This window comes from Ammospiza caudacuta, chromosome 31 (genome assembly GCF_027887145.1).
Source record: "Ammospiza caudacuta isolate bAmmCau1 chromosome 31, bAmmCau1.pri, whole genome shotgun sequence".
Lineage (NCBI taxonomy): Eukaryota > Metazoa > Chordata > Aves > Passeriformes > Passerellidae > Ammospiza > Ammospiza caudacuta.
In genome coordinates, this window is record NC_080623.1 from 3780143 (window position 1) to 3841090 (window position 60948).

Consider the following 60948-nt stretch of genomic DNA (forward strand, 5'->3'; position numbering starts at 1 on the left):
TCCGGAACACGTTCAGCTTCTCGGGGTCCAGCGCTGAGATGTTGCGCCAGGGGTCCCTGTGGGGCCAGAGGAGGGGTCAGCAGGGCTGGGCCAGGGGGGCTGCACCCCTTAAAACCCCCCTGAACGCCCCCAAAATCCCAAATTCCATCCCTCACCCCTCCAGGCCCGTGATGAGGAAGTCGAGGTTGCCCAGGATCTTGGTGCAGTTGATGAAGGTGTCGATGTTGCTCGAATCCACGGTTTGGTATTTGCTGCCAGCGCCGGTGCCCTCGCAGGCTGTGAGGGGTGGGGAGGGGTCAGGGGGGGTCTCAGAGACCCCAGACCCCCCCCCCAACCCAGAACCCCCCCATTTCCTACCCTTGGGGCACAGCCCCGCGCAGGGCTCGCAGATCTTCAGCCCGTTCTTCTCCACCTCCATCTTGTCGTTGGGGCAGGCGCGCACGCACGAGCTCTGATCCACCACGAAGTTATCTGGGGAAAAGGGGGGCGCAGGGACACCCCGGGGGTCACCCGGAGCCCCCCCAAAGCCGGGTGACCCCCCCGGAGCCCCCCGGGCGCACTCACGGGGGCACTGGCGCACGCAGACCCCCCCGTACTGGTACTTGGTGTCGGGGTTGGGCTCCAGCTGGAAGGTGAGCTTGTTGTAGATCAGGGGCTGCGGGCACAGCGGGACGCACGAGCCGCTGTCGTTGAAGTGGCGGCAGGCCTGCGGACGGACAGACGGACAGATGGACACGTGCACATGGGATGGACAAACGGACAGGGGATGGATACGGGGATGGACGCGGGGATGGGCACAGAGGGACGCGCGAGCCGCTGTCACTGAAGCGGCGGCAGGCCTGCGGACGGACAGACGGACACGAGATGGACGGATGGACACGGGATGGACAGATGGATGGATGGACATGGGATGGGCACAGAGGGATGCACGAGCCACTGTCGTTGAAGTGGCGGCAGGCCTGCGGACGGACGGACGGACAGATGGACACGGGGTGGACAGATGGACATGGGTAGACACAGCCACGGACATGGGAATGGACAGATGGACAGATGGACACAGGGTGGATGGATGGGCAGATGGACAGGGGATGGACACAGCCAAGGACACGGGGATGGATGGATAGACGGACGGATGGACGGATGGATGGATGGATGGATGGATGGATGGATGGATGGATGGATGGATGGATGGATTGACGGACACAGAGGTGGGTGGATGGAGGGCTGGACAGACAGACACACAGACGGACGTACAAAGCAGTCTGTCCGCAGGGGCCCGGTGCACACACAGACACACAGACAGACACACAGACAGACAAACACACACACAGACACACACACACACAGACACACAGACACAAAGACAGACACACAGACAGACGGACAGACGGACGTACGAAGCAGTCTGTCCGCAGGGGCCCGGTGCAGCCGCCCGCGCACTCCTCGTGGCAGCACTCGTTGGGCGCGCGGCCGAAGCAGCGCCCGTTGCACTGCGGGGCGCAGATGGTCTTGGTCACTGCGGGGACACCGGGGGTGGGGGGTCACCGGGGGGGTCCGGCCCACCCCCAAAATCCCCCGGTACCCCCGGTACCCCCCGGTACCCCCGGTACCCCCCGGGTCTCACGTTTCTGGCAGTCGTCGGGGCCCGGCCCCCAGCAGTGACCGCCACAGCTCTCGTGGCACGGGGGACCTGAGGGACAGAGCCAGCGGTGGGGTCATGACAGGGGACCCCAAATACAGGGAGACCCCACAGGGACCCCAAATACAGGGGGACCCCACAGGGACCCCAAATACAGGGGGACACCAAAGGGACCCCAAAGAGACACCAAAGTGACACCACAGGGACCCAGACACAGGGTGATCGCAAACCAAAGGGTGACCCCAAAGGGACTCCAAAGGGACTCCAAAGCCAGGGGTCACCCCAAACCCAGGTGTCACCCCCAAAGTGACCCTAAACTCAGGGGTGACCCCAAAGGGACCTCAAACCCAGGGAGACCCAAAACCCAGGAGTGACCCCAAAGCCACCCCAAAGTCACTCCAAACCCAGGGGTCACCCTGCAGTCCCCTCAACCCCAGGGGTGACCCCAAAGCCACCCCAAAGTGACCCCAAAGCCAGGGACGACCCTGAAGCCACCCCGACCCCAGGGGTGACCCCACAGTGACCACAAACTCAGAGGCGACCCCAAAATGACCACAACCCCAGGGATGACTCCAAAGCCCCCCAGGTGTCCCCTTTGTCCCCCGTCCCCTCACGCACAGGCGCGGCCGTTGTCCCTCACGAGCGGCTCCAGCCGAGTGTCCCTCATGATGTCCCTCCACTCCACGGTGTCCACGTGGCACAGCTGCGCGTTCTTCTCGATGTACACCCCCCCCGCCAGGATCTCTGGGGACGCGGGGTGACAAAGGGGTGACAGGGGGGTGACAAGGGGGACAGACACCCCCAGACCCGCTTGGCAGCACAGAGAGGGGACGGGGACCTTGGGGACTGTCCCCGCTCCAAGGGACAGCACAAGGGACATGGGGTGGCACCGCCCTGGGATGGGGACCTTGGGGACTGTCCCTGCTCCAAGGGACACAGGGGTAGCAGCGGGATGGGGACCTCAGAGGGCACAGAGGGGTGGCAGTGTCCCCAGCCCCACAATGTCCCCTCTCTGTGCCAGTCCTGTGGGTGTCCTCAGCCTTCCGCAGTGTCTCCAACCCACCGTGGTGTCCCCAAACCTCCACAATGTCCCTAACCCACCACAATGTCCCCAACACACCGTGATGTCCCCAACCCCACAGCGTCCTCAACCTCGCGATGTCCCCAGTCCTCTGTGATGTCCCCAACCCCCTGCGATGTCCCCATCCCCATGGTGTCCTCAACCCCATAATATCCCCAGCCCACCACGGTGTCCCCAACCCTCCATAATGTCCCCAACTCCATGGTGTCCCCATCTCCTCACAATGCCCCCAGCCCACCATGATGTCCCGAACCCCACAGTATCCTCAACCTCACGATGTCCCCAACCCTCCATGGTGTCCCCAACCCTCTGTGATGTCCCCAGTCCCCTGCAATGTCCCTAACCACCCACGATGTCCTCAACCTCACGATGTCCCCCTCTTCCCGCCATGTCCCCAGTTCCTCCACAATGTCCCCATTCCCGCGTTGTCCCCAACCCCACAGTGTCGTCAACCTCATGATGTCCCCAACCCTCCATGATGTCCCCAGTCCCCTGCAATATCCCCAACCCCCTGCAATGTCCCCATTCCTGCCGTGTCCCCAACCTCACAATGTCCCCATCCCACCACGATGTCCCCAACCCCCACAATGTCCCCAACCCTCACAATGTCCCCAACCCACCATGGTTTCTCCAACCCTCCATGATGTCCCCAACCCCACGGTGTCCCCAACACCACAATGTCCCCATCCCACCACGATGTCCCCAACCCCACGATGTCCCCATCCCACCACGATGCCCCCAACCCCCACAATGTCCCCAACCCTCACAATGTCCTCAACCCACCGTGGTTTCTCCAACCCTCCATGATGTCCCCAACCCCATGGTGTCCCCAACCCCACAATGTCCCCATCCCACCACGATGTCCCCTCTCGGTGTCGCACCCGTGAGCTGGTTGAGGCCGAGCTGGCGCAGGGCGTGCGTGGTGTTGGGGTTGTAGTTGAGCAGCACGAAGAGGGCGAACTTGTCCTCGTAGAACTGCGTGCCGCGGATCACGCGCAGGTTCTGCAGCGGCAGCGCCGCAAACACGTTCATGGCGATCAGGATGTAGCCGGTCACCTCCCGGATGGTCTGCGGGGGACAGGGGTCACTGGTGGCCTTGGTGACACGCCGTGGGGGCTGTGAACCGCCAAAGTGGCCGTGTCCTCCCCTTGGTGGCCACTGTCCTCCTTGATGGCCGCATGGTGGACGTGTGACCTCTAAACTGGCCATGTCCTCCTTTTGATGGCCATGGTCCCCATGGCGGACATGTCAACCCTTCAATGGTCATGTCCTCCTTTTAATGGCCACGATCCCCCTTGATGGTCCCTTCAGGATCACTATGGTGGCTCTGAACCTCCAAAGTGGCCATGTCCTCCTCTTGATGGCCATGGTCCCTGTGGTGGAAATGTGACCTCCAAACTGGGCATGTCCTGCATATGGTGGCCTTGGTCGTGGTCCCCATGGTGGCTGTGAACCAGTTTGGAACCTCTAAACTGGCCATGTCTTCCCCTTGATGGCCACTGTCCCCATGGAGATTGTGAACCGCCAAGCTGGCCATGTCCTGCACATGGTGTCCACTGTCCCCATGGTGGACATGTCACCCCCTCAATGGTCACGTCGTCCTTTTGATGGTCACGGTCCCCATGGTAGACACGTGACATCCAAACTGGCCATGTCCTGCACATGGTGGCCATGGTTCCCCTTGATGGCCATGGTCACCATGGTGGCTGTGAACCTCCAAAGTGGCCAAATCCTCCTTTTGATGGCCACGTCCTCCACTTGGTGGCCACTGTCACCATGGTGGACATGTCACCTCCTCAATGGTCATGTCCTCCTTTTGATGGCCACTGTCACCACGGTGGACATGTCACCTCCTCAATGGCCATGTCCTCCCCTTGATGTCCACAGTGCCCATGGTGGCCGTGTCACCTCCAAACTGGCCATGTCCTCCCCTTGGTGGCCATGGTCCCTGTGGTGGACATGTGACCTCCAAACTGGCCATGTCCTGCACACGGTGGCCATGGCTGTGATCCCCATGGCTGCTGTGAACCTTCAAATTGGCCATGTCCTCCTTTTGATGGCCACTGTCCCCATGGTGGACATGTCACCCCCTCAATGGTCATGTCCTCCCCTTGATGGCCATGATCACCATGGTGGCTGTGAACCTCCAAAGTGGCCACGTCCTACACCTGGTGGCCATGGCCATGGTCCCCATAGTGGCTGGCAACCAGCCTGTAACCAGTTTGGAACCTCCAAACTGGCCATGTCCTCCCCCGGGTGACAGCAGCAATGTCCCCCATGACGTCCCTGTCCCCCTGGAGCTGTCGACGTCCCCCTCAGTGTCCCCTCAGTGTCCCCGGGGTCACCTGGAGGAAGGAGAGGTCCTGCGTGTGGTCGATGAGGACGATCTCCAGGTTGCCCATGACGATCTCGCAGTTGTTGTACATCTTGTGCAGGGTCTGGTACTGGTGCTGCGCGTCGCCGGTCACGCTCAGCCCGTTCAGCGTCCCCGCGCACACTGCGGGCCACCACAGTGTCACCGGGGCCACCACGGCGTCACCGGGGCCACCACAGGGCCACCACGGTGTCACTGGGGCCACCACAGGGCCACCATGGTGTCACCAGGGCACCCACCGTGTCACTGGGGCCACCACAGGGCCACCAGAGCCACCATGGTGTCACCAGGGCACCCACAGGGTCACCGGGGCCACCACAGGGCCACCAGGGCCACCATGGTGTCACCAGGGCACCCACCGTGCCACCGGGGCCACCAGCATGTCACCAGGGCCACCACTGTGTCACCAGGGCACCCACCGTGTCACCAGGGCCACCACTGTGTCACCGGGGCACCCTCTGTGTCACCGGGGCCACCACAGGGCCACCATGGGGCCACCATATCACCAGGGTACCCGCCGTGTCACCAGGGCCACCACTGTGTCACTGGGGCCACCACGGGGCCACCATATCACCAGGGCACCCACCATGTCACCGGGGCCACCACAGGGCCACCATGGCCACCACAGCCACCCTGCATGGCCACAACGCCCCCTGCATGGTCACAGCAATGTCCCCTCCCAGCTGGCCGTGTCCTGCACGTGGTGGTCATGGTCATGGTGGCCATGTCACCTCCTCAGTGGCCACATCATCCCCTTGGTGTCCCTTGGTGTCCCTGTCCCCTCCGAGCTGGACACGTCCTGCTCTTGGTGGCCATGGTCCCCATGGTGGCCGTGTCACCTCCTCCTCAGTGGTCACGTCCTCCCCTTGACAGCCACCCCTCAGTGGCCATGTCCCTGTCCCCTCCATGGTGGTCCTGTCCCCCCCATGGCCTCCTGGCTATGGCAGTGTCCCCATGGGGTCCCTGTCCTTTCCATGGTGTCCCCTGCAAACGTCCTCGTCCCCTCCATGGTGTCCCCCTCACGGTGTCCCCTCCACCATGTGCTTGTCCCCTCCACGCTGTCCCTCTCATGGTGCCCCTGTCCCCTCCATGGTGTCCCCCTCAGGGTGTCCCCTCCACGATGTCCTTGTCCTCTCCATGGCGTCGCCCTCATGCTGTCCCTGTCCCTTCCACCACTCCTTGTCCCCTCCATGGCGTCCCCCTCATGGTGCCCCTGTCCCCTCCATGGTGTCCCTGTCCCCTCCACGGTGTCCCTGTCCCTCATGGTGCCCCTGTCCCCTCCATGGCGTCCCCTCCATGGTGCCCCTGTCCCTCATGGTGTCCCTGTCCCCTCCATGGTGTCCCTGTCCCCTCCATGGTGTCTCCATGGTGTCTCCCTCAGGGTGTCCCCTCCACGATGTCCTTGTCCCCTCCATGGCGTCCCCTTTATGGTGTCCCTGTCCCCTCCTCCGCCGTCCTTGCCCCCCACCCCTGTCCCCACCCCTGTCCCCCCGCGCCGTCCCCGCCCCGGTTCCTCCCCCGCCGCTCCCTCGCCGTTCCGGGCTGCCCGAACCGGCCGGGCGAGCCTTGCGCAAGGCGGGCGCCCCGGGCTGGGCCCCCCCCGCCCCGCCACGCCCGCCCGGACTTCGGCCCCGCCACCGTCACCGCCCGGGCCCGCGGCCACCCCGGCTCCCCCCGGGCCCCTCGGTGTCCCCTCGGTGTCCCCCCAGTTCCCGGGAGCGCGGGGTGGGCTCGGTGTCCCCCCAGTTCCCGAGGTCCTCTCGGTGTCCCCCCAGTTCTCGGGGGCGCGGGGTCCGCTCGGTGTCCCCCCCATTCCAGGCGTCGCCTCGGTGTCTCCCCCGTTCCCGGGATCCCCTCGGTGTCCCCTCAGTGTCCCCCCAATTCCCGGGGTCCCTTCAGTGTCCCCTCGTTGTCCCCCCCGTTCCCGGGGGCGCACAGATCCCCCTTTGTGGCACCGCACAAAGCCGCGATTGTGGCGGGCGGCACCGGGGGGGGCACCCGAGCCCCCCAAACCGGGACCCCCGGGGGCACCGAGGGCTGCGGGTCCCGCCAGACGTGACTCAGGCCCCGGCGCTCAAAGGCGGCTTTGTCCGGCCCGGGACCCTCCGGGGGCGGCCGCGGAGCTCGGGGCACGCTCGGGAAGGGCCCCCCCGCCCCGGCCGCGCTATTTGAGCACGGAAAGGGCTAAAAAAAGGTCCCAGCTGCGATGGCAGCGGCCCCCGGCCCCCGGGGATGGGCACGGGGGGCCCGGAACGGGGGCGCTGCGACCCCCGGGAGACACCGGGGGGGTCCCCAGAGGGTTGGGTGGGCATCACCCAGCCTATCCCGGGACCCCCGAACGCGCCGGTGAATCATTAACGGGGGTCCCACGGCGGGGTTGGGATTGGGGGGTTCGCGACCCCCGGGTGCACCTGCCCGCGGGGGTGGGGGGCGATGCTGGAGCCCCTTCCCCATCCCGGGCGCCGCGGCGGCGGCGGGACCGGGCGTTATCAGCGCCGGCAGCTCCGGCACGTCCCCACTATCAGCCGCGTGCCACCGCGGCCCGGAATAGCACCGGGGGGCACCGGGGGGGCACCGGGAGGGGCTCGCTGCGACCTCCTGCCCTCGGCGGTGCCGGCACAAAGCGGGCTGTGTGTGCGGCCCGAACAAAGGGGGCTCTCAGAGACCGGGATTTGGGGGGAGCGGGGCTGGGGCCGCTCCCCTCGCTGTCCCCGAGCCCCCCGAAGTGTCCCCAAGCCCCTGAGATGTCCCCAAGCCCCCGGAGGTGTCCCCGCACCCTGCGCTGTTCCCTCTCTCCCGGTGGACCCGGAGCCCGTGGGTGGCACCGGAGGCGTCGCCGGTGGCACATGGAGCGGGGGACAGAGCGAGGGGTGCCCCCGGTGTGCCCCCCACCCCGGGCACCCCCGGGCACCCCCGGGCACCCCCGGGGTTTCGGGGCGGCGCCGGCCCCACCTGCGCGTCCCGCGCTCGGTGTTTTTCCTTTGGGAATTGAAAAACAACTCCCGGCCGGCCGCGGCCCTTCCGGGGTTCCGGGGGTTCCGGGGTACCGGCGCGGGCAGGGCCGGGGGTCCCTCCGGGGGTCCCCCCGTGAAGGATCCCCCCCGTTCCCCTCGGGGGTCCCCCAAAGGCATCGCCGGGCCCGGGCCCGCAGCCTAAAATAGCCCCGGGGCAGCTGCGGGGCCGCAGGTGCCGGGACCGGGAGGGGCAGCGAGAGCGGGACCGAACCCCGAGAACGGGAACCGAGAACGGAACCGAGCACGGGAGGGGGCACCGAGAGCAGAACCGAACCCCGAGAACGGGAACCGAGAGCGGGACCGAGACCGGGACAGAGCACCGAGAGCGGGACCGAGACCGAGAACGGGAACCGAGAGTGGGAGCGATCCCGGGAGCGGCCACCGATCCCCAGCCCCGCCGGAGCCGCGGTCCCGGAGCGGTTTCAGTGCCGGTCCCGGTGCCCCGGAGCCGTGCGGTCTCCCCGGGACAGCACCGGGAGCTCCCGGGACGCCCCCGCAGAGGAAGCGCCCGCGGGAATTGCCGGGATTGGATCGGATCGGGTCCGGTACCGGCGGAACCGGCACAGCAGCACCGCCGCGACCCCCGAGCGCTCCGGTGTTTCCCCGTTCCCCTTCGCCGAACGCCGCGGCGCAGCCCCGGTTCCCCCGCTCCCGCCGGTACCGGTGCTCACCTGCCTGCGCGGAGCCGGGCGCGGGGAGCAGCAGCGGCAGCAGCAGCAGCAGCGCCCGGGGCCGCTCCCGGTGCGGCTCCATCGCGGCGCCCCGGTAGCGGCGGAGCGTTCCCGGGAATGCACCTGGCGCGGGGCCGGGCCGGGCGGGGCAGCCCCGGGAACGGGAGGGGGAACGGGGACACCGCGCTTCCCTCCCCGCCCCGCCCCGGGACCCGCCCGCCCCGCCCGAGGCACCGGCACCGTCCGCCCCCGCCGGGATGGGCACGGCCGGGACCGGCCCCGAGCGCGCCCCCAGCCCGGGCCGGGTCCCCTCGGTCCCGGTGCAAAGTTCGCTCCCCCGAGATCCCGGTCCGGTGGCCCCCTAGACCCGTTCACAACCCTCGGTCCCGGTCCTGGAGCAAATTCGCCCCTTCGAGCACCCGGTCCGGTTCCCCCGGTGTCCCCTCAGCCCCGTTAACCCCGGTCCCGGTGCAAAGTTCGGCCCCCCGAGCCACCTCCAAGGCCCGGTCCGGTCTCCCGGTGTCCCGCCAGACCCGTTCACATGCCCCGGTTCTGCCGCCCCCCGGTCCCGGTCCCGGAGCAAAGTTCACCCCCCCAAGCCCCCGGTCCGGTCTCCTGGTGCCTCCCCAGTCCCGTTCACAACCCTCGGTCTCGGTCGCCATCCCGGCCCTGGAGCAAAATTCGCCTCTCCGAGCCCCCGGTCCGGTTCCCCGGTGCCCCCCAGCCCCGTTAATCCCGGTCCCGGAGCAAAGTTCACCCCTCCGAGGCCGCGGTCCGCTCCGGTTCCCCGGGATCCCCCAGCCCCGTTCACATCCCCCGTTCTGCCGCCCCCGGTCCCGGTCCCGGAGCAAAGTTCGCTCCCCCGAACCCCCGGTCCGGTTCCCCGGTGCCTCCCCAGCCCCGTTCACACCCCCGGCCCCACGGAGACCCCTCCCCAAAAACCGGATGGGGGGGTTGGGAACTATTGAAGCCCCTCCAAAACACGGGGAGGGGTCGGGACCAACGGAGACCCCCCCGAAACACCCCCAAAATGGGGGGGGGTCTGACCCCAAACAGCCCAAAATGGGGGGGCCTGACCCCATCACGACCCCTCCCCCAGGTCGGGGCAGCTCCTGGATTTGGGGTGACCCCAGCTCCCCCTGTAATGAGGGGGCTGAGACCCCCTGAGGACCCCCCAAATCCCCCTGAGGACCCCCCAAATCGCCCTCAGGAGCCCCCAAATTTAATCCCCCAAAAACCACGGAGCCACATTTGGAGCTGCCCCCCCTCAAGATTTGGAGTGACCCCAGTTCCCCCCCATAATGGGGGGGCTGAGACCCCCCCAGGACCCCCCAAATTCCCCCCCCCCCCAGGACCCCCCAAAGGATGGCGCCGGCTCGGGGCAGATCCTTTATTGACTCTGGGGGTCTCTGCCCTGCCCTGGGGGTCCCGCGCGGGGCCGGGGTCTCCTCACATGGGCTTGGGGGGGGGGCGGGGGGCTGCTCCCTGCAGAGAGAACCCAAAGTTAGGGGGGCTGGGGGGGGGCACAGAGACCTGGGACCCCCCAAAACCCTTCCAGGAACCCCCAAACCCTTTCAGGACCCCCTGGGATCCCCCAAAACCGTCTGGGACCCCTCTGATCCCCCCAGGACCCACCCAGATACTCCCTGGGACCCCCCCAAACCTCCCCAGGACCCTTTAGGACCCCCCAGACCCCCCCTAGGCCCCTGAGAGCCCCCCCAGAACCCCCTGAGACCCCTCTAGGACACCCCCAGACCCCTCGAGGACCCTCCCAAACACCCTTGGGACCCCCCCCAAATACCCCTGGGACTGCCCAAATCCCTCGAGGATCCCCCCAAGACACCCCTGGGACCCCCCAGACCCTCCCAAACACCCCTGGAACCCCCCGAAACCCCTCAAGGATCCCCCCAAACAGCCCCAGCACCCCCCCAGACCCCTCCCAAACACCCTGGGACCCCCCCCCAAACCCTTCAGGGACCCCCTCAACCCCTCGAGGATCCCCCCAAACCCCCCCAGACTCAAGGAGGGGTAGAATCAAGGCAGGGGGTGAAGTCTGGAACTGCCCCCAGACCCCTCCTAAACACCCCTGGGAACCCCCAAACCCCTCGGGGACCCCCTAAAACCCCTCGGGGACCCCCCCAGACTCACGGCGGGGCGGAAGCGGGGCGGGGGCGTGCGGTCCTTGCGGGCCTCACGCGAGCGGTTCCGAACCACCTTGCTGTGGATGGCGCAGCTGACGCAGTAATGCAGCTTCACATAGAGCTTGGGCAGCACGTAGGCTGGGATGGGGAAAAACAGGGTTAAGGACCCCAAAAACCAAACCCAGGGATCCCCCAAAACCCCAAAAATGAGATCCAGGGACCCCAAAAACCCCAAAAAACACACCCCAAAAAACACACCCAGGGATCCCAAAAACACACCCAGAACCAGCCCCAGGGCGGTAATGCAGCTTCACATAGAGCTTGGGCAGCACATAGGCTGGGGAGGGAAAAAGGGGGTCAGGGACCCCAAAAAAACAAACCCAGGGACCCCCAAAACCCCAAAAACCAAACCCAGGGACCCCAAAACCCCCAAAACCCAGAACCAGCCCCAGGGCAGTAATGCAGCTTCACATAGAGCTTGGGCAGCACATAGGCTGGGATGGGGTAAAAGGGGGTTAAGGACCCCAAAAACCAAACCCAGGGATCCCCAAAACCCCAAAAACCAAAATCAGGGATCCCAAAAACCCCAAAAAACACACCCAGGGACCCCAAAACCCCGAACCAGCCCCAGGGCGGTAATGCAGCTTCACATAGAGCTTGGGCAGCACGTAGGCTGGGGAGGGAAAAAGGGGGTCAGGGACCCCAAAAACCAAACTCAGGGACCCCCAAAACCCCAAAAACCAAACCCGGGGATCCCAAAAACCCCCAAAAACCCCACCCTAAACCAGCCCCAGGGCAGTAATGCAGCTTCACATAGAGCTTGGGCAGCACGTAGGCTGGGATGGGGAAAAGGGGGTCAGGGACCCCAAAATCCGAACCCAGGGACCCCCAAAACCCCAAAAACCAAACTCAGGGATCCCAAAAACCCCCAAAACCCAGAACCAGCCCCAGGGCGGTAATGCAGCTTCACATAGAGCTTGGGCAGCACGTAGGCTGGGGAGGGAAAAAGGGGGTCAGGGACCGCAAAAACCAAACCCAGGGACCCCAAAAACCCCAAAAATGAGATCCAGGGACCCCAAAAACCCCAAAAAACAAACCCAGGGATCCCCAAAACCCCAAAAACCAAACTCAGGGATCCCAAAAACCCCCAAAAATCCCACCCTAAACCAGCCCCAGGGCAGTAATGCAGCTTCACATAGAGCTTGGGCAGCACGTAGGCTGGGGAAGGGAAAAGGGGGTCAGGGACCCCAAAAACCCCAAGGAACAAATCCAGGGATCCCAAAAACCCCAAAAATGAGATCCAGGGACCCCAAAAACCCCACCCAGGGATCCCCAAGACCCCCAGGGACCCCAAAACCACACCCAGGGACCCCCAAATCAGCCCCGGGGCAGTGATGCAGGGGTGGGCAAGGGGGACAGTTTTGGGGTACAGTGGGGCTGTTTTGGGGTGACAGAGTGAGCAGGGTTGGACCTTTTGGGGGATCAAAGGGTCCCCATTTTAGGGGTGACAAAGGCGATATTTTGGGGTGATGGAGGCACTATTTGGGGGTCAAAACAGGAGCTATTCTACAAGGCACAAGAACAATTTTTTGGGGTGAGCAGGGTGGGATATTTGGGGGTGACAAAGGGACGATTTTCGGGGTGACAGAGTGAGCAGGGTTGGACCTTTTGGAAGGTCAAAGGGTCCCCATTTTAGGGGTGACAAAGGGGATATTTTGGGGGCAAAACGAGCTATTTTGGGGGTGACAATGGGGCTATTTTGAGGGCACAAGAACAATTTTTTGGGGTGAGCAGACTGCAATATTTGGGGTGACAAAGGGACAATTTCCAAGTGACAAAAGAACTCTTTTCAGGGCCAACCAGGGTTTGATTTTGGGGGTGACAGAGGAGCAATTTTGGGGTGACAGAGGTACTATTTTGGGGGGAAACCAGGAGCTATTTTAGGGTAACAACGGGGCTATTTTAGAAGGGACAGGGACGATTTTTTGGGGTGAGCAGGGTGGGATTTCTGGGGTGACAAAGGGACGAAATCTGAAGTGACAAAGGCACTATTTTGGGGTGACAAAGGCACTATTTTGGGGTGACAGAGGGGCTATTTCACAAGGCCCAAGAACAATTTTTTGGGGTGAGCAGACTACACTAACTGAGATGACAAAAGGACGATCTCCACAGTGACATAAGGATTCTTCCCAGGGCTGAGCAGGGTTTGATTTCGGGGTTCCCAGCGCTGCACCCCACACTCACAATCGAACACGCTGGCCTCGGAGATGTCCCTGACAGCTGCAGCCTCCACGATGTTCCTGATGACGAATTTCTTGATGGCCTTGTCCTTGGGCACGCAGCGGGCGCAGTTGGTGCAGCGGATGGGCTGCACGTGCCCGCGGCCCTTCTTGGCACGGCCGTTGTTCCTCCTCTTCTTGGTCTGCGTGGGGAGATGGGGCAGGCACGGGGAGAGCAGGATTGACCACAGGATTAACCACGGGGAGAGCAGGATTGACCACGGGGAGAGCAGGATTGACCACGGGGAGAGCAGGATTGACCATGGGGAGAGCAGGATTGACCACAGGATTGACCATGGGGAGAGCAGGATTGACCATGGGGAGAGCAGGATTGACCACGGGGAGAGCAGGATTGACATGGGGAGAGCAGGATTGACCATGGGGAGAGCAGGATTGACCATGGGGAGAGCAGGATTGACCATGGGGAGAGCAGGATTGACCACGGGGAGAGCAGGATTGACCACGGGGAGAGCAGGATTGACCACAGGATTGACCATGGGGAGAGCAGGATCGAGCCCAGATCAATGCCAGAGAGCCCAGGATTGGGGCCAGGATTGAGGCCAGGATCGGCCCCAGGGAGAGCAGGATTGACCACAGGGAGATCAGGATCAGCCCCAGGATTGAACCCAGGATCAGTCCTAGGACTGAGCCAAGGATAAACCCAGAGGGGCCTGGATCAGCCCAGGATCAACCCCTGAGAGCCCAGGATTGTGGCCAGGATTGAGGCCAGGATCGGCCCCAGGGGGAGCAGGATTGACCACAGGGAGATCAGGATCAGCCCCAGGATCAGCCCCAGGATTGAGCCCCAGGACTGAGCCCAGGATCAACCCCTGAGAGCCCAGGATCAGCTCCAGGATCAGCCCCAGGATTGAACTCAGGATTGACCACAGGGAGATCAGGATCAGCCCCAGGATCAGCCCCAGGACTGAGCTCAGGATCAGCCCCAGGGAGAGCAGGACTGACCACATGGACAGCAGGATCAGCTCCAGGATTGACCACAAGATCAAACACAGGGCAATCAGGATTGAGCCCAGGATCAGCCCCAGGACTGAGCCCAGGACGAGCCCTCGAGAGCCCCAGGATCAGCCCCAGAGAGCCCAGGATGGAGCCCAAGAAGTCCAGGATCAACACCACAAAGCCCAGGACCAATGCCACAGAGAGCAGGATGAACCCCAGGATCAGCCCCAGGATTAACCCCAGAGAGCCCAGGATGAACCCCAGGATTGAACCCAGAGAGATCAGGATTGAGACAGGGACTGAGCCAGGACCAACCCCATGGGGACCAGGATCGAGCCCAGGATTGAGCCCAGGATAAACCCAGAGGGGCCTGGATCAGCCCAGGACTGAGCCCAGGATCAACCCCTGAGAGCCCAGGATTGAGACCAGGACTGAGCCCAGGATCAACCCCAGAGAGTCTCAGGATCAGCCCCAGGATCAACCCAAGGATCAACCCCAGAGAGCCCAGGATCAGCCCCAGGATTAACCCCTGAAAGCCCAGGATTAACCCCGGGATTGAGCCCAGGATCAGCCCTAGGATGGAGTCCAGGGAACTCAGGATCAACCCCAGAAAACCCCAGGATGAACCCCATGATCAGCCCCAGGATGAACCCCAGAGAGCCCAGGATAAACCCCAAGGAACTCAGGATGAACCCCAGGATGAACCCCGGGACTGAACCCAGAGAGATCAGGATCGAGACAGGGACTGAGCCCAGGATCAGCCCCAGAGAATCAAGGATTGAGCCCAAGGAGGCCACAATCAATCCCTGAGAGCCCCAGGATGAACCCAGGGAGCCCCACATCAGCCCCTTTAAAGTCGCCCCCAGCCCCATAAAAGCGCCCCAGCCCAGCCCTGTCAGAGCCGCTCCTGGTCCCATAAAAACGCCACAGACTCCCCCAGATCAGCCCAGTAAAAAATGCCCCGAGCCCCATAAAAATCCTAAAGAACCTAAGGATTTCAGCCCCATAAAACCCCCATAGATCGCCCCGAATCAGCCCCGTCAGAGCCTCCCCTGGCCCTATAAAAGCCCCTGGATCATCCCCTTCAGAGGCGCCCCCAGCCCCATAAAAATCCCAGAGAACCCAAAGGTTCCATCCACAACCCCACATCCTTCTTGGATCGCCCCCAAATCCGTCTGGAGACCCCAAATCTGCCCCCAAAATAACCCTCATCCCCCCCTGCCCCACACGGAGCCCCCATCCCTCTTCGATCGCCCCCCCCCAAACCCCTCCGTGCCCCTCCCACGCCCCCCCCGCCGCTCCCGCACCCCCCCCGACCCCCCCCGTGCCCCACACGGGCCCCGCGTCCCTCTCCGAGCCCCCTCGGGCCCCTCCGCGCCCCCCGGCGCCCCCCGGGCCCTCCCGGCCACGCCGCGCTCACCATGGCGGCTCTGAGGGAGAACCGGAAGAGGCGCGGCCGCAGCACCGCCGCGCTTTTATCCCTCCGCTCCCTCCGCCCGGAAGCGCCGCCGCCGCTGCTCCGGTTCCCGAGGAGGCCTCGCAGCGGCTCCGTCCGAGGTACCGCGGCGGGTGGGGTGGGCGAAGAGCGGCGGGAGTTGGGGGGGAATTAACGGGAGTGGGGATGCTGTAGGGACTATTTTTCCTGCGGTGGGCGGAGGGATCCACGCAGCGCACGCGGTGAAGTAAAGTTCCCGCGCACTGTGTGTGACGTCACCCCGCAAGGGGGGGGCGCGCGCCGCGGGGGCTGCTGGGAAATGTAGTCCGGAAAAGGGGCGGGGTCCTCTCCCATCCATGGGGGACCCCAGTGACGGGGGGGTGTCCCCAACCCCGGGGGTCCCCAGTGTCCTGTGTCCCCTCTGGGGTGTCACCAGTGTCCCCTCCTCCATCTCTGGGTGTCCCCAGTGGGTCCCCAAAAAATCCGAAAGGAGACTCCAATGTCCTCTGCCCCCATTTCTGGGTGTCCCCAATGTCCCCCGTGTGTCCCCAATGTCCCCTGTCCCTCTTGGGTGTCCCAGTGTCCCCTGTCCCTATTTCTGGATGTCCCCAATGTCATTTATCCCCTCCTGGATGTCCCCAGTGTCCCCTGTCCCCATTTTTATGTCCCCTGCCCCAATTTCTGGGTGTCCCCAATGTCCCCCGTCCCCATTTCGGGGTGTCCCCAGTGTCCCCCGGATGTCCTCAGTCTCCCTTGTCCCCATTTCTGGGTGTCCCCAATGTCCCCTGGATGTCCTCAATGTCCCTTTTCCCCATTTCTGTGTCCCCTGTCCCCATTTCTGGGTGTCCCCAATGTCCCCAGTCCCCATTTCTGTGTCCCCTGTCCCCATTTCTGGGTGTCCCCAATGTCCCCAGTCCCCATTTCTGTGTCCTTTCCCCCCCTCTGGGTGTCCCCTGTCCCCATTTCTGAGTGTCCCCAATGTCCCCTGCCCCTCCCTGATGTCCTCAATGTCCCCTGTCCCCATTTTTGGATGTCCCCAATGCCATTTATCCCCTCCTGGATGTCCCCAATGTCCCCTGTCCCCCCTGGGTGTGTCCCCAATGTCCCCTGTCCCCATTCCTTTGTCCCCAATGTCCCCTGTCCCCTTTTCTATGTCTTTTGTCCTCATTTCTTGGTGTCTCCAATGTCCCCTGCATGTCCCCAGTATCCTTTGTCCCCTCCTGGATGTCCCCAATGTCCCCTGTCCCCATTTCTGTGTCTCCCGTCCCCATTTTTTGGGTGTCCCCAAGGTCCCCTGTCCCCCCTGGGTGTGTCCCCAGTGTCCCCCCTCCCCATTTCTGGGTGTCCCCAGTGTCCCCTGTCCTTTCCTGGAGGTCCCCAGTGTCCCCTGTCTCCATTTCTGTGACTTTGGTCCCCTCTGGATGTCCCCTGTCCCCATTTCTGGATGTCCCCAAAGTCCTTTGTCCCCTCCTGGGTGTCCCCAGTCCCCATTCCTGTGTCCCTTGTCCCCATTTCTGGGTGTCCCCAATGTCCCCTGGATGTCCTCAATGTCCCTTTTCCCCATTTCTGTGTCCCCTGTCCCCATTTCTGGGTGTCCCCAGTGTCCTTTATCCCCATTTCTGTGTCCTTTGTCCCCTCCTTAGTGTCCCCAATGTCCCCTGTCCCCCCCGGGTGTGTCCCCAATGTCCTTTGTCCCCATTTTTGATTGTCCCCAATGTCCCTTTTCCCCATTTCTGTGTCCCCTGTCCCCATTTCTGGATGTCCCCAATGTCCTTTGTCCCCATTTTTGGGTGTCCCCAATGTCCTTTGTCCCCATTTCTGTGTCCCCTGTCCCCATTTCTGGCTGTCCCCAATGTCCCCAGTGTGTCCCCAATGTCCTTTGTCCCCATTTTTGGCTGTCCCCAGTGTCCCTTTTCCCCATTCCTGTGTCCCCTGTCCCCATTTCTGGATGTCCCCAATGTCCTTCCCCCCATTTCTGGGTGTCCCCAGTGTCCTTTGTCCCCATTTCTGTGTCCCCTGTCCTCTGTCCCCCCCCGGGTGTGTCCCCAATGTCCTTTGTCCCCATTTTTGATTGTCCCCAATGTCCTTTGTCCCCCATTTCTGTGTCCCCTGTGCCCTCCTGGATGTCCCCAATGTCCTTCCCCCCATTTTTGATTGTCCCCAATGTCCCTTTTCCCCATTTCTGTGTTCCCTGTCCCCTTTTTTTGGCTGTCCCCAATGTCCCCAGTGTGTCCCCAATGTCCTTTGTCCCCATTTTTGGCTGTCCCCAGTGTCCCCAGTGTGTCCCCAATGTCCCCTGTCCCCCCCGGGTGTGTCCCCAGTGTCCTTTGTCCCCATTTTTGGCTGTCCCCAGTGTCCCTTTTCCCCATTTCTGTGTCCCCTGTCCCCATTTCTGGATGTCCCCAATGTCCTTTGTCCCCATTTCTGTGTCCTTTGTCCTCATTTCTGTGTCCCCTGTCCCCATTTCTGGATGTCCCCAGTGTCCTTTGTCCCCATTCCTGTGTCCCCTGTCCCCATTTCTGGATGTCCCCAATGTCCTTTGTCCCCATTTCTGTGTCCTTTGTCCCCATTTTTTGGCTGTCCCCAATGTCCCCAGTGTGTCCCCAGTGTCCCCTGTCCCCATTTCTGTGTCCTTTGTCCCCATTCCTGTGTCCCCTGTCCCCATTTCTGGCTGTCCCCAATGTCCCCAAACGGACCCCAGGGATTTTTTGGGGGCACATTTAAATTATTCCCGTTTATTTGGAAGCCTCAGCCAGTACAGTACAAAACTTACAGTAGATCTCGTTAACAACAAATCATTAATTACAATATTTTACAGGTACAAAAGCTCCCGGGAAAAGGGGGGCAAAAAAAAAAATAAAACACCCAAAAAAAGGCTCCAAAAAACCTCACAAAAAAAGGGGGAAAAAATGAAAATAAATGGAAAAAAAATGCAACAGCAAATGAGTGAATTCCTGGGGATCTGGGGGAGTTGGGGGTATTGCACATCCTCGTTTGTTCTTCATCTGTCAGGTTTAAAAAATAGAATATTTACAGGGATAAAGCCACCTGGAGGTCGTAGAAAATTCCTACAGTTTCGGGTCTGACGCCGAAAAAACGGGGGGAAAAAATGGGGGAAAAAGGAGGAAAAAATGGGGAAAAAAGTGGGGGAAAATGGGGGGAAAAAGAGAAATAAAATGGAAAGGGGACAGAAAAAATGGGGGGAAAAAGAGGGGGGAAAAGGAGAAAAAATGGGGAAAAAAGTGGGGGAAAATGGGGAAAAAATGGGGGAAAAAAGAGAAATAAAATGGAAAGGGGAGAGAAAAAATGGGGGGGAAAAGAGGGGGGGAAAGGAGAAAAAATGGGGAAAAAAGTGGGGGAAAATGGGGAGAAAATAGGGGGAAAAAGAGAAATAAAATGGAAAGGGGAGAGAAAAAATGGGAGGAAAAGAGAGGGGAAAGGGAAATAAAATGGAAAAGGGAGAGAAAAACGGGGGGAAAATGGGGGAAAAAAGAGAAATAAAATGGAAAGGGGAGAGAAAAAATGAGGGGAAAATGGGGGGGAAAAGAGAGGGGAAAAGGAGAAAAAATGGGGAAAAAAAGTGGGGGGAAATGGGGAAAAAAAGGGGAGAAAATGGGGGGAAAAAGAGAAATAAAATGGAAAGGGGAGAGAAAAAATTGGGGGGGGAAAGTGGGGGGAAATGGGGAAAAAAAGGGGAGAAAATGGGGAAAAAATGGGAGAAAATGGGGGGAAAAGAGAAATAAAATGGAAAGGGGAGAGAAAAAATGGGGGGAAAAGGAGAAAAAATGGGGAAAAAAGTGGGGGGAAATGGGGAAAAAAGGGGAGAAAATGGGGAAAAAATGGGAGAAAATGGGGGGAAAAAGAAATAAAATGGAAAGGGGAGAGAAAAAATGGGGGGAAAAGAGGGGGAAAAGGGAAATAAAATGGAAAAGGGAGAGAAAAAACGGGGGGAAAAGGGAAGAAATGGAGGAAAAAGGGGAGAAAATGGAAAAAAAAAAGAGAAATAAAATGGAAAAGGGGGAGAAAAAAGGGGGAAAAGGGAGGGGAAAATGGACATAAAATGGAAAAGAAAAATGGGAAATAAAGTGGAAAAGTGGGAGAAAAAAAGGGGGGGAAGAGGAAAAAAGGGGGAAAATTGGGAGGAAAAGGAGGAGAAAAAATAAAATTGAAAAGGGGAGAAAAAAGGGGGGAAAAGGGAAATAAAATGGAAAAAGGGGGAGAAAAAAAGGAATAGAAAAGAGGGGGAAAAGTGGAAAAGGAAAGAAAAGAAAATGGGGGGAAGAAATGGAAAAGGGGGAAAATGGGAAAAAAATCAAGGGGAAAATCGGAAAAGGAGGGAAAAAGAGTGGGGAAATAGAAAAGGGGAAAATGGAAATGGGAGGAGAAAAGGAAAATGGGAAAAAGAAAATGGAAAAGAGGGAAAAAGAAGAGAAAGAAAACGGGAAAAAAATGAAAAAGGAGGGGAAAAAACCCCAACCCAGCCAACCCAAGAGGGGCTGGAAAGGGCCGAGCTTTGATTTGGGTTCAAAACCCCCAGTTTGGGGGTCAAAAACCCCTTTTGGGGTTCAGAACCCCCAGTTTGGGGGTCAAAAACCCCTTTTGGGTTCAGAACCCCCAGTTTGGGCTTGAAATTGCCCCAGTTTGGGGTTCAGAGTCCCAGTTTGGGGGTTTGAGCCCCTTTTTGGGGTTCAAAGCCCCAGTCTGGGATTCCAAACCCAGTTTGGGGTTCAGAGTCCCAGTTTGGGGTTCAAAAACCCCTTTTTGGGGTTCAGAGCCCAGTTTGGGCTTGAAATTGCCCCAGTTTGGGGTTCAGAGCCCCAGTTTGGGGTTCAAAGTCCCAGTTTGGGGGTTTGAGCCCCTTTTTGGGGTTCAGAGCCCCAGTCTGGGATTCCAAACCCAGTTTGGGGTTCAGAGTCCCAGTTTGGGTTTCAGAGCCCCAGTTTGGGGTTCAGAGCCCCAGTTTGGGTTTGAAATTGCTCCAGTTTGGGGTTCAGAGCCCCAGTCTGGGATTCCAAACCCATTTTGGGGTTCAGAGTCCCAGTTTGGGGGTTTGAGCCCCTTTTCGGGGTTCAGAGCCCCAGTTTGGGTTTGAAATTGCTCCAGTTTGGGGTTCCAAGCCCAGTTTGGGGTTTTGAGCCCCATTTTGGGCTTCCAAGCCCCAATTTGGGATTCCAAGCCCCAGTTTGGGGTTCTGAACTCTATTTTGGGGTTCCAAGCCCAGTTTGGGGTTTCTTAGCCCAAGTTTGGGGTTCCAAGCCCCAGTTTGGGGTTCTGAACCCTATTTGGGGTTCCAAGCCCAGTTTGGGGTTCCAAGCCCCAATTTGGGATTCAGAGCCCTATTTTGGGGTTCAAATCCCAGTTTGGGGTTTCTTAGCCCAAGTTTGGGGTTCCAAGCCCCAGTTTGGGATTCAGAGCCCAGTTTGGGGTTCAAATTCCAGTTTGGGATTCCAAGCCCCAGTTTGGGGTTCTGAACCCTATTTTGGGGTTCCAAGCCGAAATTTGGGATTCAGAGCCCATTTTGGGGTTCAAATCCCAGTTTGGGGTTTCTTAGCCCAAGTTTGGGGTTCCAAACCCCAGTTTGGGATTCAGAGCCCATTTTGGGGTTCAAATCCCAGTTTGGGGTTCCAAACCCCAGTTTGGGATTCAGAGCCCAGTTTGGGGTTCCAAACCCCATTTTGGGGTTCCAAGCCCCTTTTTGGGTTGGTTCCAGCGCTGGGGGAGGGTCGGGGGTACCCCAAAAGGGGGTGTGGGACCCCCTGAGCGCCGTGGGGGAGGGGAGAAGGGGGGAAAAGTCCCCAAAAGGCCCCAAAAGGGGGGCGGGGGGCAGCGGGCGCTGCTGAGGTGCTGGGGGTGTCCCTGTGGGACAGCTTTGGTTTGGCCCCCGCCGCCACCGCGGGGGCGAGTCCTGCAACGGGGAGGGGACCCCAAAATGGGGAGGGGGACCCCAAATGGAGACCCCCAAAGTGGGGAGAGTGGGGGACCCCGGAGCTGAGGGGAAATGGGGCTGGGGGACTCCAAAAATGGGGGAGTGGGGACCCCCGAGTGGAGGAATGGGGACCCCCAAATGGGGGAGTGGGGACCCCCATAGTGGGAGAGTGGGGTGGGGGGACCCCGGAGCTGAGGGGAAATGGGGCTGGGGGACCCCAAAAATGGGGGAGTGGGGACCCCCGAGTGGGAGAGTGAGGACCCCCAAATGGGGGAGTGGGGACCCCCAAACGAGGGAAGGGGACCCCAAAATGGAGGAGGGGGGACGCCAAAATGGGGAGGGGGGAGCCCCAAATGGAGACCCCCAAAGTGGGGAGAGTTGGGGTGGGGGGACCCCCAAAGTGGGGAGAGTGGGGTGGGGGGACCCCAGAGCTGAGGGGAAATGGGGCTGGAGGACTCCAAAAATGGGGGAGTGGGGACCCCCAAACGAGGGAAGGGGACCCCAAAATGGAGGAGGGGGGATCCCAAAATGGGGAGGGGGGAGCCCCAAATGGAGACCCCCAAAGTGGGGAGAGTGGGGTGGGGGGGGGGACCCTGGAGCTGAGGGGAAATGGGGCTGGGGGACCCCAAAAATGGGGGAGTGGGGACCCAAAAATGGAGGAGGAGGGACCCCAAAATGGGGAAGGGGACCCCAAAATGGAGACCCCCAAAGTGGGGAGAGTGGGGGACCCCAGAGCTGAGGGGAAATGGGGCTGGAGGACTCCAAAAATGGGGGAGTGGGGACCCCCAAACGAGGGAAGGGGACCCCAAAATGGAGGAGGGGGGATCCCAAAATGGGGAGGGGGGAGCCCCAAATGGAGACCCCCAAAGTGGGGAGAATGGGGTGGGGGGGGGACCCTGGAGCTGAGGGGAAATGGGGCTGGGGGACCCCAAAAATGGGGGAGTGGGGACCCAAAAATGGAGGAGGAGGGACCCCAAAATGGGGAAGGGGACCCCAAAATGGAGACCCCCAAAGTGGGGAGAGTGGGGGACCCCAGAGCTGAGGGGAAATGGGGCTGGGGGACTCCAAAAATGGGGGAGTGGGGACCGCAAAATGGAGGAGGGGGGACCCCAAAATGGGGAGGGGGGAGCCCCAAATGGAGACCCCCAAAGTGGGGAGAGTGGGGTGGGGGGACCCTGGAGCTGAGGGGAAATGGGGCTGGGGGACCCCCAAAATGGGGGAGTGGGGACCGCAAAATGGAGGAGGGGGGACCCCAAAATGGGGAGGGGGGAGCCCCAAATGGAGACCCCCAAAGTGGGGAGAGTGGGGTGGGGTGGGGGGACCCTGGAGCTGAGGGGAAATGGGGCTGGGGGACCCCCAAATGGGGGAGTGGGGACCCCTGAGTGGGGTTGGAGTCCCCATGAGCTGGGTTTGGGGGTCCCCATGGGTGTGGGTCCCCCATCTCTGAGGGTTTGGGGTCCCCACGGGCTGGGTTTGGGGTCCCTATGGGTGGGGATCCCCAGATCTGAGTGGTTGGGGGTCTCCATGAGCTGGGTTTGGGGGTCCCCACGGGTGGGGGTCCCCCAGTTCTGAGGGTTTGGGGTCCCCATGAGTTGGAATTGGGGTCCCCATGGGCTCGGTTTGGGGGACCCCCATGATCTGGGTTTGGGGTCCCTATGGGTGGGGGTCCCCCATCTCTGAAGGTTTGGGGTCCCCATGGGCTGGGTTTGGGGGCTCCCCATGATCTGGGTTTGGGCTCCCCATGATATGGGTTTGGGGTCCCCATGGGTTTGGGGGTCCCCCATCTCTGAAGGTTTGGGGTTCCCCCCTCTCTGAGGGTTTGGGGGTCCCCATGATCTGGGTTTGGGGTCCCTATGGGCTGGGTTTGGGGGTCTCCCATCTCTGAGGGTTTGGGGGCTCCCCATGATCTGGGTTTGGGGGTCCCCCCTCTCTGAGGTTTGGGGGTCCCCATGGGCTGGAATTGGGGTCCCCATGAGCTGGGTTTCGGGGTCCCCATGGCTGGGGATCCCCCAGTTCTGAGGGGCTGAGGTCCCCATGATCTGGGTTTGGGGGACCCCCATGATCTGGGTTTGGGGTCCCTATGGGTGGGGGTCCCCCATCTCTGAAGGTTTGGGGTCCCCATGGGCTCGGTTTGGGGGACCCCCATGATCTGGGTTTGGGGTCCCTATGGGTGGGGGTCCCCCATCTCTGAAGGTTTGGGGTCCCCATGGGCTGGGTTTGGGTTCCCCATGATCTGGCTTTGGGGTCCCCATGGGCTGGGTTTGGGGGTCCCCCATCTCTGAAGGTTTGGGGTTCCCCCATCTCTGAGGGTTTGGGGTCCCCATGGGCTGGGTTTGGGGGCTCCCCATGATCTGGGTTTGGGGGCTCCCCACGGGCTGGGTTTGGGGGCTCCCCATGATCTGGGTTTGGGGTCCCTATGGGTGGGGGTCCCCCATCTCTGAGGGTTTGGGGTCCCCATGGGCTGGGTTTGGGGGTCCCCCATCTCTGAGGGTTTGGGGTCCCCATGGGCTGGGTTTGGGGGTCCCCCATCTCTGAAGGTTTGGGGTTCCCCCATCTCTGAGGGTTTGGGGTCCCCATGATCTGGGTTTGGGGGTCCCCCATCTCTGAGGGTTTGGGGTCCCCATGGGCTGGGTTTGGGGGCTCCCCATGATCTGGGTTTGGGGTCCCTATGGGTGGGGGTCCCCCATCTCTGAGGGTTTGGGGTCCCCATGATCTGGCTTTGGGGTCCCCCAAGCCGCTCCCCCTTTTCTCAAACCCCATTTTTGGGGGATCCCAAATCTGGGGGGGTCCCACCCTGGCTGTGCCCAGGCCCCTCATCCTTCACTTTCGGGGACCCCCAGTGGGGTCAGGACTGGGGGGGCTCCGGGGGGATTTGGGGGAGAATTTTGGGGAGGGGATTTGGGGGAGATTTGAGGAGGATTTTGGGGGTCCCCACGTCCCATTCCGGGGTTCCCCTGTTAAAGCTGAGGACGGGGCAGCCCCCCAAGGTTGGGGGGCTCAGGCTGGGTTTTGGGGGGTCCCCGGGGGGGGTTTAGCACCGAATTTTGAGGTTCCTTTAGCCCGGGATTGGGGCCGGGCGGGAGCAGGGCAAGGGGGGAAACAGTCTCCAAAATTCTTTTTTTCTATTTTTTTTTTTTTTTTGGGGTGAAAAACCCCAAAATTATCAAAATTATCAAAAGAGCAACTCAAAAGCTTAATAAATAACGAGGAATTGGGGAAGAAAAAACAAAAAAAAAAAGCACAAAAAAGTCTTTTCCTATTCAATATTTAAATAAGTTTGTTTATAAAAAGGAGAATTAAGGGCTCCCCCTGGGCGGGGCCAGTTGGGTTTTTGGGGTGTGTTTCTGTTTTTTTGGGGTTTTTTTGTTGTTGTGGTTTTTAAATAATTTTTGTTTTGCTTTTTTTTACTGTTTTTTTTTTTTTTTTTATAGCCAAAGTCAGTGCAAAGGAGTAGAAAAGAAAAAAATAAAAATAATCAAAACAACACAACCCAACAGTTCCATGCCCTAAGGATGGGAGGGGGGAAATTTTTTTGGGGGGAAAAAATGGGAATTTGAGGTTTGGGGGGGATTTTTCCAACCTCAGTTTTTGTACTCATGGTGCACGATGTGGGAAGGGAAAAAAGGGGAAAATTGGGGGAAAAAATGTGAATTTGAGGCAGGGAAAATTTTTTTCCAACCTCACATTTTGCTCAGGATGTTGGAGGGGAAAATTGGGGGAAAAAATGGGAATTTGAGGCTTGGGGAGGGAATTTTCCAACCTCACATTTTGTGCTCGGTGTGCACAATATAGAAGGGGAAATTTGAGGGGAAATGGGAGGGGAAAAATCAGGGAAAAAAAGAGGAATTTGAGGTGGGGGAGTTTTGCAACCTCACATTTTGTGTTTGGGAGGGGAAAAATTGGGACGAAATCAGGAAATTTAGGGCAGGAATGGGGAGTTTTTTCCACCTCATATTTTGTATTTTCTGAGCATGATTTAGGAAGGGAAAATTGGGATGAAATCAGGAAATTTGAGGAAGGAAAGGGAGTTTTTCTACCTCATAATCTTGTGCTCACCACACACAATTTAGGAGGGGAAAATTGGGATGAAATCAGGAAATTTGAGGCAGGAAAGCGATTTTTGCCACCTCACATTTTGCATTTTCCAAGCACAATTTAGGAGGGGAAATGAGAGGAGAAAATTGGGGTGAAATCAGGAAATTGGAGGATTTTCCCACCTCACATTTTGTGTATCCCCAGCACAATTTCAGAGGGGAAAATTGGGGTGAAATCGGGATGAAATTGGGGTAAAATCAGGAAATTTGAGGTAGGAAAAAGGGAGTTTTCCCACCTCACATCTTGTGCTCACCACACACAATTTAGGAGGGGAAAATTGGGATAAAATCGGGGTGAAATCAGGAAATTGGAGGATTTTCCCACCTCATATTTTGCATTTTCTGAGCACCATTTAGGAGGTGAAAATCAGAGAACTGAAATCAGGAAATTGGAGGATTTTCCCACCTCACATTTTGCGTTTTTGGAAGGGAAAATTGGGGTGAAATTGGGGTAAAATCAGGAAATTTGAGGCAGGAAAAGGGGAGTTTTCCCACCTCACATTTTGTGTATCCCGAGCACAATTTTGGAGGGTGAAATGGGGGAATTTGAGGCAGGAAGGTGGAGATTTTCCCACCTCACATTTTGTGTTTTCGGAGGGGAAAATCGGGGTGAAATCAGGAAATTGGAGGATTTTCCCACCTCACATTTTGTGTATCCCCAGCACAATTTCAGAGGGGAAAATCGGGCTGAAATCGGGATGAAATTGGGGTAAAATCAGGAAATTTGAGGCAGGAAAAAGGGAGTTTTCCCACCTCACATCTTGTGCTCACCACACACAATTTAGGAGGGGAAAACTGGGGTGAAATGGGGGTGAAATCAGGAAATCCGAGGCAGGAAAAGGGGGAGTTTTCCCACTTCACATTTTGCGTTTTTGGAGGGGAAAATCGGGGTGAAATCAGGAAATTGGAGGATTTTCCCACCTCACATCTCGTGTATCCCGAGCACAATTTCAGAGGTGAAAATCGGGGTGAAATCGGGAAATTTGAGGCAGGAAAAGGGGGGGATTTTCCCCTCTCACATTTTGTGTATCCCGAGCACAATTTCGGAGGGTGAAATGGGGGAATTGGAGGCAGGAAGGTGGAGATTTTCCCACCTCACACCTCGTGTATCCCGAGCACAATTTCAGAGGTGAAAATCGGGCTGAAATCGGGGTAAAATCGGGCTGAAATCAGGAAATCCGAGGCAGCAAGGGGGCGCTTTTCCCACCTCATATCTTGTGCTCGCCCCGCACGATGTGCGAGGAGAACTCGTAGCGGTCCTGGCTGCGGTAGCCGCAGATGTTGCACTCGAAAGGGTCCCTGAAGCCGTGGCAGCCCATGTGGATGGTGAACATGACGTGGTCCAGGAAGAGCACCCGGCAGTGCTCGCAGCAGAAGGCGCGCAGCTGCTCGCCCTCCTCGTTGAGCACCCGCAGCGATTCCTTGGGGTAACACCGCGCCGCCCCGTCCGCCTCCTCCTTGGGCTCCTCCTTGGCGTAGGCGGGGCTGTGGCGGCTGCTGCCGCCGCCCGCCCGCTCCTCCTGGATGCTCTCGGTGTCCGTGGAGTCCTGGCAGCCGTTGGACGGCGATCCCCCGGTATCACCGGCGCCGCCGGAGCGGCTGCGGAAAATCACCGGGATGCCCTCGGCGCCGTCCTCGGTGGAATCGCGGCCCCGCGGCAGCTCGAGGCGGGCGGGCAGCGCCTGGATCTGGGTGTACACGGAGCTGATGACCGGCGTGACCTCGGTGATGCAGTTGGTGGCCAGGCGGAGCGGGCGCAGCGCGTCCCCCGCGCCCAGCAGGGACAGCGGGCCGGCGTAGGGCGGCTCCAGGGCGTGGCCGCGGGACGGAACCACCTCCACGTCCTTGTCAAAGCCGGGGCTCACATCGAACGGCAGCTCCGAGAGGGCGAAGCGCATCTGCTTCTCACCTGGGGGGCAAAGAGGGGCACCCCAAAGTCAGAGACAGGGAGAGGGGGGACCCCGGAATCAGAGAGAGCGAGTGGGGACACCCCAAAGTCAGACAAAGGGAGAGGGGGGACCCCAAAGTCAGAGGCAGGGAGAGGGGGGACCTCGGAATCAGAGAGAGCGAGTGGGGACACCCCAAAGTCAGACAAAGGGAGTGGGGACACCCCAAAGTCAGAGAGAGGGGCTGGGGACATCCTAAAGTCGGAGAGAGGGGTTGGGGACACCCCAAAGTCAGAGAGAGGGGTTGGGGTGGAATAGGGACACCCCAAAGTCAGAGAGAGAGAGAGGGGACACCCCAAAGTCAGAGAGAGGGGCTGGGGACACCCCAAAGTCAGAGACAGGGAGAGGTGGTACCCCGGAATCAAAGAGAGGGAGAGGGGGGACCCTAAAGTCAGAGAGAGGGAGAGGGGGGACCCCGGAATCAGAGAGAGGGGCTGGGGACACCCCAAAGTCAGAGAGAGGGAGAGGGGGGACCCCAGAATCAGAGAGAGGGAGTGGGGACACCCTAAAGTCAGAGAGAGGGGTTGGGGACACCCCAAAGTCAGAGAGAGGGGTTGGGGTGGAATAGGGACACCCCAAAGTCAGAGACAGGGAGAGGTGGGACCCCGGAATCAGAGAGAGGGAGAGGGGGCACCCCAAAGTCAGAGAGAGGGCATGGGGACACCCCGGAATCAGAGAGAGGGAGAGGGGACACCCCAAAGTCATAGAAAAGGAGTGGGGTGGGATGATGGCACCCCGAAATCAGAGAGAGGGAAAGGGGGCACCCCAAAGTCAGAGAGAGGGAGAGGGGGCACCTCGAAATCAAACAGAGGATTGTGGGGACACCCCACAATCAGAGGGAGTTGCTGGGGACACTCCAAAGTCACTGAGAGGGGTTGGGGACACCCTCAGGACACCCCAGAATCAGAGAGAGGGAGAGGGGACACCCCAGAAACAGAGAGAGGGGTTGGGGACACCCCAAAGTCAGAGACAGGGAGAGGGGGGACCCCGGAATCAGAGAGAGGGAGAGGGGTCACCCCAAAGTCAGAGAGAGGGCATGGGGTGGGATAGGGACACCCCAAAGTCAGAGAGAGGGCATGGGGTGGGATAGGGACACCCCAAAGTCAGAGAGAGGGGCTGGGGACACCCTCAGGGCACCCCAAAATCAGACAGAGGGAGAGGAGACACCCCGGAATCAGAGGGAGGGAGAGGGGACAGCCCAGAGTCAGAGAGAAGGGTTAGGGGCACCCCGGAATCAGAGAGAGGGGTTAGGGACAGCCCAGAGTCAGAGAGAAGGAATGGGGACACCCTCAGGGCACCCTAAAATCACCAAGAGGGGTTGGGGACACACTCAGGGCACCCCAAAGTCAGAGACAGGGAGAGGGAGCACCCCAAAGTCACAGGGAGGGGCTGGGGACACCCCAAAGTCACTGAGAGGGGCTGGGGACATTCTGAAATCAGAGAGAGGGAGAAGGGGCACCCCAAAGTCACTGAGAGGGATTGGGGTGGAATAGGGACACCCCAAAATCACCAAGAGGGGTTGGGGACACCCTCAGGGCACCCCAAAGTCAGAGAGAGGGAGTGGGGACACCCCAAAGTCAGAGAGAGGGGTTGGGGACACCCCAAAGTCACTGAGAGGGCATGGGGACACCCTCAGGGCACCCCAAAGTCAGAGAGAGGGGTTGGGGACACCTTGAAATTGGACAGAAGGGTTGGGGACACCCTGAAATCAGAGAGAGGGTGTGGGGACACCCCAAAATCAGAGGGGTTGAGGACACTCTCACGATACCCCAAAATCATTGAGAGAGGGATTGGTGTGGGATGGAGAAACCCCAAAATCACCAAGAGGGGTTGGGGACACCCTCAGGATACCCCAAAATCAGAGAGAGGTGTTAGGGTTGGATGGAGAAACCCCAAAATCACCAAGAGGGGTTGGGGACACCCTCAGGGCACCCCAAAATCCGAGGAGGTTTTTTGTTTATCTGTGCCAGTTTTTTATCAATTTGAGGAGGTTTTTTTGTTAATTTGAGGCCCCATTTTGAGGCCTTCGCGTGTGGGGATTCCCTTTCCTGCCCCACATCACCCATGGGGGAATTCTTCCAATTTTTCCAGCCTTTACCCCCAAATTTCTGGGGCTTGGAGCATTTTCTCAAGGTTGTTAATTTGAGGGGTTTTTTTTGTTTAATTTTGCTGATATGTTTTAATTTAAAGGGGTTTTCTTCAGTGTGAGGGGAAATTTCTTTAATTAAAGCTTTTCTCTAAAAATGAGTTGCTTTTCTTTTGATTTGAACTAATATTTTTCCATTTGAGCCTGTTTTTTGGTTAATTTAAGGAGCTTTTTGTTAATTTGTAGGTATTTCTTCATTTAAGGTCTTTTTTAATAGTGTGAGGGAAAATTTCTTTAATTAAAGGGTTTTTAAAAAAATGAATTGCTTTTCTTTTCATTTGAATTTATATTTTTCAATTTGAACAGGTTTTTTGTTAAATTGAGGCTTTTGTGTGGGATTTAAGGCGGTTTTTGAAATGCGAGGGGAAATTTTTTAATTTTTTGTTTTGTTTTTTTAAAGAGATGCTTTTCTTTTAATTTGTACTTCTCTTTCAATTTAACCCTTTCTTTTTTGTTAATTTGAGACCCATTTTGAGGCTTTTGTGTGGGGATTCCGCTCCCCCCTCACACCCGGCCGTCCCTGAGGCTGCCCCTCACCTCCCGCCGAGGGAATTTTTCCATTTTCCCGTCATTTCCATCCTTTTCTTATCCACAACTTTTTGCGGCTTGGAGCCTTGCTTTTCTTTTAATTTGAATTTTTTTTTGCAATTTGAGCCGGTTTGATCTTAATTTGAAGGTTTTTTTTGTGGGGATTCTCCTTCCTGCACCGCTCCCCCCCTCACACACCCGGCCATCCCTGAGGCCGCCCCTCACTTCCCGCCGAGGGAATTTTTCCATATTTTCCTTACCCACAAGGAAAAGATGGAAATTATGGAAAAATTCTGCGGCTTGGAACGTTTCCTCTGGGTTTTTGTTGACTTAACGATTTTTTGTTGTTGTTGTTGATTTGCTGGAATTTTTTAATGTAGGGATTTTTTAAAATGTGAGGGGAAATTTTTAAATTTTTTTAAGAGATGCTTTTCTTTTAATTTGAACTTAACTTTCAATTTGAGCCGGTTTTTGTCTTAATTTGCGACCCATTTTGAGGCTTTTGTGTGGGGATTCCCCTTCCCGCGCCGCTCCCCCCCCCTCACACCCGGCCATCCCTGAGGCCGCCCCTCACTTCCCGCCGAGGGAATTTTTCCATTTTTCCATCATTTCCATCTTTTCCTTACCCACAAATTCCTGCAGTTTAGAGTATTTCCTCTGAGCTTTTCTTGATTTGAAGGCTTTTTTTTTTTTTTGTTAATTTACGGGTATTTTTTCATGTAAGCGTTTTTTGGTTTTTTGGGTTTTTTTATGTGAGGGAAAATTTTTAATTTTTTTAAAATGAGTTGTTTTTCCTTTGACTTTCTCTTTTTCAATTTGAACCGTTTTTTGTTAATTTGAGGTTTTTGTGTGGGGATTCCCCTTCCCGCGCCGCTCCCCCTCCCCTCACACCCCGCCATTCCTGAGGCCGCCCCCCTCACTTCCCGCCGAGGGAATTTTTCCATTTTTCCATCATTTCCATCTTTTCCTTACCCACAAATTCCTGCAGTTTGGAGTATTTCCTCTGAGCTTTTCTTGATTTGAGGGCTTTTTTTTTTTTTTTGTTAATTTACGGGTATTTTTTCATGTAAGCGTTTTTTGGTTTTTTGGGTTTTTTTATGTGAGGGAAAATTTTTAATTTTTTAAAAAATGAGTTGTTTTTCCTTTAATCTGACTTTATATTTTTCAATTTGAACCGGGTTTTGTTAATTTGAAGCTTTTGTGTGGGGATTCCCCTTCCCGCGCCGCTCCCCCTCCCCTCACACCCCGCCATTCCTGAGGCCGCCCCTCACTTCCCGCTGAGGGAATTTTTCCATTTTTCCATCATTTCCATCCTTTCCTTACCCACAAATTTCTGCGGCGTGGATCGTTTCCTCTTGGTGAAGCTCCCTGCCAACCGCTCGATAAAGGTGGGGCGCTCAGGGTGCAGCAACGCCTCGGGCACCATGTCCAGCTCCCGGATTTCCTCTCCTGCAGAACGCAAACAAAGAGGGGGAAAAAAAAAAAAAATAAAAATTCCGGGATGAGCGGGGCGGGAGCTGCGGGCTGGGAGGGCCCCTGGGAGCGGCTGCCGGAGCCGGGCTTACCCCGTGCTTCTCCCCGCGGCTCCCGGATCCCTCCTGCTTCCAGCGGGGCCCGCTCCTGCCGCCGTGAGGGGGGGAGAGGAGGCGGCTTCAGGCCCGCGATTGTTCCGCCGGCCCCGCCATGGCCCCCGGGGAAAAGCGGCTGCGATGGGGTCTGAGCTTGGGGGATTCGGGACGAGGGTGGGCACTGAGGTTAAAAATTCGGCTGGGGAGTGGGCACTGAGCGTAAAAATCCGGGTGGGAATGGCTCCGGAGCTGGGGGATTCCGGTTGGGGATGGTCAGTGATGCCGGAAATCCTGCTCTGAAATGGCCCCTGAACCGGGCATTCCGATCGGGAATGGGCCCTGACCCTAAAAATCCTGGTCTGGAATTGTCTCTGATCCTAAAAATCCTGCTCTGAAATGGCCCCTGTGGTCGGGGATTCCGATCGGGGATGGTCTCTGATCCTAAAAATCCTGCTCTGAAATGGTCCCTAGTCCTAAAAATCCTTGTCTGGAATGGTCTCTGATCCTAAAAATCCTGCTCTGAAATGGTCCCTAGTCCTAAAAATCCTTGTCTGGAATGGTCTCTGATCCTAAAAATCCTGCTCTGAAATGGCCCCTGATCCTAAAAAATCCGGTCTGGAATGGCCCCTGTGCCTGGGAATTCCAGTCAGGAATGGGTCGTGATCTTAAAAATCCTGGTCTGGAATTCTCTCTGATCCTAAAAGTCCTGCTCTGAAATGGTCCCTGATCGTAAAAATCCCTGTCTGGAATGGTCCCTGATCCTAAAAATCCTGCTCAGATATGGCCCTTGATTTTAGGAATCCCAATTGGGATATTCCCAAAAATCCTGCTCTGAAATTGCCCCATATCCTGGGAACCCCAATAGGGAATATTCCCAAAAATCCCACTCTGAAATGGGCTGCGATCATGGGAACCCCAATTTGGGATATTCCCAAAAATCCCACTCTGAAATGGGCTGCGATCATGGAACCCCAATTTGGGATATTCCCAAAAATCCCACTGAAATGGGCTGTGGTCCTGGGAACCCCAATTTGGGATATTCCCAAAAATCCCACTGAAATGGGCTGCAATCATGGGAACCCCAAATTGGGATATTCCCAAAAATCCCATTCGGAAATGGGCCCTGATCCTAAATATCCCAGAGGTTCCAGGAGCCCAGGAATGCCCCAATTTTGGCTTTTTCCAGGAAAATTCTGGGAATGGGGTTTGGGGTCAGGGATTTGGGATCTGCTGTGGGGGCAGTGGACTTCCCAACACTTGCCAAACATTTCCATGGATTTGGGATCACATTCCCAACCCTTTTTCCAGAGATTTGGGATCACAATCCCTCAGTCCCAAACCTTTTCCATGGATCTGGGATTTTCCCAGGATTTCCCTGGGATTTTCCCAGGATTTTTTAGGATTTTCCTGAGATTTCTTCAGGATTTTCCTGGGATTTTCCCAGGATTTCTTCAGGATTTTTTTTGTTGATTTCCCTGGGATTTTTCCAGGATTTCCTTGGGATTTTTCCATGATTTTTCCAGCATTCCCAGACCCACCTGTCTGTGCGGGGTTTTCCATTGGAGGTTCCTTTATCTGTGGATTTGGGATCCCAATGCCCCATTCCCACCCCATTTCCTGTCCCTGGGGATTCAGGATCCAGGATTTTCATGGGATTTCTTCGGGATTTCTTCAGGATTTTCCTGGGATTTCTTCGGGATTTTCCCAGCATTTTCCTTGGATTTTTCTGTGATTTTTCCATTATTTCTCTGTGATTTTTCTGGGATTTTTTCCGTGATTTTTCCATTATTTCTTCAGGATTTTCCTGGGATTTTTCTGTGATTTTTCCCTGAGATTTTTGTGGGATTTCCATGGGATTTTCCCAGGATTTTTTTGGTATTTTCTTGGGATTTCTCCGGGATTTTCCTGGAATTTTTCTGTGATTTTCCCAGGACTTTTCCAGGATTTCTCTGGGATTTTCATGGGATTTTGGTGGGATTTTCCCAGACCCACCTGTCTGTGCAGGGCTCTCCCTCTGCAGGAAGCCGTGGCAGCGCTCCCTGTGCCCATGGGTTTGAGATTCCAATTCCCTATTCCCTGTCCCCTGGAGGTTCAGGATGTGGAATTTTGGTGGGATTTTCCTTGGATTTTTCCGTGATTTTCCTGGGATTTTTCTGTGATTTTTCCCTGGGATTTTTGTGGGATATCCATGAGATTTTTCCAGGATTTTCTCGGTATTTCTCCAGGATTTTTCTGGGATTTTCCCAGGACTTTTCCAGGATTTTCCTGGAATTTTTCTGTGATTTTCCCAGGACTTTTCCAGGATTTCCCTGGGATTTTTCTGGGATTTTCATGGGATTTTGTTGGGATTTTCCCAGACCCACCTGTCTGTGCAGGGCTCTCCCTCTGCAGGAAGCCGTGGCAGCGCTCCCTGTGCTCCTCCAGGCTGCTCTGCTGTTTGTAGCTGCGGCCACACGAGCTGCACTTGTAGGGTTTGCCCACCGTGGGGGAGGAAACTGAGAATAACAGGACACGGGGTCAGGATTTGGGATTTGGGAATCAGGATTTGGCATTTGGGTTATCTCCTGCTATGAGCTGCACTTGTCGGGCTTGTCCACAGTTGGGGAGCACAGTGGGAATGGGAAAGGAACATGGAAATCAGGATTTGGGATGTGGGGTTTGGATAGCAGGGTTTGGGATATGGAGAACTGGATTTCTTTAGGGTTTTCCCTCCTATTTCCCACTGCTCTGCACCCTTTGAAAAACCCAAAATTTCTCCTGTAAACCCAACAAACAGCCCTGAACCAACACCGGGACCTCTTCCCACCAAACCCTGACCATTATCCCCCACTCCCAACATCCCCACCACTCCCAACCCCATCCCCAAAATTCCCAACATTCCCACCCCATCCCCACCATTCCCACCCCATCCCCACCATCCCCAACCCATTCCCACCCCATTCCCAGCATTCCCAACCCCATTCCTGAAATTCCCACCCCATTCCCACCCCCATCCCAACCCCATTCCCACCATCCCCAACCCATCCCCATCCCCACCATTCCCAACCCCATTCCTGAAATTCCCAACCCCATTCCCAGCATTCCCAACCCCATTCCTGAAATTCCCATCCCATTCCCACCATCCCCACTCCATCCCAACCCATCCCCACCATTCCTGACCCCATCCCCACCATTCCCAACCCCATCCCAACCCCATCCCCACCATCCCCGCTCCGTTCCCAACATTCCCCATCCTCATCATCCCCAACCCATCCCCACCATCCCAACCCCATTCCCACCACTCCCACCCCATCCCCAACCTATCCCCACCCCATTCCAACCCCATCCCCACCATCCCCACTCCATCCCCAACCTATCCCCATCTCATTCCCACCATCCCAACCCATCCCCACCATTCCCCACCCCATCCCATCCCCACTCCATCCCAACCCCATTCCCACCATTCCTGACCCCATCCCCACCATTCCCAACCCATCCCCAACCCCATCCCCATCCCATCCCCACCCCACTCCAACCCCATCCCCACCATCCCCACTCCATCCCCAACCTATCCCCATCCCATCCCCACTCCCACCATTCCCAACCCCATCCCCACCCCACCCCCACCACTCCCAACCCCATCCCCAACCCATTCCAACCCCATCCCCACCATCCTGACCCCATTCCCACCATCCCCACTCCATCCCAAACCCATCCCCACCATTCCCACCATCCCCACTCCATCCCCAACCTATCCCCATCCCATCCCCACCCCATTCCCACCATCCCCACTATCCCCACTCCCACCATTCCCAACCCCATCCCAACCCCATCCCCACCATCCCCACTCCGTTCCCAACATTCCCCATCCTCACCATCCCCAACCCATCCCCACCATCCCAACCCCATTCCCACCACTCCCACCCCATTCCCATCCCATCCCCACCCCATTCCAACCCCATCCCCACCATCCCCACTCCATCCCCAACCTATCCCCATCCCATCCCCACTCCCACCATTCTCAACCCCATCCCATCCCCACCCCATTCCAACCCCATCCCCACCCCATCCCCAACCCATCCCCACCATCCTGACCCCATTCCCACCATCCCCACTCCATCCCAAACCCATCCCCACCATTCCCACCATCCCCACTCCATCCCCAACCTATCCCCATCCCATCCCCACCCCATTCCCACCATCCCAACCCATCCCCACCCCATTCCAACCGCACTCCCACCATCCCCAACCCCATCCCCATCCCATTCCCACCATCCCCACTATCCCCACTCCCACCATTCCCAACCCCATCCCAACCCCATCCCAACCCCATTCCCACCATCCCAACCCATCCCCACCATTCCCAACCCACTCCCACCATCCCCACCCCCTCCCTGCAATGCCCCCCGTGCCCACCGGAGTGGGTGCGCAGGTGCCCGCTGAGGGCGTCGCGGCGCCGGCAGGCGTAGGAGCAGAAGGGGCACTTGAAGGGTTTCTCCCCCGAGTGCAGCTTGATGTGGCGCAGCAGGTTCCCCTTCTGCGTGAAGGAGGCGCCGCACTGCTGGCACTGGAAGGGTCGTTCTCCTAAAAATCCCAAAAAAAACCCAAATAAAAATCCCAAATTTAACCATAAACCCACACTGCTGGCACTGGAAGGGTCGTTCTCCTCAAAAACCCCAAAAAAAAACCCAAATAAAACCTCCAAATTTAACCATAAACTCTGCACTGCTGGCACTGGAAGGGTCGTTCTCCTAAAAATCCCAAAAAAACCCAAATAAAAACCCCAAATTTAACCCCAAGGCACTGGAAGGGTCGTTCTCCTGAAAAACCCCCAAAAAGAACCCAAATGAAAACCCCAAATTTAACCATAAATCCAACCTGCTGGCACTGGAAGGGTCGTTCTCCTGGAAAACCCCAAATAAACCCCAAATAAAACCCCCAAATTTAACCATAAATCCAACCTGCTGGCACTGGGTCGTTCTCCTGGAAAACCCCAAAAAAACCCCAAATAAAAATCGCAAATTTAACCCCAAATTTAACCATAAACCCGCACTGCTGGCAGTGGAAGGGTCGTTCTCCTGAAAAACCCCAAAAAAAACCCAAATAAAACCTCCAAATTTAACCATAAACTCTGCACTGCTGGCACTGGAAGGGTCGTTCTCCTAAACATCCCAAAAAAAACCCAAATAAAAATCCCAATTTAACCCCAAGGTACTGGAAGGGTCGTTCTTCTGGAAAACCCCAAAAACCCCAAAAAAAAAGCCCAAATTTAACCCCAAGGCACTGGAAGGGTCATTCTCCTGAAAAACCCCAAAACAACCCCAAATTTAACCCCAAATTTAACCATAAACCCGCACTGCTGGCACTGGAAGGGTCGTTCTTCTGGAAAACCCCAAAAAAACCCCAAATAAAAACCCCAAATTTAACCATAAACCCACACGGCTGGCACTGGAAGGGTCGTTCTCCTGGAAAACCCCAAAATTCCCATTTTTTCCCCCAGAATTCCCATTTTCCCCCATTTTCCCCCATTCCCTCACCGGTGTGGCTGCGCTTGTGCACCATGAGCACGTTGGGCCCGATGCACACCATGCCACACCCAGGAATCCCCATTCCCAGCCCCCAAAATTCCCATTTTTTCCCCCAAAATTCCCATTTTCCCCCCAAAATTCCCATTTTCCCCCATTCCCTCACCGGTGTGGCTGCGCTTGTGCACCATGAGCACGTTGGGCCCGATGCAGCCCAAATCTCCATTCCCACCTCCCAGAACTCCCATTTTTCCCCCGTTTTTTCCCCAAAATTCCCGTTTTCTCACCGGTGTGGCTGCGCTTGTGCACCATGAGCACGTTGGGCCCGATGCACACCATGCCACACCCAGGAATCCCCATTCCCAGCCCCCAAAATTCCCATTTTTTCCCCCAAAATTCCCATTTTTTTCCCCAAAATTCCCATTTTCTCCCCAAAATTCACATTTTGTCCCCATTTTTCCCCATTTTTCCCCATTCCCTCACCGGTGTGGCTGCGCTTGTGCACCATGAGCACGTTGGGCCCGATGCACACCATGCCACACTCAGGAATCCCCATTCCCAGACCCCAAAATTCCCATTTTTTCCCCCAAAATTCCCATTTTTTCCCCCAAAATTCCCTTTTTTTCCCGTTTTCTCACCGGTGTGGCTGCGCTTGTGCACCATGAGCACGTTGGGCCCGATGCACACCATGCCGCACACGTCGCATTTCAGTTTCCCGTTGGGCAGGCGGATCCCCCCGGGCGAGCTCGGCTCCGGGAACGGCTCCGGGAAGGGCTCGGCCAGCGGGGACCCCTCGGGCGCCCCCTCGCGGCCCTCCCGGGACAGCGGCCGGCCCGGGGACTCCTCGTCCGAGGACATCTCCACCTTGATGGAGTTGGCTGAGGGCACGAGAAAGGCGTGAGGAGAGGGGGAATGGGGATAAATGGGGATAAATGGGGATAAATGGGGATAAATGGGGATAAATGGGGATAAATGGGGATAAATGGGGATAAATGGGGATAAATGGGGTCAGGAGAGGGGAAAATGGGGATAAATGGGGATAAATGGGGTCAGGAGAGGGGAAAATGGGGATAAATGGGGATTAATGGGGATAAATGGGGATAAATGGGGATAAATGGGGATAAATGGGGATAAATGGGGTCAGGAGAGGGGAAATGGGGATAAATGGGGATAAATGGGGTCAGGAGAGGGGAAAATGGGAAATGGGGTCAGGAGAGGGGAAATGGGGATAAATGGGGATAAATGGGGTCAGGAGAGGGGAAATGGGGTCAGGAGAGGGGAAATGGGGATAAATGGGGATAAATGGGGTCAGGAGAGGGGAAATTGGATGGAATTGCAGAAAAAATGGGATCAGGAGAGGGGAAAATGGGGTCAGGAGAGGGGAAAATGGGGTCAGGAGAGGGGAAAATGGGGATAAATGGGGTCAGGAGAGGGGAAATGGGGATAAATGGGGATAAATGGGGATAAATGGGGATAAATGGGGTCAGGAGAGGGGAAATGGGGTCAGGAGAGGGGAAAATGGGGGAATGGGATCAGGAGAGGGGGAACGGGGTGGGGAGAGGGAGAATGGGGATAAATGGGGTCAGGGGAGGGGAAATTGGGGATAAATGGGGTCAGGGGAGGGGAAATTGGATGGAATTCCAGAAAAAATGGGGTCAGAGGAGGGGGAAATGGAGATAAATGGGGTCAGGAGAGGGGAAAATGGGGATAAATGGGGTCGGGGAGGGGAAATTGGATGGAATTCCAGAAAAAATGGGGTCAGGAGAGAGAAATGGGGAAATGGGGTCAAGAGAGGGGAAATGGGATCAGGAGAGGGGAAATGAGGTCAGGAGAGGGAAAATGGGGATAAATGGGGTCAGGGGAGGGGAAATGGGATCAGGAGAGGGGAAATTGGGGATAAATGGGGTCAGGAGAGGGGAAATTGGATGGAATTGCAGAAAAAATGGGGTCAGGAGAGGGGAAATGGGATCAGGAGAGGGGAAATGGGGAAATGGGATCACGAGAGGGGAGAAGCGGGGTGAGGAAAGGGGAGAAATGGGGGAAATGGGGTGAGGAAAGGGGATAAATGGGGTGGAATTCCCACAAAAAAATGGGGTCAGGAGAGGGGGAAAATGGGATAAGAAAGAAAATGGGATGAGAGGGAAAATTCCAGGGGTGGGGAGAGGGGAAAATAAATGGGACCAAGAGAGGGATTTGGGAAAAGGAATCAGGAGAGGGAACCAGGGAAGGGATTTGGGATCAGAGAAGGGATTTGGGATCAGAGATGGGATTTGGGATCAGGGAAGGGAACCAGGGAGGGGATTTGGGAACCAGGGAGGGGATTTGGGATCAGGGAAGGGATTTGGGATCAGGGATGGGATTTGGGATCAGAGAAGGGATTTGGGATCAGAGAAGGGATTTGGGATCCGAGAAGGGATTTGGGATCAGGGAAGGGATTTGGGATCAGGGAAGGGATTTGGGATCAGGGAAGGGATTTGGGATCAGGGAAGGGATTTGGGATCAGAGAAGGGATTTGGGATCAGGGATGGGATTTGGGATCAGAAAAGGGAACCAGGGATGGGATTTGGGATCAGGGCCGCGATTCCTCCCCTCAGTTTTTCCCTGGAATTCTGTCCTGGATCCTCCCCTCCCCTCCTGGCCCCATTCCCACATTTTTTTTGGGAATTTTCCCCCTCTCTGCCCTCATTCCTCCCCCTGGGGAATGTTGGAATTCCCGGGGATTCGGGAGGGGTCACATTCCGGAGGGATTGTCCCACATTCCACAGCTCCCTCTGCAATGCTGACATCCCAAAACTCCGCCAGGACAGGAAAAAAGGGAAATAAAAAGGGCTGGGAGCAAATTCCCAAAAAATCCCTAAAGAATTCCTAAAGAATTCCCAAATTCCAGAGGTGCCACCCTGGAATTCCACAGTTCCGTGGGGTTTTTCAGGATAAAAAAGGGATTTTAAAAAGGATTGAGGGGAATTCCAGGAGTTTTCCACATTCCAGAGGATTCCCCCAGGGCCTCGCAGCCTTTGGGATGGAAAATTCCAGAAATTCCTGGGGTTTGCCAGGAAAAATGGGGGGAAGGAGGGGTGGGAGGGAAATCCCAGAGAATTTCAGGGGTTCTGTTCCCAAAATCCCAGAGTTTGGGATTGTTTCCATTTAAATCCCCAAATTTGGGATTGATTCCATTTAAATCCCAGAATTTGGGATTGATCCCATTTAAATCCCAAATTTTGGGGTTGATCCCATTTAAATCCCAAATTTTGGGATTGATCCCATTTAAATCCCAAATTTTGGGATTGATCCCATTTAAATCCCAGAATTTGGGATTGATCCCATTTAAATCCCCAAATTTGGGATTGATTCCATTTAAATCCCAGAATTTGGGATTGATCCCATTTAAATCCTCAAATTTGGGATTGATCCCATTTAAATCCCAAAGTTTGGGGTTGATCCCATTTAAATCCCAAAGTTTGGGATTGATTCCATTTAAATCCCAGAGTTTGGGATTGATCCCATTTAAATCCCAAATTTTGGGATTGATTCCATTTAAATCCCAAATTTTGGGATTGATCCCATTTAAATCCCAAATTTTGGGATTGATCCCATTTAAATCCTCAAATTTGGGATTGATCCCATTTAAATCCCCAAATTTGGGATTGATCCCATTTAAATCCCAAAGTTTGGGGTTGATCCCATTTAAATCCCAAAGTTTGGGATTGATTCCATTTAAATCCCAGAGTTTGGGGTTGATCCCATTTAAATCCCAAAGTTTGGGATTGATTCCATTTAAATCCCAAATTTTGGGATTGATCCCATTTAAATCCCAAATTTTGGGGTTGTTCCCATTTAAATCCTCAAATTTGGGATTGATCCCATTTAAATCCCAAATTTGGGATTGATCCCATTTAAATCCCAGAGTTTGGGATTGATCCCATTTAAATCCCCAAATTTGGGATTGATCCCATTTAAATCCCAAAGTTTGGGGTTGATCCCATTTAAATCCCAAATTTGGGATTGATCCCATTTAAATCCCAGAGTTTGGGGTTGATCCCATTTAAATCCTCAAATTTGGGATTGATCCCATTTAAATCCCAAATTTTGGGGTTGATCCCATTTAAATCTCAGTTAGGGATTGAAATTCTGGAGTTTGGGATTGAAATCCCAAAATTTAGGATTGATCCCATCCCAAAATCTTGGGGATATTTTGGGAACATTTTGGGGATATTCTGGGAATATTCTGGGAATATTTTGGGAATATCTTGGGGATATCTGGGGGGTATTCTGGGGATAGCTTGGGAATATTTTGGGGAAAATCAGGGAATATTTCGGGGACATTTTGGGGAAAATCAGGGAATATTTGGGAACATTTTGGGGAAAATCAGGGAATATTTTGGGGACATTTTGGGGAAAATCAGGGAATATTTTGGGGATATTCAGGGAATATTTTGGGGACATTTTGGGGACATTCAGGGAATATTTTGGGGACATTCAGGGAATATTTTGGGGACATTTTGGGGACATTCAGGGAATATTTTGGGAACATTTTGGGGATATTCTGGGAATATTCTGGGAATATTTTGGGAATATCTTGGGGATATCTTGGGGGTATTCTGGGGATAACTTGGGAATATTTTGGGGACATTCAGGGAATATTTTGGGGACATTCAGGGAATATTTTGGGGATATTTTGGGGACATTCAAGGAATATTTTGGGGACATTTTGGGGATATTCAGGGAATATTTTGGGGACATTCAGGGAATATTTTGGGGACATTTTGGGGACTTTCAGGGAATATTTTGGGAACATTTTGGGGATATTCTGGGAATATTTTGGGAATATCTTGGGGATATCTTGGGGGTATTCTGGGGATAACTTGGGAATATTTTGGGGACATTCAGGGAATATTTTGGGGACATTCAGGGAATATTTTGGGGACATTTTGGGGAAAATCAGGGAATATTTTGGGGACATTCAGGGAATATTTTGGGGATATTTTGGGGACATTCAGGGAATATTTTGGGGATATTTTGGGGACATTCAGGGAATATTTTGGGGACATTCAGGGAATATTTTGGGGATATTTTGGGGACATTCAGGGAATATTTTGGGGACATTCAGGGAATATTTTGGGGACATTTTGGGGACATTCAGGGAATATTTTGGGGACATTCAGGGAACATTTTGGGGCCATTCTGGGGGTGCTGGGTACTCACCAGGGGAGCGTGGGGACGAGCGGGGGCTGGGGGGGCTCCGTGCTGCCCCTCCCCCCACGGCCGAGTGGAATTCCTGCTCCAGGGGGGAATCCCCACGGCCTGGGGAGAACAAAAACCCAAAAATCCTGATGGGATTGGCTGGGGATGGAGCCTGGGGCTGCCAAACTGAGCCCTGCTGGGCTGGGGCCGAGACCCCCCTGGAAATGGGAATTTCCCTGTCCCATTCCTGATCCCAAATTCCCCCTGGAATTGGGAATTTCCCCCATTTCTGATCCCAAAATCCCTCTGGAACTGAGAATTCCTCCCCATTTCCAGCCCTGGATTTGGGAATTTCCCCCATTCCTGATCCCAAATCCCCCTGGAATTGGGAATTTCCCCACACCATTCCCAATCCCAAATTGCCCCCTGGAACTGAGAATTCCTCCCCATTTCCAGCCCTGGATTTGGGAATTTCCCTCATTCCTGATCCCAAATTCCTCCTGGAACTGGGAATTTCCCCGCCCCATTCCCAATCCAAAATTCCCTCTGAAACTGGGAATTTCCCCCATTCCTGATCCAAAATTCCCCCCTGGATTTGGGAATTTCCCCACCCCATTTCCACACCCAGATTTGGGAATTTCCCCCCAGTTCCTGATCCCAAATCCCCCCTGGAATTGGGAATTCCTCCCCCCATTTCCTTACCCAGATTTGGGAATTTCCCAGTCCCATTCCTGATCCCAAATTCCCTCTGGAATTGAGAATTTCCCCTCATTCCCAATCCCAAATTCCCCCCTGGAATTGAGAATTCCTCCCCATTTCCAGCCCTGGAATTGGGAATTTCCCTGTCCCATTCCTGATCCCAAATTCCTCCTGGAATTGGGAATTTCCCTGTCCCATTCCTGATCCCAAATTCCCTCTGGAATTGAGAATTTCCCCCATTCCTGATCCCAAATTCCCTCTGGAATTGGGAATTCCCTCCTCCCATTTTCCGCCCTGGATTTGGGAATTTCCCTGTCCCATTCCTGATCCCAAATTCCTCCTGGAACTGGGAATTTCCCTGTCCCATTCCTGATCACAAATCCCCCCTGGAATTGGGAATTTTCCTGATCCCAAATTCCCCCATGGAACTGGGAATTCCTCCCCTCATTTCCTTACCCAGATTTGGGAATTTCCCCCAATTCCTGATCACAAATTCCCCCTGGAACTGGGAAATTCCCTGCCCCATTCCTGATCCCAAATCCCCCCTGGAATTGAGAATTCCTCCCCATTTCCAGCCCTGGAATTGAGAATTTCCCCGCCCCATTCCCAATCCCAAATTCCTCCTGGAATTGGGAATTTCCCCCATTCCTGATCCCAAATCCCAAATCCCCCCACCCCAAATCCCAAATTTCCCTCCCCAATCCCAAATCCCCACCCCAAATTCCCTCCCGAATTCCCAAATCCGAAATTCTGATCCCAAATCCCCCAATCCCAAATCCCCCACCCCAAATTTCCCTCCCCCACCCAAAATCCCCTCCCCAGTTCCCCAATCCCAAATTCTGATCCCAAATCCTCCAATCCCAAATCCCCCCACCCCAAATTTCCTTCCCCAATCCCAAATCCCAAACCCCCCACCCCAAATCCCCCAATCCCAAAGCCCCCCCCAAATCCCCTCCCCAATCCCAAATCCCCCAGTCCCAAACTCCAATCCCAAATTCCCCAATCCCAAAGCCCCCACCCCAAATTTCCCTCCCCAATCCCAAATTCCCCCATCCCAAACCCCAAATGCCCCAAATTCCCCCATCCTAAATCCCCTCCCCAACCCCAAATTCCCTCCCGAATTCCCAAATCCCAAACTGCGATCCCAAACCCCCCAATCCCAAAGCCCCCATCCCAAATCCCCTCCCCAGTTCCCCAATCCCAAATTCGGATCCCAAATCCCCCAATCCCAAAGCCCCCACCCCAAATTTCCTTCCCAAATCCTCCAATCCCAAATCCCCCCACCCCAAATCCCAAATTTCCCTCCCCAACCCCAAATCCCCCCACCCCAAATCCCCCACCCTAAATCCCCCAATCCCAAAGCCCCCACCCCAAATCCTAAATTTCCCTCCCCAATTCCAAATTCCCCAATCCCAAACCCCAAACACCCCAAACCCCCCACCCCAAATTCCCCCATCCCAAACCCCAAATACCCCAAATCCCCCATCCCAAATCCCCCACCCCAAATCCCAAATTTCCCTCCCCAATTCCAAATTCCCCAATCCCCCACCCCAAATACCCCAAACCCCCCACCCCAAATCCCCCAATCCCAAATCCCCCACCCCAAATCCCCCACCCCAAATCCCCTCCCCAACCCCAAATCCCCCAATCCCAAATCCCCCACCCCAAATCCCCCAATCCCAAATCCCCCACCCCAAATCCCCCACCCCAAATCCCCCACCCCAAATCCCCTCCCCAACCCCAAATCCCCCAATCCCAAATCCCCCAATCCCAAATCCCCCACCTCAAAGCCCCCAATCCCAAATCCCCCACCCCAAATTCCCCAATCCCCCACCCCAAATCCCCCAATCCCAAAGCCCCCACCCCAAATCCCCCAATCCCAAAGCCCCCACCCCAAATCCCCCACCCCAAATCCCCCAATCCCAAATCCCCCAAATCCCAAATCCCCCACCCCAAATTCCCCAATCCCCCACCCCAAATCCCCCAATCCCAAAGCCCCCAATCTCAAATCCCCCAATCCCAAATCCCCCACCCCAAATCCCCCAATCCCAAATCCTCCAATCCCAAATCCCCCACCCCAGTTCCCCCAATCCCAAATCCCCCACCCCAAATCCCCTCCCCCTTCCCCTCCCGCTCCCAAATCCCCTCCCCCTCCCTCCCCTCCCCCACCCCGCCGTGGGAACAATCGGAATTTTGGGATGGAAAATTCCCCCTGCAGCAGCTGGGAATGAGATTTCCAAACTTTTCCGGCCCAGCTGGAATTTTTGGCTCGGGGAAAAATCTCCCCGGGAGTTTCCCAAACATTCCCAAAGCCTCCTGAGGGGGAAGGGAGGGCTTGGAAAATTCCCAAATTCCCGGGAAAAGCCTGGGAAAGGTCGGGAGGAGCCGTTCCCACTCCTGGGGAATGTTGGGAATGTCGAGCCCGGGGCAGCCGGGGGGGCCAGGCCGGGAAATTCCCGATGGGCCAGGGCAGAATCCTCAGGAAAATTTGGGATTTTTTAAAGGGTTGGGTTTGCCCGGCTTGGGAATTCCAGAATTACTAAATTTCCCCTCCAGGATCCCGAAATCCTCCTCTAAAATTATCCCTAAATGTCCTCAAGTTCTCCTCCAGAATTATCCCTGAATTCCCCTCCAAGATTACCCTAAATATCCCTGAATTCCCCTCCAGAATTATCCCCAAATTCCCTTCCAGAATTATTCCTAAATATCCCTGAATTCCCCTTCAGAATTATCCCTAAATTCCATTCCAAAATTATCCCCAAATTCCCCTCCAAGATTATCCTAAATATCCCTGAATTCTCCTCCAAAATTATCCCTAAATATCCCTAAATCCTGCTCCAGAATTATCCCCAAATTCCCCTTCAGAATTATCCCTAAAATCCCCCTTCAGATTTATCCTAAATATCCCCAAATTCCCTTCCAGAATTATCCCTAAATATCCCTGAATTCCCCTCCAGGATCCCCAAATCTCTCTCCAGAATTATCCCTAAATATCCCTGAATTCCCCTTCAGAATTATCCCTAAATTCCATTCCAAAATTATCCCCAAATCCCCCTCCAAAATTATCCTAAATATCCCTGAATTCCCCTCCAGAATTATCCCTAAATATCCCTGAATTCCCCTCCAGAATTATCCCTAAATATCCCCAAATCCCCCTTCAGATTTATCCTAAATATTCCCAAATTCCCTTCCAGAATTATCCCTAAATATCCCTAAATGCTGCTCCAGAATTATCCCCAAATTCCCCTTCAAATTATCCCTAAAATCCCCTCCAAAATTATCCTAAATATCCCCAAATTCCCTTCCAGAATTATCCCTAAATATCCCTGAATTCCCCTCCAGGATCCCCAAATCTCTCTCCAGAATTATCCCTAAATATCCCTGAATTCCCCTTCAGAATTATCCCTAAATTCCATTCCAAAATTATCCCCAAATCCCCCTCCAAGATTATCCTAAATATCCCTGAATTCCCCTCCAGAATTATCCCTAAATATCCCCAAATTCCTCTCCAAAATTATCCTAAATATCCCCAAATCCCCCTTCAGATTTATCCTAAATATCCCCAAATTCCCTTCCAGAATTATCCCTAAATATCCCTGAATTCCCCTCCAGAATGATCCCTAAATATCCCCAAATCCCCCTTCAGATTTATCCTAAATATCCCCAAATTTCCCTCTAAAATTATCCCTAAATATCCCTGAATTCCCCTCTAAAATTATCCCTGAATTCCCCTCCAGAATTATCCCTAAATATCCCTAAATTCCCTTCCAAAATTATCCGAAATATCCCCAAATGCCCCTTCAGAATTATCCCTAAATTCTCCTCCAGAATTATCCTAAATAGCCCCAAATTCCATTCCAGATTTATCCCTAAATATCCCCAAATTCCCCTCCAAAATTATCCCTAAATTCCCCTCAAGAATTATCCCTAAATATCCCTAAATTCCATTCCAAAATTATCCTTAAATTCCCCTCCAGAATTCCCAAATTCCCCCTCTAGGATTCCCAAATTTCCCTCCAGAATTATCCCTAAATATCCCTGAATTCCCCTCTAAAATTATCCCTAAATATCCTTAAATCCCCCTCCAGAATTCCAAAATTTTCCCTCTCCAGAATTCCCAATTTTCTCCTCTCCAGGATCCCTGAATTCCCCTTCAGGATTCCCAAATTCCCTCTCCACAATTCCCAAATCCCCCCCAAAATTCCCAAATTTCCCCCTGGAGCTGGATCTGACTGCTCTATCCCTGGACAGGGAATCCCAAAATTCCCAAATTTCTCACTCCTCTATGCCTGGTCAGGGAATTCCAGAATCCCAAAATTCCCAAATTTCCCCTCTGGAGCTGTTCCAGGGGCAAATCCCAAAAATCCCCAAAATCCCAAAAATCCCAAAAATCCCTGGGACGATCCCAGAGCCTCATCCTGACCCCACCTGGATCAGATAAAACTCCCAAGAAAAAAGGGAATTCCAGCATCCCTAAATCCCATTTCTGACCATTTCAGGGGCAAATCCCAAATCCCAAAAAAATCCCAAAAAAATCCCAAAAAATCCAAAAAAAATCCCCAAAAATCCCTTGGGAATCTCCTGGAGCCTCATCCTGACCCCACAAAGCTCTGACTCAACTCCAAGGGGTTTCTCCCATGGAAAAAGGGAATTCCAAAATTCCATCTCTGGTTATCCAAATCCCAAATCCCCAAAACCCCAAAAAAATCCTTTGGCACCAACTTTTAGGAATTTCTCATCCCAATCCCACCCAGATCTTATCCGACCCCAAAAGCTTTTTCCCATGGAAAAGGGGAATTCCAAAATTCTATCTGTGGTTATCCAGAGGCAAATCCCAAATCCCAAAAATCCCCAAAAATCTCTGGCACCAATTTTTGGGATGATCCCAGGTCTGTGTCCCAACCCCACAAGGCTCTGACCCGACCCCAAAAGCTTTTTCCCATAAAAAAGGGAATTTCAGGATCCCTAAATTCCAGCTCTGGTTATCCAGAGGCAAACCCCAAAAATCAAAAATCCTAAAAATCCCTGGCACCAATTTTTGGGATGATCCCAGGTCTGTGTCCCGACCCCACAAAGCTCTGACCCGACCCCAAAAGGTTTTTCCCATAAAAAAGGGAATTCCAGGATCCCTAAATTCCAGCTCTGCCTATCCAGGGGCAAATCCCAAATCCCAAAAACCCCAAAAATTCCCTGGCATGAACCTTTAGGAATCTCCTACAGCCTCATCCCAACCCCACAAGGCTCTGACCTGACCCCAAAAGCTTTTTCCCATAAAAAAGGGAATTCCAGGATCACTAAATTCCATCTCTGCCTATCCAGGGGCAAATCCCAAATCCCAAAAATCCTTGGGACCAATCTTTGGGATGGTCCTGGGTCTGTGTCTCGACCCCACAAGGCTCTGACCCGACCCCAAAAGCTTTTTCCCATAAAAAAGGGAATTCCAGGAACACTAAATTCCATCTCTGCCTATCCACAAGCAAATCCCAAATCCCAAAAATCCCAAAAAAACCCTTTGGCACCAACCTTTAGGAATCTCCCAGATCCTCATCCCGATCCCACAAAGCTCTGACCCGACCCCAAAAGCTTTTTCCCATAAAAAAGGGAATTCCAGGATCACTAAATTCCATCTCTGCCTATCCAGGGGCAAATCCCAAAAACCCCATAAATTCCCTGGCACCAACCTTTAGGAATTTCCCAGAGCCTCATCCCGATCCCACCCAGATCTTATCCGACCCCAAAAGCTTTTTCCCATAAAAAAGGGAATTCCAGGAACACTAAATTCCAGCTCTGCCTATCCACAAGCAAATCCCAAATCCCCAAAAATCCCAAAAAAACCCTTTGGCACCAACCTTTAGGAATCTCCCAGATCCTCATCCCGATCCCACAAAGCTCTGACCCGACCCCAAAAGCTTTTTCCCATAAAAAAGGGAATTCCAGGAACACTAAATTCCATCTCTGGTTATCCAGGGGCAAATCCCAAAAACCCCATAAATTCCCTGGCACCAACCTTTAGGAATCTCGCAGATCCTTACCCCGATCCCACCCAGATCTTATCCGACCCTAAAAGCTTTTTCCCATAAAAAAGGGAATTCCAGGAACACTAAATTCCAGCTCTGCCTATCCACAAGCAAATCCCAAATCCCCAAAAATCCCAAAAAAACCCTTTGGCACCAACCTTTAGGAATCTCCTGCAGCCTCATCCCGCTCTCAGCCCGCTCCACTGCCGAGCCCGACAATTCCAGCAGCCCCAAATCCCCAAATCCCGGAGGCGCTCCGGGAATCTCCGGCTCCTCCCAAATCCCCAAATCCCTAAATCCCACCCCGGGGGAGGAGTGGCCAAAAAACCTCTCCCGCTTTTCCCTCCTCCCTCCTCATTCCAGCCGGGAATTCCTGAAATCTCTTTTTCTCCCAGTCGGTTTTTTTAAGGGGGATATTTGGGGTTTTTTAGGGGGGTTTTTGGGGGGTTTTCGGGGTTTACCTTGCGGGAGGAAGCCCGTGGATCCCTGGATGGGGATGCCCGGGAAGCAGCGCGGGATCCCCGCGGGGCGCAGGGCGGCGCTGGCCGGGCGCACGCAGCCGCTCACCTTCCAGGAAGAGCAGATTCCTGGAATCCAGGGAAAATCCAGCTCAGGAATGGCTCGGGGAGGAGGAGGAGGAGTGGGAATGTGGCCAGGGAGGAGGGATGAAGGGAGGGAGAGGAGATTTCTGTGGGATCCCAGGTTTCTGTGGGATTTTAGTGGGATTTTAGTGGCATTTTAGTGGCATTCCCGAAAGGGAGGAACTGGGAACGGAGCCGGGAATTGCTCCGGGAATGGGAGAGGAAAGGGAGGGGGAGGGATTGGAATGTGGGAATGGCTCAGGGCAAGTGTGGGATCCCAGATTTCTGTGGGATCCCAGATTTCAGTGGGATCCCAGGTTTTAGTGGGACTGGAATGGGAAATGGGGCATTCCCAAAAGCCGGGAACTGGGAACGGAGCCGGGAATGGGGCTGGGAATGGCTCGGGGAGGAGGAGGAGGAGGAGTGGGAATGTGGCCAGGGAGGAGGGATGAAGGGAGGGAGAGGAGATTTCTGTGGGATCCCAGGTTTTAGTGGGATTTTAGTGGCATTCCCGAAAGGGAGGAACTGGGAACGGAGCCGGGAATTGCTCCGGGAATGGGAGAGGAAAGGGAGGGGGAGGGATTGGAATGTGGGAATGGCTCAGGGCAAGTGTGAGATCCCAGGTTTCTGTGAGATCCCAGGTTTCTGTGAGATCCCAGGTTTCTGTGAGATCCCAGGTTTCTGTGGGATCCCAGGTTTCTGTGGGATCCCAGATTTCAGTGGGATCCCAGATTTCTGTGAGATCCCAGATTTCTGTGGGATCCCAGATTTCTGTGGGATCCCAGGTTTCAGTGGGACTGGAATGGGAAATGGGGCATTCCCGAAAGGGAGGAACTGGGAACGGAGCCGGGAATGGGAGAGGAAGGGAGGAGGAGGAGGAGGAGGAGAAGGGAAGGGTTTGGAATGTGGGAATGGGAATGTGGGGAGGCAGGGAGGAGGGACACAGGGACAGAGCCCAGATATCTGTGGGATCCCAGAGTTCCAGAGGGACTGGAATGGGAAATGGGGCATTCCCGAAAGGCAGGAACTGGGAACGGAGCCGGGAATGGGGCTGGGAATGGCTCGGGGAGGAGGAGGAGGAGGAGTGGGAATGTGGGCAGGGAGGAGGGATGAAGGGAGGGAGAGCAGATTTGTGTGGGATCCCAGGTTTTAGTGGGATTTTAGTGGGATTTTAGTGGCATTCCCAAAAGGCAGGAACTGGGAACGGAGCCGGGAATGGAACCGGGAATGGGAGAGGAAAGGGAGGGGGAGGAGGAGGAGGAGGGAAGGGACTGGAATGTGGGAATTGGAATGTGGGAATGGCTCAGGGCAAGCGTGGCATCCCAGATTTCAGTGGGATCCCAGAGTTTTAGTAGGGTGGAAATGGGAAATGGGGCATTCCCAAAAGCCGGGACCTGGGAATGGAGCTGGGAATGGGGCTGGGAGGAGGAGGAGGAGGAGTGGGAATGTGGGCAGGGAGGAGGGACACAGGGAGGGAGCCCAGATTTCTGTGGGATCCCAGATTTTTAGTGGGATTGGAATGGGAAATGAGGAATTCCCGAAAGGCAGGGAGTGGAAATGGAACTGGGAACGGAGCCGGGAATGGGAGAGGAAGGGAGGAGGAGGGAAGGGAAGGGATTGGAATGTCGGAATGTGGCAATGGGAATGTGGGAATGTGGGCAGGGAGGAGGGACACAGGGAGGGAGAGCAGATTTCTGTGGGGTCCCAGGTTTTAGTGGGATTTTAGTGGCATTCCCGAAAGGCAGGAACTGGGAACAGAGACGGGAATTGAGCCGGGAATGGGGCTGGGAATGGGAGAGGGAGGAAGCAGGAGGAGGGAGAGGAATTGGAATGTGGGAATGTGGGAAGGGAGGAGGGACAGAACCCAAATTTCAGTGGGATCCCAGATTTTTAGTGGGATTGGGATGGGAAATGAGGCATTCCCGAAAGGCAGGAACTGGATATGAAGCTCCGGGAATTGCTCGGGGAATGGGAGAGGGGAGGAGCAGGGAAGGGTTTGGAATGTGGGAACTGGAATGTGGGAATGGCTCAGGGCAAGCGTGGGATCCCAGATTTCAGTGGGATCCCAGAGTTTTAGCAGGGTTGGAATGGGAAATGGGGGATGGGAAATGGGGGATGGGAAATGGGGGATGGGAAATGGGGCATTCCCAAAAGCCGGGAACTGGGAATGGAGCCGGGAATGGGGCTGGGAATGGGAGAGGAAGGGCAGGGGAGGGATTGGAATGTGGGAATGGGAATGTGGGAACGAGGGAATGTGGGCAGGGAGGAGGGACACAGGGATGGATCCCAGATTTCTGTGGGATCCCAGATTTTCAGTGGGATTGGAATGGGAAATGAGGAATTCCCGAAAGGCAGGAACTGGGAACGGAGCTGGGAATGGGAGAGGAAGGGAGGAGGAGGAGGGAAGGGAAGGGAGAGGAACTGGAATGTGGGAATGGCGAGCGTGGGATTCCAGATTTCAGTGGGATCCCAGAGTTTCAGAGGGATTGGAATGGGAAATGGAGCATTCCCAAAAGCCGGGAACTGGGAACGGAGCCGGGAATTGCTCCAGGAATGAGGCCTCGGGAGGAAGAGGAGGGAGAGGAATTGGAATGTGGGAATGTGGGGAGGGAGGAGGGACAGAGGGAGGGAGAGCAGATTTCTGTGGGATCCCAGAGTTTTAGCTGGGTTGGAAGGGGAAATGAGGCATTCCCGAAAGGCAGGGAGGGGGAAGGGAGCTCTGGGAATGGAGCCGGGAATGGGAGCGGGAATTGCTCCAGGAATGGGAGAGGGGAGGAGCAGGGAAGGGTTTGGAATGTGGGAACTGGAATGTGGGAATGGCTCAGGGCAAGCGTGGGATCCCAGATTTCAGTGGGATCCCAGAGTTTTAGCAGGGTTGGAATGGGAAATGGGAAATGGGGGATGGGGGATGGGAAATGGGGGATGGGAAATGGGGCATTCCCAAAAGCCGGGAACTGGGAATGGAGCCGGGAATGGGGCTGGGAATGGGAGAGGAAGGGCAGGGGAGGGATTGGAATGTGGGAATGGGAATGTGGGAACGAGGGAATGTGGGCAGGGAGGAGGGACACAGGGATGGATCCCAGATTTCTGTGGGATCCCAGATTTTCAGTGGGATTGGAATGGGAAATGAGGAATTCCCGAAAGGCAGGAACTGGGAACGGAGCTGGGAATGGGAGAGGAAGGGAGGAGGAGGAGGGAAGGGAAGGGAGAGGAACTGGAATGTGGGAATGGCGAGCGTGGGATTCCAGATTTCAGTGGGATCCCAGAGTTTCAGAGGGATTGGAATGGGAAATGGAGCATTCCCAAAAGCCGGGAACTGGGAACGGAGCCGGGAATTGCTCCAGGAATGAGGCCTCGGGAGGAAGAGGAGGGAGAGGAATTGGAATGTGGGAATGTGGGGAGGGAGGAGGGACAGAGGGAGGGAGAGCAGATTTCTGTGGGATCCCAGAGTTTTAGCTGGGTTGGAAGGGGAAATGAGGCATTCCCGAAAGGCAGGGAGGGGGAAGGGAGCTCTGGGAATGGAGCCGGGAATGGGAGCGGGAATTGCTCCAGGAATGGGAGAGGGGAGGAGCAGGGAAGGGTTTGGAATGTGGGAACTGGAATGTGGGAATGGCTCAGGGCAAGCGTGGGATCCCAGATTTCAGTGGGATCCCAGAGTTTTAGCAGGGTTGGAATGGGAAATGGGAAATGGGGGATGGGGGATGGGAAATGGGGGATGGGAAATGGGGCATTCCCAAAAGCCGGGAACTGGGAATGGGGCTGGGAATGGGAGAGGAAGGGCAGGGGAGGGATTGGAATGTGGGAATGGGAATGTGGGCAGGGAGGAGGAAATGAGGGAGGGAGAGCAGATTTCTGTGGGATCCCAGATTTTTAGTGGGATTGGAATGGGAAACGAGGCATTCCCGAAAGGCAGGGAGTGGGAATGGAACCGGGAACGGAGCCAGGAATTGCTCCAGGAATGGGAGAGAGGAGGAGGAGCAGGGAAGGGTTTGGAATGTGGGCAGGGAGGAGGGAATGAGGGAGGGAGGGATCCCAGATTTCTGTGGGATCCCAGGTTTCAGTGGGATTGGGATGGGAAATGAGGAATTCCCGAAAGGGAGGAACTGGGAATGGGGCTGGGAATGGGAGAGAGGAGGAGCAGGGAAGGGTTGGGAATGTGGGAATGTGGGAACGGCTCAGGGCAAGCGCGGGATCCCAGATTTCAGTGAGATCCCAGAGTTTCAGCAGGATGGGGATGGAAAATGGGGCATTCCCAAAAAGCGGGAACTGGGAATGGGGCTGGGAATGGGAATGTGGGAATGTGTCAGGGAGGAGGGAGCAGAACAGGATCCCAAATTTCAGTGGGATCGGTCCTGGCCAAAAGCAGAACTGGGAATCCCACAGGGAACCAACGGGAGGGGAGGAGGAGGAGGGCTGGAATGTGGGAATGTGGGAAAGGAGGAGGCAGAGAGGGAGGGAGCCCAGAGTTCTGTGGGATGGGAGATGTGAAATGAGGCCCGAAATGCAGGGAGTGGGAATTCCATCAGGAATGAGGCCGGGGAGGAGGAGGAGGGAGAGGGGCTGGAATGTGGGAATGTGGGAACGAGGGAATGTGGGAATGGCTCAGGGCGAGCGTGGGATCCCAGAGCTCAGTGGGATCCCAGGGTTTCAATGGGATGGGGATGGGAAATGGAGCAATCCCAAAAAGCAGAGAGTGGGAATGGGGCTGGGAATGGGAGGGAATGGGGGAAAATCCAAGAAAAATGGGAAAAATCCAGGAAAATGAAAAAAAAAGAAAATCCTGGAAAAATATGGGGAAATGCAGGGAAAATGGGGGGAAAAAAATCCCAGAAAATCCAGAGAAAATGGGGGGAAAGCCAAGACAAATTGGGAAAAAATCCAAGAAAAATGGGGGATTTTAGTGGCATTCCCGAAAGGCAGGAACTGGGAACGGAGCCGGGAATTGAGCCGGGAATGGGGCTGGGAATGGGAGAGGGAGGAAACAGGAGGAGGGAGAGGAACTGGAATGTGGGAATGTGGGGAGGGAGGAGGGACAGAACCCAAATTTCTGTGGGGTCCCAGGTTTTAGTGGGATTTTAGTGGCATTCCCAAAAGGGAATGGGAATGTGGGCAGGGAGGAGGGAGCAGGACAGGATCCCAAATTTCAGTGGATCCAAAAGCAGAACTGGGAATCCCACAGGGAACGGGAGAGGGGGAGGAGGAGGAGGAGGAGGAGGAGGAGGGAGAGGGGTGGGAATGAGGAGGGGATGTGGGAATGTGGGAATGTGGGAAGGAAAGAGGGAATGAGGGAAGGAGCTCGGGGTTTGGTGGGATCCCAGATTGCAGCGGGGTGGGGATGGGAAATGGAGCAATCCCAAAAAGCAGAACTGGGAATGGGGCTGGGAATGGGGGAGGGGAGGAGGAGGGAAGGGACAGGAATGTGGGAATGTGGGAATGTGGGAATGTGGGAATGTGGGAATGTGGGAATGTGGGAATGTGGGAATGTGGGGAGGGAGGAGGAAACGAGGGAGGGAGCTCAGGGGGTTTGGAGGGATCCCAGATTTCAGTGGATCTCAGGGTTTTAGTGGGATCCCAGATTTTTCAGGGAGAAATGGAGCATCCCCAAAAGTCAGGAACTGGGAATGGGGCTGGGAATGGGAGAGGGGAGGAAGAAGAGGAGGAGGAGGAGGAGGGAGAGGGGTGGGAATGTGGGAACAGACAGCAGGGATGGATGCAGGGATTTGGGATGGATCAGGGATGGATCCAGAGATCTGGGATGAAGCCAGGATTTGGGATGGATCAGGGATCTGGGATGAACTCAGGGAATCAGGAGGATTTGGGACAGACCCAGGATTTGGGATGGATTCAGGATTTGGGATGGATCAGGGATCTGGGATGAATCCAGGCAATCAGAAGGGTCTGGGATGGATCCAGAGATCTGGGATGGATTCAGGATTTGGGATGGATTCAGGATTTGGGATGGATTCAGGATCTGGGATGGATTCAGGATTTGGGATGGATTCAGGGGCTCAGGAAGGATCCAGGGGCTCAGGAAGGATTTGGGATGGATTCAGGATTTGGGATGGATTCAGGGGCTCAGGAAGCATTTGGGATGGATCAGGGATTTGGGATGGATCCGGTCAATCAGAAGGATCTGGGATAGATTCAAGATTTGGGATGGATTCAGGATTTAGGATGGACCCAGAGGCTCAGGAAGGATCCAGGGGCTCAGGAAGGATTTGGGATGGATCAGGGATCTGGGATGAATCCAGGCAATCAGAAGGGTCTGGGATGGACCCAGAGATCTGGGATGGATCAGGGATTTGGGATGGACCCAGAGGCTCAGGAAGGACCCAGGACAGACCCAGGGAATCAGGAGGATTTGGGATGGATTCAGGATTTGGGATGGATTCAGGATTTGGGATGGATTCAGGATCTGGGATGAATTCAGGGGCTCAGGAAGGATTTGGGATGAATCCAGGATTTAGGATGGATCCAGGGATTTGGGATGAACTCAGGGAATCAGGAGGATTTGGGACAGACCCAGGATTTGGGATGGATCAGGGATTTGGGATGGATTCAGGGGCTCAGGGAGGATTTGGGATGGATCAAGGATCTGGGATGAACTCAGGCAATCAGAAGGGTCTGGTATGGACCCAGAGATCTGGGATGGATTCAGGATTTGGGATGGATCAGGGATGGACCCAGAGATCTGGGATGGATTCAGGATTTGGGACAGACCCAGGATTTGGGATGGATTCAGGATTTGGGATGGATCAGGGATTTGGGATGGATTCAGGATTTGGGATGGATTCAGGATCTGGGATGGATCAGGGATTTGGGATGGACCCAGAGGCTCAGGAAGGATTTGGGATGGATCAGGGATCTGGGATGAATCCAGGCAATCAGAAGGGTCTGGGATGGACCCAGAGATCTGGGATGGATTCAGGATTTGGGATGGATTCAGGATTTGGGATGGATCAGGGATTTGGGATGGACCCAGAGGCTCAGGAAGGACCCAGGACAGACCCAGGGAATCAGGAGGATTTGGGATGGATTCAGGATCTGGGATGGATTCAGGATTTGGGATGGATTCGGGGGCTCAGGAAGGATTTGGGATGAATCCAGGATTTAGGATGGATCCAGGGATTTGGGATGGACTCAGGGAATCAGGAGGGTTTGGGACAGACCCAGGATTTGGGATGGATTCAGGATTTGGGATGGATTCAGGGGCTCAGGTAGGATCCAGGGAATCAGAAGATTTCGGGATGGACCCAGGGATTTGGAACAGACCCAGAAATCCAGAAGGATTTGGGATGGATCAGGGATTTGGGATGAACCCAGGCAATCAGAAGAATCTGGGATGGACCCAGGATTTGGGATGGATTCAGGATTTGGGATGGATTCAGGATTTGGGATGGATTCGGGATTTGGGATGGACCCAGGATTTGGGATGGACCCAGAGGCTCAGGATGGATCTGGGATGGACTCAGAGATCTGGGATGAATCCAGGATTTGGGATGGATCAGGGATTTGGGATGGATCCAGGCAATCAGAAGAATCTGGGATGGAGCCAGGATTTGGGATGGATTCGGGATTTGGGATGGATTCAGGATTTGGGATGGATTCAGGATTTGGGATGGATTCAGGATTTGGGATGGACCCAGGATTTGGGATGGATCAGGGATTTGGGATGGATCCAGGCAATCAGAAGGATCTGGGACAGATTCAGGATTTGGGATGGATTCAGGGATTTGGGATGGACTCAGGGAATCAGGAGGGTTTGGGACAGACCCAGGATTTGGGATGGATTCAGGGTTTGGGATGATCCCAGGATCTCCCCCCTTTAGGACCCGGCTCCACCCCATTTTCCCACCCCAATTTCCCCATTTTCCCCCTTTTCCCACCCCATTTTCCCCATTTCCCAACCCATTTTCCCACCCCATTTCCCCCCTTTTCCTACCCCATTTCCCACCCCCTTTTCACACCCATTTTCCCCCTTTTCCCACCCCATTTCCCCATTTCCCACCCCATTTTCCCACCCAATTTTCCCCATTTTCCCACCCCATTTCCCCCTTTTCCCTCCCCATTTTTCCCACCCCATTTTCGCCATTTTCCCCATTTTTCCCACCCCCTTTTCCCACCCAATTTTCCCCATTTTTCCAACCCCATTTTCCCACCCCATTTCCCCACCCCATTTTTCCCATTTTCCCACCCCATTTCCCCCTTTTCCCTCCCCATTTTTCCCACCCCATTTTCCCACCCCATTTTCCCCATTTTTCCCACCCTATTTTCCCACCTAATTTTCCCCATTTCCCACCCCCTTTTTCCCACCCAATTTTCCCCATTTTCCCATCCATTTTCCTCCTTTTCCCCCCCCATTTTCCCCCTTTTTCCCACCCCATTTTCCCCGTTTTTCCCACCGCATTTCCCACCCCCTTTTCACACCCATTTTCCCCCTTTTCCCACCCCATTTCCCCATTTCCCACCCATTTTCCCCCCCATTTCCCACCCCATTTTCCCACCCAATTTTCCCCATTTTCCCACCCCATTTCCCCCTTTTCCCTCCCCATTTTTCCCACCCCATTTTTCCCATTTTCCCCATTTTTCCCATTTCCCCACCCCATTTTTCCCACCTAATTTTCCCCATTTCCCACCCCATTTTCCCCATTTTTCCCACCCCATTTTCCCCATTTCCCCCCATTTCCCACCCCCATTTTTCCACCCCGTTTTCCCCATTTTTCCCACCCTATTTTCCCACCTAATTTTCCCCATTTCCCACCCCCTTTTTCCCACCCAATTTTCCCCATTTTCCCACCCCATTTCCCCCTTTTCCCTCCCCATTTTTCCCACCCCATTTTCGCCATTTTCCCCATTTTTCCCACCCCCTTTTCCCACCCAATTTTCCCCATTTTTCCAACCCCATTTTCCCACCCCATTTTCCCACCTAATTTTCCCCATTTCCCACCCCATTTTCCCCCTTTTCCCACCCCATTTTCCCCATTTCCCACCCATTTTCCCACCCCATTTTTCCCATTTTCCCCATTTTCCCACCCCCTTTTTCCCACCCCATTTCCCCCCTTTCCCCACCCCATTTTTCCACCCCCTTTTCCCACCCCATTTCCCCATTTCCCACCCCATTTTTCCCACCCAATTTTCCCCATTTTCCCACCCCATTTCCCCCTTTTCCCTCCCCATTTTTCCCACCCCATTTTTCCCATTTTCCCCATTTTTCCCATTTCCCCACCCCATTTTTCCCACCTAATTTTCCCCATTTCCCACCCCATTTTCCCCATTTTTCCCACCCCATTTTCCCCATTTCCCCCCATTTCCCACCCCCATTTTTCCACCCCGTTTTCCCCATTTTTCCCACCCCATTTTCCCACCCCATTTCCCCCTTTTCCCTCCCCATTTTTCCCACCCCATTTTCGCCATTTTCCCCATTTTTCCCACCCCCTTTTCCCACCCAATTTTCCCCATTTTTCCAACCCCATTTTCCCACCCCATTTTCCCACCTAATTTTCCCCATTTCCCACCCCATTTTCCCCCTTTTCCCACCCCATTTTCCCCATTTCCCACCCCATTTTCCCCATTTTCCCACCCATTTTCCCCCTTTTCCCACCCCATTAGGAAATTTTAGGAAATTTTAGGAAATTTTAGGAAATTTTAGGAAATTTTAGGAAAATGGGGGTTCCAGGCTCACCGGTGATGTAGGAGCGGCCGCTGCAATCCTCGACGTCCATGGCTGCAGAACCCCTGCAAAAAACCAAAAAATGGAACAAAATGGGAAAAAAATGGAAAAAATGAGAAAAAATGGGAAAAAATGGAACAAAATGGAAAAAAATGGGAAAAAATGGAACAAAATGGGAAAAAATGGAAATTTTCAGTTCCCAGTGGGATAAAAATCAGGAAAAAATGGGAATTTTTCAATCCCAGAGGGATAAAAACCAGGAAAAATTGGGAATTTCTCAATGCCTGGGAGAGGAAAAATTGGGAATTTTCAGTTCCCAGTGGGATAAAGAACAGGAAAAAATTGGAAGTTTTCAATCCCTGAGCAGGAAAAATTGGAATTTCTCAATCTCTGAGCAAGGAAAAATTGGGAATTTTCAGTTCCCAGTGGGAAAATGAGAAGGAAAAATTGGAATTTTTCACTCCCTGAGGGATAAAAATCCAGAAAAATCCCAGAAAAATCCCAAATAAATCCCAATTAAATCCAAATTAAACCCCAATTAAATTCCAATTCAACCCCAGTAAAATCCCAATAAAATCCCAGTAAATTCCCAGTTCAACCCAGCCCCAAATGCCCATAAAAAACAGGAAAAATTTTCTTTTTTTTTTTTTTTAATTTAATTTAATTTTATTTTATTTTAACTTTTTGCCGATAAATCCCAGGAAAAACAACTCCAGGATATTCTAGGATGAATTCCAGGGATTTTATTCTATTCTATTTTATTTTATTTTATTTTATTTTATTTTTTATTTTATTTCATTTTATTTTACTTTTATTTTACTTTATTTTATTTTATTTTAATTTTTTGGGATAAATCCCATGAAAACCAACTCCAGGACGTTCTGGGATGAGGCTCCAGCTGCTTTCTCCAGGTTTTATTTGAATTTTTTTAGGATTTTTTAATTTCCATCCCAAACTGGAGCAGCTCCCTCGGGAAGAATCCCAAAACCTCCTCCCTGCTGCGCCCTTGGATGACCCCGAAACTCCCGAGGTGGAAAAATCCCAAAAATTCCTGAGGGTCCCAAAGGGAAAATCCCAAATTTTGGAGCCTCCTCTCAGTGGGAAATTTTGGGGTTTTTGGGGTGAATTCCCTCAACATTTCAGGGAATGGGAGGAGATTTTAGATGGGAAATTCCCCCAAAATTCCCAAAAAAATCCCCAAGAAAAGGGGCAGGAATTGGGGAGGGGGAGGCCAAAAATCAGAGACCCCCCCAAAAAGGGAAAAGGACCCCCCAAAATCAGGGACCACCCTAAAAGGGAAAAGGACCCCCCAAAAATCAGAGACCCCCCCAAAAATCAGGGACCCCCACCCCAAAAGGGAAAAGGACTCCCCAAAATCAGGGACCCCCCTAAAAGGGAAAAGGACCCCCAAAAAATCAGGGACCCCCCCAAAAGGGAAAAGGACCCCCCAAAAGTCAGAGACCCCCCCAAAAAGGGAAAAGGACTCTCCAAAAAATC

At 54.7% G+C, this 60948-nt stretch overlaps 3 protein-coding genes across 3 annotated transcripts in view; all 3 read right to left on the reverse strand.

Moving 5' to 3' along the window:
* The window catches only part of ERBB3 (erb-b2 receptor tyrosine kinase 3), a 31085-nt gene extending 22224 nt beyond the window's left edge, over window positions 1–8861 (reverse strand). The window contains 10 exon segments of the mRNA XM_058821999.1: window positions 1–56; window positions 156–276; window positions 358–471; window positions 565–706; window positions 1398–1516; window positions 1625–1690; window positions 2258–2383; window positions 3602–3788; window positions 5066–5217; window positions 8780–8861. The exon segment at window positions 1–56 is cut by the window's left edge and continues 18 nt beyond it. Of these exon segments, the coding sequence (XP_058677982.1) occupies window positions 1–56; window positions 156–276; window positions 358–471; window positions 565–706; window positions 1398–1516; window positions 1625–1690; window positions 2258–2383; window positions 3602–3788; window positions 5066–5217; window positions 8780–8861 (1165 nt within the window).
* Window positions 8862–10155: 1294 nt separating this feature from the next.
* On the reverse strand, window positions 10156–15705 carry RPS26 (ribosomal protein S26). The gene is made up of 4 exons (XM_058822191.1): window positions 15577–15705; window positions 13165–13342; window positions 10928–11058; window positions 10156–10264 (listed from the first exon to the last, which is right to left on the reverse strand). The coding sequence occupies exons 1-4, from the start codon at window positions 15577–15579 to the stop codon at window positions 10229–10231; spliced, it is 348 nt and encodes a 115-aa protein (XP_058678174.1). The 5' UTR covers window positions 15580–15705; the 3' UTR covers window positions 10156–10228.
* Window positions 15706–24822: 9117 nt separating this feature from the next.
* IKZF4 (IKAROS family zinc finger 4) lies at window positions 24823–59510 on the reverse strand. Its single transcript, XM_058822106.1, has 9 exons — window positions 59464–59510; window positions 49662–49787; window positions 42506–42604; window positions 37942–38181; window positions 36195–36362; window positions 34163–34294; window positions 31788–31802; window positions 31555–31680; window positions 24823–27520 (listed from the first exon to the last, which is right to left on the reverse strand). The coding sequence occupies exons 1-9, from the start codon at window positions 59501–59503 to the stop codon at window positions 26820–26822; spliced, it is 1647 nt and encodes a 548-aa protein (XP_058678089.1). The 5' UTR covers window positions 59504–59510; the 3' UTR covers window positions 24823–26819.
* Window positions 59511–60948: the final 1438 nt, after the last annotated feature.

Bases quoted from the DNA above. Each gene is read 5' to 3' on its own strand.
- RPS26 (XM_058822191.1), bottom strand. The intron at 11,059-13,164 runs GTGAGTGTGGGG...TCCCCATCCCAG, and splicing joins CGAGGCCAGCGTGTTCGATT to CCTACGTGCTGCCCAAGCTC. The intron at 10,265-10,927 runs GTGAGTCTGGGG...TTCTCTCTGCAG, and splicing joins CGCCCCGCTTCCGCCCCGCC to GGAGCAGCCCCCCGCCCCCC.
- IKZF4 (XM_058822106.1), bottom strand. From the start codon at position 59,503: ATGGACGTCGAGGATTGCAGCGGCCGCTCCTACATCACCG. The intron at 38,182-42,505 runs GTGAGTACCCAG...TCGTGCCCTCAG, and splicing joins CTCGTCCCCACGCTCCCCTG to CCAACTCCATCAAGGTGGAG. The intron at 36,363-37,941 runs GTGAGAAAACGG...TGGGATTTTTAG, and splicing joins GCACAAGCGCAGCCACACCG to GAGAACGACCCTTCCAGTGC.